The sequence below is a fragment of the Neovison vison genome, chromosome 13 (genome assembly GCF_020171115.1).
Source record: "Neovison vison isolate M4711 chromosome 13, ASM_NN_V1, whole genome shotgun sequence".
Classification (NCBI taxonomy): domain Eukaryota; kingdom Metazoa; phylum Chordata; class Mammalia; order Carnivora; family Mustelidae; genus Neogale; species Neogale vison.
In genome coordinates, this window is record NC_058103.1 from 78,522,349 (window position 1) to 78,583,296 (window position 60,948).

Sequence of the window (60,948 nt, forward strand, 5' to 3'; positions counted from 1 at the left end):
AAAAAAAAGTGGATTCTCATTGTATTATGAAATATATTAACATTCTTTATTGAGAGACATGAAAAAGCCATGATAAGGTGAAGTGAATAACAAGGATTTAAATTCTTCTGAGAGATTTGGTCACTGATTTGAACAAAACAAGGTGGTATGTTTCTATGCATTTGTAACAATTACATTTGTATCTTCCTTAAATATTGGAATCATGCTTTGTAGTGATGTACGCTCATTATTCTGTCACTGAATTGGAATTGCTTTTAACTGTTTATTTAGTGACTATTTACTGAGTGCTTATTCTATGCCAGAGGCTTTCAAAGGTGCTTGGGATACATAAGTGAACAAAAACCTAAGATCATTTTCCTTATAAAACTTATGGGTTGGTGAGGAGAGACAGACCATGGGATAAACACAGTGGACTAAGGAAACTATAAAGTTTGTGTTGAGCAGTGAGAAGATTGAACAGGTAAGGTAGAGCTAATTGACAGCTTTGGATGATATTTTAAAGAATTTAAATCCAATAGGCAATATAGAACATGGATTTATCATCTGGCAACTGACATAGTCAAAGTAGTATTTTAGGAAGATTAGGAATTAGGTAGCATCTGAGATGGGGAAGAACTTGAGACAGAAGAATGATTAAGAAACTATTGCTTAACTTTAGCCATGAGGTCATGAGGTTGTAGAAGGACCAAGAAAGATATACATCTAAAGATGTCGAAAAAGAAGTTGCCTGGGTTTTGGTAAAGTAGAGACAAGAATAAAAGCTACTAAATTTTGAGTGTAAATATTAGAGAGAATGTTTATCTACTTCCACGCATTGTTAGTTGGAGTATATATTTGGAAAAAGCTTTCTAAAAATCAGCTTTTCAATTTGCATTCTTACATGATTTTTTTTGGTCTAATAATTTTATTTCTTGTAATAATCTTAAGAAAATAATCCGGGGGGCATGGTGGCTCAGTCAGTTACATGTCTGCTGTCTGCTCGGGTGTCATGGTCCCAGACTCCTGGGATTGAGTTCTGCATCAGGCTCTCTGCTCAGCCAGGAGTCTGTTAGTCCCCCTCCCTCTGCCTCTCCCCCACTCCCATTTCTCTTGCTCTCTCTCTCTTTCTCTCTCACTTGCTTGATTTCTCTCAAATAAAGTCTTTGAAAAAAGAAAATAATCAGAAATAGAAAGTATATAACAAGGAGATTCATATTTCTGTTAGTGGAAAGTTTGAAACAACCAAAATAACCAATGATAGATCAATTAAATAAGGAGAAGTAAAATAAAGGTCTTCTCATTTACCTAGGCTATCAGATTCATGAATTGATTGATTAATGGAAAAATTTTGTAAAATTGATATATGCATGCCTTCAATCTTTTTTTTTTTTTTACTTCAGACATAACAATGTGCATTCATTTATCAGATTTTATGTGGGGCTATGAACTCTCTGAGTATGATTCTAATAATTATCATGCCCACTAAATATTGCCTACAGTGTACAGAGAATTCAATGATATCTGCCAAGGAATCTGCATGCATAATTCTGATTGTTGTTATTTTTCCCTGTTGTCTTGCCCACACCTAATTTAACATCTAAGTTTTTTTTTTTCAGGTTTTTTTTTCCAATTTATTTATTTTCAGAAAAACAGTATTCATTATTTTTTCACCACACCCAGTGCTCCATGCAAGCTGTGCCCTCTATAATACCCACCACCTGGCACCCCAACCTCCCACCCCCCCACCACTTCAAACCCCTAGATTGTTTTTCAGAGTCCATAGTCTCTCATGGTTCACCTCCCCTTCCAATTTACCCAAAAGCACATACCCTCCCCAATGTCCATAACCCTACCCCCCTTCTCCCAACCCCCCTCCCCCCAGCAACCCACAGTTTGTTTCGTGAGATCCTAGGAACATCGCCAAAGGCAAGGGAAGCAAAGGCAAAAATGAACTTTTGGGATTTCATCAAGAACATCTAAGTTTTTAATCACTGACCTTTTCCATTGCCACTCCATAGGCAACTCTAAAAACTCTGATTTTTGTCTTGAGTAATATGGGAAACAATTGCAGCTTTGAACAGAGGAATTGCATAATCTGAAATACAACTTAACAGAATCACTGTGGCTGCTCTGTTTGGAAAAGGACTATGGTGTATGTGGGGGTACCCTTTGCACAGTTTATACCCCATAATTGTCTGAATGCAAAGACAATTGTAGCTCTCTTTCTAGTGTTTGCAATTCCTTTTAGCCTCAAACATGAGTAGCAAAGATGTAAAGGCATCTAGGAAAACCAGGGATCCAAGAAGCACTGTAGACTTTGAAATCATATTGGAAAATATGGAATTAAGATGGGAAGCAACATAAGGCTTTTCAGAGTGTTTAAGGAAGAAACAAAAATTAAGAACCAGGTATAGGTCCTAATGGGATTTCCTTTCTCACTCCCACCCCCACCCCCCATTTAGCCAATTAGTTCTCAAATGCATAGGTACCTTAGAATCTCCTGGGGTGCTTTAAAAATAGCACTGCCTGTGTCCCATCCCAGATACACTGATGCAATTGACCTGGGCTGGGGGCTAGGCCTCATTTTCTTAAAAAAAAAAAAAATCCCAGATGATTCCAGTATGCATCTAGCATTAAAATTGATTGTTTTTCAAGTCTTTTTAGGTCTTCTTATCTCACATGGTCATGTGCAACTTGTGATTGATTGGCTCTGCCATCTAGAACAAGACTCTATGGCTCAAGGAGGTTTCAGCTGGTATATATGATTTTACTCTCTTGAGGTAGGGAAGTGGAAGGCAGGATTATCATCAGATTGGATCTGAAGGCTGGGTCACACCCTTCATATATAGGTAAAGTGATACTGTTAGTTTTCCATCTATATTAGGAGTTCTGAAGAGGCACAGCTCAAGCTAATAGGCAGTCTAAACTGTGGTTCCAACTTTTTCTCAATTACCTTTGCAAGAATGGGCTATACAATATCCCTCAGGAAGTATCAAGAATGTTGCCACAGAGAATATGCTTATTTTTCTCTGCTGAATGGCTCACCAAGAAAAGCTATGAATTTTTCTTATTAGACCCTAAAGAATCCTGTCTTGTGGCAGTGACCTTAAAAAATCCCACTTATTATTTGTGTTAGGCAGCCTTTAAGATGGTATCTGATGATCCCTGCTTTTTGGTATTTATTCCTTTGTGTAATTTCCTTACCTTGTATAGGCAGAAGTAATGGGATATCACTCTCAATATTAGGTTCTAAAAAAAACTGTGGCTTCCATTTTGGCATTTTGTCTGGTTCCTTGCTGTGTAGGAAACAAACTGCCATGGTTTAAATAGTGCTATAGAGAGGCTCATGTGGTAAGAAAGTGATATTTTGAGCCAACAACCAGTGAGGACTCAAGGCGAATCCCTTTCTAGGCTAAGCATTGAAATAATAGATGTCCATAGCCCTGGCCAACACCTTGATTGTAGCCTTGTGAGATTTTCTAACTAGAGAGTACTGGCCAACCCATGTCCAGTTTCCTGACCACATAAAACATGAGACAATAAATATTTGCTGTTTTAAGCCATTAAGTGTTAAGATAATTTGTTAAATAACAATCTATAACTAACACATGACTGGATTTGTCAAGAAGAAAGTCCTGCCATCTGTAAGCTAAATATTATTATTTATCTCATATTTCAGTTGTTGTAAGTTCTGGTAATAGGAAAGAAAATAAGTTTGTATATATTCTCATAATTTCAATGATGAGGATGTAGAAACTGGAACCACATAATTATCAGGAAGTAAAAGGAGCATGTAAGAAGAAATGTACTCAGGGGAGAGTAAATACAGGGATTTGGGGGAAGAGAGTTGGACTTTATTATTTTTTTTATTATTTTCTTTTTTTATTTTTATTTATTTTAGTATTTTTTGCTTCCTGCCAAGTCTCCTCAGCCTAAGAGAAAGTGCATTTTCTTAACAAACCATTCAAAGTTAGAGGATGAATGGGAGTAAATATGGCCTGAAAGAACATCAACCTCATTGAAAGCAGCAGCTTTGTTGAATAAATATAGAAGTCAAACAAAGAGTAGCCTGACAACAATGCTAAAACAGTTATAAATTTTAATGAACTATTTCATATTAAGATGCACATTAAGAACTCAAATCATAGAGACCAATTAAGAGATACTCTCTGAAAACTGTTTCAGAGTGATCATAGAAATAGTGACAGCTAATAATCAATCATCTGATACCCACAGTTCAGTTACAGTGACCTGTATCTGTTCTGATAGATAAGTGGCATATTCTAATTGACCTATAACCGTTCATACTGGTCATTAAATATTTTTAATATCATTCCTATTCCTAGTGAACTTTAGATAAAGTTTTTATTTTCTATGGCCATGTGTCATCTATGTGTAAAGTTGGATAATAAACAGTATGTATCTCCTGTGTCTTCTTCATGTCCAGGTATATGGCAATAGGGTAGTGATGTAAATGAAACTGCATGATAAGCCTTGTAAATCTTTCTGATGTATCACTTTTGTTTATTGGTATAAATTTTATATTAGTGCAAACACAAATATATTATGAAATAAATTACAAAAATCACATGAGTTTAAAGAGAAAAAAGATTTTCAAGAGATTTTGTGTGCCGCCTTTACATTATTCCCTAGACCCTCATTCTTTATTTCTACTATTATTGTTATTTCAGTAGACAATTTTGAGAGACACTGATTTAGTGCATTTGTGATTATAGAATTGCTTTTCCTACAGTTGGTCTTGTAGTCCATCTGTATGTTCTTTGTAATTCTAGAGAAACCGAGGAGCAAACTCTAAGAGATATAAACTAAGAATTTATCTCCAGCATCTCTTCTCTCTTATCATTAGGTCAATTTATAGCCAACTCAAAGGCTGATAATTTATACTATGGCTTTTTTTTTAACAAAAAAATGTTTTAGCTCACTAATTGCATTGAAAATGTCTTTTTATTCTATTGTTAGCAGTTTATATTCTTTCATTTAATTTTTTCCTTCCTTATTGGAAACCCATGAATTTAACTGATTTAACTGATTTTCTTTTTAGAAAAGATTACTCCATTTATATGGACATTTTGCTTGCTGTTCTCCATTTGTAAATAAAGGGGTACATGTAAGAGTAAAATAGGAACCAGGATTAGAAATTGTATCATCTCTTTCCTCCTCTTGAGTCAAATCATCACAGTATAGACTAATTATTGTATATGAAGTGAATTGCCAAAACATACATTGCCTTTGCATACAAACATAAATATCATATCTCAATAAAAAAGAAATTGTTTTGAGAGAGAGAGCAAACATGAGGGAGTGATGGCAGGGGCAAAGGGAGACAGAAAATCTTAAATAGGTTCCACACCCATCATGGAGCCTGATGTGTGGCTCCAATACCAACCCTAAGATCATGACCCAAGCCCAGATCAAGAGTTGGACCCAACCAACTGACCCACCCAGGCACCCCTCAATAGAATTTTTTTTAAAGAAGGAAACTACTAGCTAATAACCCTAATAATCTAATGGTATGAAATACATGCTAAGTGACCTAGCCTTTGGTGACCTCTTTGTACCTAACCAGCTACTATGGATGTATCACAATCTCAGTTTCCTGGTCTACAGATGAATACAAGAGACAGTTTTAAGATTCTAGAATTCTAAATGTATGTAACTGGTACTGATTTTATTTTCTAAAATTTGCGTGATAAGTTTTTAAAGGGGGGGAGATAAAAAGTGAATTAGAATTGTTTCTAGAAACACTACCAGATTGGATTTACTACTAAATTTGGTGTGCTTAATTAGCTTTGCTGTGTAATTTGATTGTGTGTGTGTATATATAGTCTCTGTTCAAATTTTTTATCATCATGTTTTGCCCTAACTTTTAAAAATGAAGAAAGATTAGTCTTAGTCTGAATTTTCTTTAATAATCAAACATTGTATGAATTCATATAAAAATTGATTATGGTTAGACCCTCTGCTAAGCACTAAGGAAACACACAGTTTCTCCTCTACCCTTGATATTTTCACAAGACCTCAGCCATAGAAACCTGATCTAGGAACCTAGGCTAGGAAGGCCTATGAATTAGAGAGCAGTTCAGAATATCAGTCATAGCATGTCCCAGAGTGTATCTGATGAAGGGCAGTTCTTTCTAGCTTCCTGCCACTTGGACATATAGGTGAACTGCAAGAATATGAAATGAATCTGTTGTTCCTGTTGATTTAGCTTTTTTATGTAACTTTTGCCTATAAATGTATTAGTCAATAATATATAAATATTATTTAAATAAAGGGACTTGATGAGGAATATTTTGAAATTAAAAGCACAATGATAAGCATTCCAATAGTATCTAAATTTAATTTAGATAAATGTTGGCCTCCAATTGGTGAACACATAAAGTGCTACCAAATCTGCCAATCAAAGAATTATGAAGTGAAATTTATCTTTATCTTACAGATAAGCTTATTACCTGTAGCCTCACCTCAAGCTTTCGTGATATTCAGGTCCTCAAATCCCTAATTATATGTCCATTTTGGGCATTTTGCTCTTGCCATCTATCAGGAAAAGAACTTTCCATGTGGCAATATTTTGAATGGCAGAAATTTCTAGACATTAGAAAATTACTAACTCTAAGTATGCAAATTTTAAAAGTATGGCACTTTTCTACTCATGAACTCAAGCATATTCTAACTTTAAAATCCTTTAAGTTCTTGTATCCGCAGTGATTTTACTTATATGATCCAATCTAATTGACAACAATATGTGGCCAAATATATTTCACATTTTTGTATTGTTCCCTGTGCGACATCTATTGTAAGAATTGCTGCAGGCTGTCATTTTTGTCTGCCATCCAGGATTTGCTGGCCCACATGCTACATACTAGACTTGGTGTTGGTCATGAGGGGGAAGGGTAACTTGCTGTTGAGCCAGACAGTTTTGCTATTGCTTTAGAATTAAAAGCATATGAAACAGATACAGCTTATTAAGGTTTTTTTTATAAATAACATAAACTTAAATAACAAAACAATAAAATTCAAATACAACTTAAAATAGAGTTTAATGCTATAACCACAGAGAAAAAGCATGATTACTTATGGGAAGAACATTATTAAAAGTCATATTCCCAAATATGAATTATACAAAAGATTATGTTACTTGAAAAAAACTTAAAGATTTCTCAATTTTACTTTTAGGGATTATAAGGTGTTATTTTGTGCCAAGTGAGATGAAATACAGTATTGTCATCATTATTGCTATTTTATATACAAGATTTTTGAAAATATCCATTAAGCCATTATCCTTTCAGTTTGAGCAGCATTGTCTTGTTAATAGGTACAAGCATTTTCTAATATTTTACTTTTGTAAAACTACCTATTTGATTCCATTCCATACTAGAATTTTTGAGAATATTCTTTCTTTTCTAATTAGAATTTAAGTGGATTATAATTTTTCACTAAAAAAACTTTCAAATACTGCTCATCTTCCATAGTTTGTATTGGCTTGATTATCTGACAAATCATTCCAGCAGCCTTTATGTCTGACATATCTTTTATAACATCATCTGCATTATTATTATTATAGCAGCCATTTTATAAGCAGATAGGAATATTTAAATAATCATTACCAGATAATCAAATCTAACATACTCTTAAGGGTAAATTAATTTAAGAAAAAACATTACTATTACTAACATCATGATTGTACAACCAGTTTTACAATTTTTTACAACTTTTAGTTACTAAATCTGATTTTTGTGTATATTTTTTTCAAATCTTTCTTTAATGCAGTCTCTTAAAATAAACATACATGCGCAAGTCCAGCTTGATCAGTTTTTCAGTAGTTTTCCAGCCTTTCTTGGTTACTTAAAAAAAAAAAAAAAGAAAGAAAGAAAGAAAGAAAGAAAAGAAAAGAGAAAAAGAAAGAAAACAGTCCACTTAAAGAAATCTCCCTGCTGGAACTGGTTTCTTATATACCATATATGATTATGTTATTGCCATAGGAAGAAAGTGGGCTGTTTTTTGTTCTTTCTTCGTTTTTTTCCCCCTTACAGGAACCCCCTTTTGATTTAAAGCAACAAACATTTCTCCTCCGCTGTGTGTCCATTTAGCTGATGCATATGTGTTGTAATGGTTTTCCAGAATTAATTCTTTGAAGTTGCAATCTTCATTGCATTCTTTCTGTTAAAACAACAAACAACATTATCCAGATTATTTTTAGAAGGACTCAAATAGTAAGCAGTAATATTTAGTAAAATTAAATCATATATGATCTTTTCTTTTTTTCAGTAGACCTACTGCAGTTTGTTAGATATAAATTAGCATTTGCAAAAAAATAGACATCTTAAAATTTTTTAAAAAGATTAAATGACACATATTTAGTTATGCAGCATATTCTCAAACATCTGACTTTTTGGCCATGAGTTGCTACTAATCTTTAGTGTTAGGAGCTATTTCATTCTAAGTAGCAGCTCTCATATTACCATGCCCAAGTCAGTCATTCCCTAACTGATGAGACTTGATATGATTGGCAGAGCATCTGCCTCCCTCAATCAAAGGACATATTTCACACCTTTCTTCATTTACTACTATACTGCCTGCAATTGTGATAGAAAAATCAAGTTTGTTTGTACATTCATCCAACTATTCATTTGTTCAGTCATTCATTCAGTTAAACCTATATTATTATATAATAAGCCTGTGCCAGTTAATCATGATTGCTGGGCTGTGGGAATACAAACGAAAGTCGATTAAATTTTTTTATGGTGGGGTGAACTGTTACATATTTCACATTGTAATAAAGTCGGAACAACATGAATGCTCACAGTTCAAAGCCCAGGATTGTGAGATTGATGTTGATAAACAAATGTCTGAATATTTTTCCCAAGAATTTTCATGTCAGCAATGTACAGATTTGGTGAACTTTTTTTTTTTTTTTTTTTTATTTGAGAGAGAGAGACAGTGAGAGAGAGAATGAGCGAGGAGAAGGTCAGAGAGCGAAGCAGACTCCCCATGGAGCTGGGAGCCTGATGTGGGACTCGATCCCGGGACTCCAGGATCACGCCCTGAGCCGGAGGCAGTCGTTTTAACCAACTGCGCCACCCAGGCGTCCCAGATTTGGTGAACTTTAACTAAAGAGCTTTAATATTCTCAGAATGAAATTTTATATATTAAGTATCTAAAATGCACATGGAATTTCCAAGATGGAAGTATCCTGGGAGGTCGGTTAATCCAACTCATTTCACAAATGAAGACATCCAAGCCTGGAGAGCTTAAGCAATTTGTCCAAGGTCCTGCAAAAACTGTTTTTCCTCAATGCTTGAATAGAAAGTGTTTTAATGAAGTCATTAAATTATATAATTGGAAAGAAATTAGTTTCACCTTTTCTTTTCAGAAAAGCAAGATGTTTTGTTTGGGGCACCTGGGTAGCTCAGTTGGTTAAAAGTAAAACTCTTGGTTTAGGCTTAGGTCATGATCTCAGCGTCATGGGATCAGGCCCATACTGGGCTCTGTGCTCAGTGTGGAGCCTGTGCTTAGTGTTCTCTCTCTCTCACTCTCTCTGCCTCTCCCTTGCCTCCTCTCTCTTTCTTCTCTTTCTCTTTCTGTCCCTCTCTAAAAAAAAAAAGAAAGAAAGAAAGAAAGAAAAAGAAAAGGCAAAATATTTTGACAAAAATAAGTTCAAAAAATTAAGTCTAAGCTATCAATTATCAATACCTTTGCATAGAGTTTTCCTTCCTTATTCATTGCAAGATAATATTCACTTTCCACCCCTTTGATTGCCACAATTCCAACTGCCACTGTCCTGATTTCCATGATATCTGCAAGAGATCACAGAAAGATAAGTCAGTTATTCACTCAGGTTTGCAGATTATCCAAGAATGACCATTTGTTCTTATCCTTTTTTCAGTTAGAAGTTATTAAAATTATGAATCTGATTATTAACTCAGACTGAAGCCACCTACCCATAACACACAAACCCCAGAGTAGTCCTTATTAAATATGAAAGTGCAAACTATTGATTTTTTTAATAGAAAAAGATACCTGGATTCAAAGAAGTAGTAAATATTTAAATTTAGCTTTTCCTTCCCTAGAATTACATTTCTAATTTACTATAATAATCATCATGATAACAGCTAATGTTTATTGATCTTATACCACATTCTCAGAATTATTCCAAGGCTTCTATATATTAACTCACCTTCTTATCACCAAGGCTATGAAATAAGTACTCTAGTTATTCTAGTTTTATAGATCAAGAGGCCCACACATAGAGAAGTTTAATTTGCCCAAATTCTCTCAACTGGTAAATGGTAGAAGTGAAATTTGAATCCAGACAATCTGGCTCTTAATCATTATATAATACTATGAAAGTATATAATAAGCTAACATCTTTACTTTTCTCTTAAACTTTATGTTAAAAATCATTGCTAACAGAAAATCTCTTGAATTTACTGAAATTGAATAAAATTCATTTAAAGCAATTTTAAATGATGGTAATAGAACCTACTGCCTTAAAAAAGATAATATTTTAAACTGATAATTGAGTTTTTTGATATATGAAAAGACAATTTGAAACCAAATTATAGGGGTACCTATGTGGCTCAGTCAGTTAGGCATCCAACTCTTGGTTTCAGCTCAGGACATGATTTCATGGGTCACGTGATAGAACCCCCAGGGTGGGGCTCCACATTCAGCATGGAATCTGCTTGAGATTCTCTCTCTCAACCCCTCCCCCACTGCTCTGCATGTGCTGTTTCTCTCTCTCAAATAAACAAATAAAATCTTTAAAAAATAAATAAAATAAAACCAAATTATGAATCCTGCTCATATGATATTGTATAACTTTATACCTTTTTTATTTTTAGTCTTTGTTGAAACTATTTTTATAAAACATGGTTACCATAAGAATACTAACCTGTTATTTATAACCCATTATCATTTATTATGTTTCTTTTCCTTCAGTGCTATATTTTTTTTAAAGATTTTATTTATTTATTTATTTGACAGGTAGAGATCACAAGAAAGCAGAGAGGCAGACAGAGAGACAGAGAGAGGGAAGCAGGCTCCCCATTGAGCAGAGAGCCCAATGTGGGTCTTGATCCCAGAACCCTGAGATCATGACCTGAGCCAAAGGCAGTGGCTTAACCCACTGAGCCACCCAGGCGCCCCCTTAAGTGCTATATTTTAATGACTCACATAAATACAGTAAAGTCTCAAGAAATTTTCAAAAACATTTAAAATTATTTAAAACATTTAAATGTAGGAATTAAAAGTTTAGTGAACCTTTTTAAATAACTGCTACTAATTATACTTTCAACATGAAGGTGCAGCCATGAGACATTCTCTTTCCTGTGCCTAACATAATGCAAAAAAAAAAAAAATTCCAAGTGAAAATTATCTGCATAAAATCAAGTCTCCAAAAGCTGTTTTCCAAAATAGTTACTAAATTAAAGGAAAATCTGATTTTTTTATTTCATGGTTTTGCTTCGTCCTCTTGTTTATTCTTTTTGCTTTAGTTTTCCTATCTGGAGAATAAAATTGAAACCCACTTCATCAGGATTAATATAGCCTGCTAATTTTTATCATCTGTTTCACATATATGCTGCATATAGAGGCCCTTTTCCCAGTATACTATGCTTAGCACTAGCCAGAGGTCATCCAGTTGAGAGTTCTAGAGTTGCTCATAAAAACTGAGGTCTATGAAGGAAATGCAAAAAAATGAATAGAAATCTTTTTAAGTATTTATGAAGTATTGTCAGAATGTATAGAACCCTAGTGTAATTTGAGGACACAAATTAAGGAAAAGGGCTCTAATTTCTGAACTTCAGAAATTAATATCAAGTATAAATAGCAAACATATCTTAATTAAAAGGAAAGAAAACCTTTTGATTCTGTTTGTATTTGAAGAATGTGGAGCATTAAAATTAGTTGTAGTCATGAAAATATTTTATATTCAATTCTAATAAATTATGAATGATTAATTCTAAATTTTCAGACCAACAAATCATTTGGTTTTCCCTAATTGGTTTGGTTTTAGTATATGTGCTGCCGAAGCAAGCACAAATCATTTGGTTTTAAATAGCACAATTTCTGCTCCCTTTCTTACAATCAGGATAGGACTCAAGATGTAAACAATGACTTATGAATCGAATTATTAGGTGTCATTAAAAATTCAATAAACTATTACATTAAATACCCCAATTTTACTAAAAGGTAGATGAAAAGTAGTCAAAGACCTCATAATAACTACTGGCATCAATGAATAAAATAATCTTAATTCTCAAGATTTTGGTCACAACTAAGCTATGCCTTTATAAGTAGTTGATAATAGCAATAATATGATTGAGAAGCTATTGGATAATATATATTACCATTATCTCTCAATATTTTATGACCCTAGGAAGTCATAATAATAAGGAAATTCAAAATGAAAAACAATGAGAAGGAAAGAGAACCGAGAAACTATCTGTCCACGTGAAACCAAAGAATTCTCACTTTCGCAGTACATTCATAGAGTTCAGTGGTTCCAGTTTTATCAATAGGGGAAGGTAATAAGTGTAAATAATAATTATGCTTCAATATGTGTCAATATCATTTTCGCTAGTAAAATTTAAGCCCTGCATATAATCATAATCAGACCAGAGCATTCTGACTTGCTACATCTTTTGAAGATCTCAGTATTGTGATCAGGGTGTGGTAATGATGAAATTCCAGGATGTAGTTTTAGAGAGTAGATTAAAGAGGGAAGCAGTGGCAGAGGAGCACATGTGAGGATGCTTCAGGTGACACCTATGGATATTCTTCTTTAACACTGGGTGTTCCCAGTGTTCAGAGTGCTCAATGTAAATATTAAATATTTAAAAAGTAAAATACATTATTACCATATATTTAGAAGTCTGATACATTCTGAAATGCTGTGATGCTATGCAAAATTATTTTTTATTGTTAACAAACAATTTTGTCAATCCTACACATCAAGCACAGCTAGAATTTCATTGTAGATTTAGATCACACAGTGGTTTGTATATACCAAATTTAGGAACAAGGTATAGAAAGCTGCTCTCACTTTTAACTCAGTATCTTCATAAAAGTCAAGCACCTTATTAGTTCCACCCCAGTAAAAATAGCATCTTCTTAACTTTTCTTCTGTACTCATTCTCAAAATTAGCCAGCTTTAAAGTGATTCTTGACTTTTCCAGCCCCTATCCTTATGCCTTAGCCTCAACATCATTGGGACTACAAGTTGAGGAAATAGATAGAGCAAAAGGAATGAGTAAATAGGATAGAAATAATTTTAAACATTGCTGTCAAGTATATTGAGTATCTGTGTTCTATCATGTTTGCTAAAGGAAGCTTTGTTTGATATTAAGGTGGTTTATTCCATTATTATGCTCCACTTCCTAAAATATTAACAAAATAGAGAGGCAGGGACAAGGGAATCAGCCAGAAAGTTAAAAGAAATGCTTCCCGGAACTCAGTAGCTTTCCGGGAAAAATTCCTGGATATAAGGACACCAAGGGAACTATTTGGAATTAAGTGGGCATATTTGTTTTGTTTGTCCTACTGTCTGAATGGTCACCAATCATGTGTAATATAAATATAAATTGTTTTTCTTGGCTAGATGTGAAAGTGAAAAAGCTTGAAATACTCTTTTCTATGATACAGCTTATTAGAGAAGATATGCATTTTTAGAGGGGATTTAAAAAAAAAAACTAATTCAGAAGAAAAGCCAGTAAGAAAAAAAAAAAAAAAAAATCTCAAGGGTCTAGGGAATCCAAGCTGTCATTAAGAATATAGCAAAAGGAATAAAGTTGGTTAAGTTGTGTTTGAAAAAAAAAAAGAATATAGCAAAAGGAATAAATTGGCTCAAAGAGAAAAAACTGCAGAGTGCAGAGCATAGTTAAGTGGCATTAAACTATTTTCTTTAGAAATAAATAGTTATGCTATTTTTTTTACAGATTTTATTTTATTTATTTGACAGAGAGATCACAAGTCGGCAGAGAGGCAGGCAGAGAGAGAGGAGGAAGCAGCCTCCCTGCTGAGCAGAGAGCCCGATATGGGGCTCGATCCCGGGATCCTGAGATCATGACCTGAGCCGAAGGCAGAGGCTACAACCCACTGAGCCACCCTGGTGCCCCAATAGTTATGCTATTCTAACTAGCAATGCTGAGTCTGGCTGTTCAGAAGCATTGGCAATAGTATCTCATTGTTTATGTAATAAGGAGAAAAGCTAGTGAAAATTAGGTTGTTCCCTGCCTGGAAAGCAGTCCAGAACAGGTTTGAGACAGCTTCCTAGAGAGCTGGATATTCCTGATGTATATATCAAGACACAAAGAAGGGTTAGGGCGGATTCATCAAGCTGAATGAATGCTGGCCTATGTCGGAATGAATGGCCACACCAGAAGAGATGGCAGATCTCTAGCAACACAGCAGTTTTGAGGAAAATGAAAGACATGAGAGCACAGGTGTTGTTTTCATTTCGTCTTCTACTTTAATCTCATGAGTTTATGTCTTATATTTGTCTTATATAAGGCAATAGATACACTGTAGATCAAAAAATCATGTACAGTAAGTTTGGTAGCTAACAATATCTGCAAGCTATATATTTTCATATTTTATTTTCTGAGCAACCCCCTGGTTTTTGGTATGGAGGGTAGGATTTCATAAGCTTACATAGTTCATTCTTCTACAGATCCTTGTGGATCTATAAAAACCTCACTTCCCACTCTGTACTTGAACAAAAGTCATTCTTGTGTTTTCTGGAGTAAGAGAGGGCACAGCACATAGGACAAAGCAGATTAGAAAGTCAGTGTTGGTAGCATACCAGTTCTGCCAAATTACTAAATGCTTACCAAGAAATCTACCTTTAAATCTATTAATTTCATTGTGAAAGATATTTTTAAAGTACATCAAACAACTAAAAATATTACTCATTCAGAAACCTTGCTATTTTTAAGTCTATCTTCATCCCAGGTAGAGGTAGAACCTTCAAAGAGTGAGCATCTTTTCATATGTTTATTTTCCATTTGCATATCTACTTTGGTAAGATATCAATCTGTTCATATATTTTGCCCACTTTTTAATTGGATTGTTAAAAAATGAAAGATTTTAAAAATATTCTTAACCCCAATATGTGGAGAGATAAGATTAACAATGTTCTTCACTTGGGGCACCTGGGCAGCTCAGTCAGTTGAGCAGCCTACTCCTGATTTCAGATCAGGTCATGATCTAAGGGTCCTGGGATGGAGCCCTGGGTCATGCTCCATGCTCAGTGGGGAGTGTGATTGAGGATTCACTCCCTCTCCGTCTGCCCCTCTCCCCATTCACATGTTCTTGCTCTCTCTCTCTCTCCCTCTCTCAAATAAATAAATCTTTGAAACAAACAAAAACCCTCAAATGTTCTGCACTTACTTAGTATCAGAATGGTGGGACAAATATGAATCTACTGTTGTAACTGGACCTGAATGGAAGGATGTCCACAAATAATTAATACTTCTATCATTCAACAGTTATATTTTGTGGATAGTTGGTCCGTAAAAGAAAAGCTAGCAAACATTAAAGATTTTATTTCTTAATTATGACTGAGCTTGAGAGATACCCTAAACCTGCATATCAGTATTCTCCTTTTCATGTAATAGAAAATATAATATTGAATAAAGGCAAGAATAGCAGGAGTAAAAGGGACTTGAAGGAAAGGAAAACACTGACTTCATACAATTTTACAGAAGTAAGATCTTTGAAAACTATTCCATATGTTCTTTAATAGATACATTTACTCAGTTTTGAAAGTATTGCAAATATGTTGAATCAGTGAATTTCTTCATCATTCTTTATTGTGTTAGTACAAATTTAACCTTATTGGATTCTGCTACAAGGTAAATTATTTCCCCTGGATCTTCCTTAAATGAACATGAAGAAGAGTTATTTATCAGTTACAGTGCTCCAAGAGGACAGGGCTTGTCTCAAAATTGAGCCTAGCAAGGAATTGGCTCACAGTGAAGATCTGTTGAATGTTTCATCATAAATGTATCAGCATCACATCTTTCATATGCTCGTAAGCAACTGTTAAAATTTCCCTAGCCCCCTCTTCAGGCCTGTATTTGCCATTTAATTTTAAGAGTATCTCTGGAAGAAGTAGCAGTTTTGTATATAGACAGATAGACAGTACTCAGTGAAATAAATGACATATTTACCCTGAGAAAGGATTCTTTAAAGAAAGTATGTTTGAAACCAGAATAATAAACGTTTCACTTTGACCATTGTTGATAAATTACTTATAAGACAATGAATGCTCAGTACTATTTTGAATTTGTTTTGGTCATAAATTTCTTATTAAGATAGTTTATGGGGGCGCCTGGGTGGCTCAGTGGATAAGCCGCTGCCTTTGGCTCAGGTCATGATCTCGGTGTCCTCGGATCAAGCCCCACATCAGGCTCTTTGCTCAGTGGGGAGCCTGCTTCTCTCTCTCTCTCTGCCTGACTCTCTGCCTACTTGTGATCTCTCTCTCTCTGTCAAATAAATAAATAAAATCTTTAAAAAAAAAAAAGATAGTTTATAGACACTTTGTTTTCTTGTAAACAGCTTCTATCATGAACTAAGTTTAATAAAAATGTCAAAATTATGTAAGATATATTTACTTAATAAGATCTTGTGGCTGCCTGTATCTTATTTTAAGTTGCCCACCTAGAATGTAAATAGGTGACCTTTAGCACTATATGCATATTATTCAAAATTGACTTCTTCAAACGTTATAGGGAAAGAGACAAACACCAAGTTATCTTAGGTTGAAATAAGTTTGTTCCATCACTTAAACAGAGTGATTGCTTAACATGGAAGACAAATCTCTTTTTTCAGGCTAGTGTTGGATTAGAACCATTAGGTGGCTATTCCATGCACATGCTGACTTTGCTGCCTGGAGGCAATGATTCAATGTTTGAATTGGGAAAGAAATGAGTTCACTTGCCTCACATTTCTTTATTATCTTTCACTCAGAGTAGATGACACAAAGGACTTTGTGGAGATAGAGACCTCCAGCAGGTCCAAGTTCTCTTACTTTTCCCATGAACCCTAGAACTACTATTGTAAGATAACACAATTAATATATTTGGTTGATAATGCTAATCTTATCTTTGGATCACCTACCCTAAAAAAGCATGCCCTGTAACTGTTAAATAACAGATCTAAAACAGAACCTTGGAATACACTAAAAGAAATTAGAAGACTAATGAAATCAAAGCCAGCAAGAAAGAAACACAACTAGATAAATTATTACAGAAACCCAGGAAGCATAATTCCCATCAAACCAGCATGAAACTCAAAACAGTTACACATGATTGCACAATTGCTGGTATCAAATATAACCAAAATGTCCTGCATAAGAGAATTGATTCCACACCATCATTATCTTGGGGGAGGGAGGGGGTAAATCAATTATAGTTCTTATCAATCTTCTATTCTGTAATGATGTAAAAAAAACACTCAAGTGATTTGTCAGGTTAAGTAAAAAGAATCATGTCATTCATTTAGAGATTTACTCAGAAAACAAAGCATTTAGAAATCTTTAGAAAGTACATTAGTGTGTGGTACAGTGATGGCAGTGTTTTCTTTTGAAAGAATTTAAGTTGCAACAGTTTATTTCAGCAGGGTTAGAACCATGCCAGAATTAGAAACAAACTATTCAGTTGTGCAACAAATAGGATGATTCCAGTGGCATATTACTAAAATATGTAATGGGAACAACGTTGAACTGTATCGAACAGAATTATATTTCTATGCCCATTTCCTGACCTTTTCCTTATCATTTATGACCTCTTTGGAAAAAAAGGGGGCCAGTTTTCTCCCTGAATGAGACAAAAGAAATACTCTTTTTTTGCCCTGTAATTTCTGTAGGTTCTAAATTACTATTCAGAAAGAATTTTTTATCTGATCATGTAGAACAATTACATCTGCTAAGTACAACACTTTTACTACACTCTAAAAATGGCTTCAAAATTATCATAAGAGGTGCAGATGATATAATCCCAGAATATGTGAGAAAAATATATCTTACTACCCCCTAGAAAATCTCTCCCATTTTCTAGCTTTTCCCAAAATATAAAGTATCTTCAGTAGGAAAGCAGAATTTTCATTACATAGGATTACAGAAAGGGTTCAAAATACAAATATATCTGGAATATAGTCTTTCCTCTTTCCCTCTTTAACTTGTATTTAAATGTTTTGCCACCCAGACAATAAAATAATTTTGAACACTTTGGTTTCAGATCTTGCTGGTAATCAGCATTGAAAAATTAAAGCAAGATTTAAAACCATTTTGGCCATTGGTTTTCTTAAGACTTTTTAGGTACACATTCTTTGCTACCAGTCTAACAGTGCATTCTAATGCAGAGTAGTTATATTTCTCACAGAAATTAAGGTGAAAGAAAAAAAGGAAGAAATAAAACATCTGAGTTTACAGAGAAACATATTTAAAATGTTGAAAAGAAGATCCAGACATCCCAAACTCTTACTAGAAACTCCCAGTTGCCCTTTCTATATTCTCTATATTCTATATATTACCAAATATGTATCTACCACTTCTTTTCTATTCCCATTGCCATCACATTAGGTCAGGTCTTATTATTTATACCTCATCTATTATTTCAGTTTCTTGCCTAGACTCTTGCCTCCAGGGAACACATTATAAAAGTTACTGTTCTGCTCCAAAACTTTCAATGGTACACACTGTTAAAAAGCAAACCAAATTAAAACCTCTTGTACTTGGAATTCAGAACCCTACAAAATCTGGTCCAGTCTACTTTTGCAATTTTCTCCCATTGTTCCTCTACAATTTGCATGAGTCGCTGGCCCCCAAAGCCATTGACTTACTCATCTTCCTCTCCCAAACAAATATCCAGGCACTTTTCCCGCTTCTGCCCACCAGTATCCATAATTACATAGAATCTTTATTTCAGTATTTCCCAAATATTTCTTTGCACTGGCTAAATGAATTCATGTGATGAATTATTTTTAAAATTTCAAGTGCTCATTCTTACTTGTCAGAAAGACGGATCCAGTAGGTCTGAGGTGAGGCTTGGGAGTATCTTAAAAGCTTCCATTTACTTGAGTGGCACTTTTCTTTCAAAGCCAAACTGAAATTCAAGTTTCTACATAATGTTTTACAGAGTTTTCCGGTCTGTCATCATCTCTTTGAGGACAGCACACTGCTAACTAGGAATTAATACTCATCTCTATTCTTCCATTGTTACTGAAAGGTTTAGCCCTTTTTTTGCATCTAAATTATAAGCCATTTGAGGAGACTGCCTTGTACTTCTGCAAATCCTAGTACTTGGTATAGGGTTTTGTACCTGGAAGGCTTTTATTAAATGCTGAAGTAGAGAGAATGACACATAAGTCCATAGCTGTGTCATATTATAAATCGGTAAATGAAAGTTAGTAATCATTCTAGGATTAAAGAATTAATGAGTTTCCTAATCATGCTAAACATCAGAAGAACTAAGATTAAGAGATTACCAGAAGTATTTGCTAAATTTCCTTCTAATTTTCATTACATTTTTGGAGTTTATCTAATTAGGTAAGAAAGAGCTCAGGGTGCCTTGTTGGCTCAGTCAGTGGAGCATGCTACTCTTGATCTTGGTGTTGTGAGTTTGAGCCCGACGTTGGGTGTAGAGATTATTTCAAAAAAACAAAGTCTTAAAAAAAAAAAAAGCACAAAATTCCATGGTTAATTCAAACAGTTCATCTCAGATTACATTTCATGATGCCAACCCAAAACAATTAAGACAAACTCCAACTCCAAACATCTCTGCTTCTCTAACCAGTTGTAGGTTTTTCTTTTTAGTTTTGGCTAAACCTTGCTTCAACCTATTTATATTTTTAGCATGCAACACCCCTATGCCTAACAACTTTCTCATGTTTTCTGTTTGTTGTGCTATATAGCACTTCTATTTATCTGCCTTGCTTCTAGCACATTAAGACTTTAAGAAGTGCATGCTAGTCCTAATATTTCATGAGATGATTAACAAGTCTTTGTTCTTCTTACCCATATTATTATGATTTCATAAACATTGAATATGGTTCATCTTCAATAAACATTTGTTATTCTAGATCATTTCCCCAGTTTTTTTAGTCTATGTCATATATGTCTTATATCATTCATTCATTCTAATTCCAAGATGTTTCCATTGTACTGGTTAGTCTTTATTAATGCTAAGCGAAGAGGACATCTGCATTCCAGATGTAGATATATCATGTTGTTTACACAGAACTATTGTAATATGTTCTGTTTTGTGTCTTACTTTCTTCCTGATGGTGCCTATTGCTTTATTTGTCTTTTGGCTACAATTACATATTAAGATAATATCTTCAGGGAAACATCCAGAATGATTTCTTGGTGCCTTTTTTGTGAAGAAGTTATTATTCAGAATCCTTTATCTTATAAATATAGTTTAAATTTTATTATAAAATATATTGCACTCAAACTCATCTGCGAATTTTCCACTTACCTATATATGTATGTTTTGTCTACCAGCATTTTATCATTATTAGCTTATTTCACTAATTTAAAGATGTTAACATAATCTGCAAACTTGGACTTTTCACTGTATATTCTTGTTGTTAGGAAATGTTGACTAAGTTGACTCATTTTATTGATCTCTGAGGAATATCTCTGTTACATATTTTCGTTCAAAATATTCATTCACATTAATTCCTTATTTTGAATTTGTCCCTTTTACTTCAATTATTGATTCTCAGAATAAGCAGGGCTGGGGGTGGGGGCAGGCATTGTTGGGCAAAGAACATCTTTCAGGGAAAAAGATTTCAGAACCACTGTAACTTTTTAAAACTATACTTGGAGCTTCTGATAATTCCTACCTATCCTTGGAAAGTCATGCTCTGCCCAACCCATTCTTCACTGGACTTATCACTGTAATTAGTCAATGATACTAATAGGAGTATTCTCTCTACAGCAGGTATTTGGGGTGGAAAAATTTCACAAGGTTTTCAAAGCAAGGTTTTAATAGCATCTCACTCCCCCAGTGAAAAGGATCAGCTTTATCCTGGGATCATAATATAGTGACTTTTTTTTTAAAGTTTCTTATTTCTCAAGCCACATCAAATAATTTTGAAGATGAAAAATGATGTCTACATGCTTATTTCCTAAAAGAGCATTAGTAAATAGGTTTAATTTTCCTCTCACAGAAACTGTTGCTTTTCTGCAACATCTATTCTATCAATACTGTGGTAGTAAGAGAGGGGAAATTAGGCAGAAGGAACTGCATGAGAAAGGCACAGAAGTATCGGACACTTGTGACATTTGGGGGTTAGTTGACTATGGTTGGGACATATACAAGAGGGACTGCCAAGAGAGAAAACTAGAACTATAGGCAGGGGCTGGATCCCAAAGAACCTTATGTGGTTAGTTGAGATTGCATATTTATCCTGTAGAGGATGGGAAGCCACTGAAAGTTTTAGAAAAGTGCTTCTACCAGCAATATGGGAGATGGCTTGGCAAGAGGCAAGAGTGAAGAAGATATGATAACTGTCCAGGGAAGGGCTGATGAACATCTGCTCCAAGACCTGTGGGTGATGAGATGAGTGTACTCATTTCCTCAAATAGGTTTATAAGTTATATTTGCATAAATGCTTAATACAGATCAAATGAGTGATTTAAAACACAACCTCTCCAAAGCTATCAAAGTGAGTTGATTCAAAGATCAAGTGAGTGATTTAAAACACAACCTCTTCAAAGCTATCAGATACTTAGAGGATCTGATAATGCCATATCTACCATAGTGCAGTTCCAGTATGCCAAAATTCAATGTATAACTGCCTAAGTTAGGACCTAGGAAAGAAAATAGTATTATTTATTTTGAATGTAAAATCAAGCTTATCATTTACTAATAATCTTCTAGATAGTCAGTCCCTTTGTGCATTTCAGTCTTTACTAGTCTAAGTTCCTTTCATATTCTGATATTTTATTTGTTCATCTTTTAAAATTGTGTTTTTTTTGTTTTTTTTTTCCAATTTATTTATTTTCAGAAAAACAGTATTCATTATTTTTTCACCACACCCAGTGCTCCATGCAAGCTGTGCCCTCTATAATACCCACCACCTGGTACCCCAACCTCCCACCCCCCCGCCACTTCAAACCCCTCAGATTGTTTTTCAGAGTCCATAGTCTCTCATGGTTCATCTCCCCTTCCAATTTACCCAAAAGCACATACCCTCCCCAATGTCCATAACCCTACCCCCCTTCTCCCAACCCCCCTCCCCCCAGCAACCCACAGTTTGTTTCGTGTTTTAATTTAATTGAAAGCAAAATAAATTAAACAGGAGAAGGAAATAAAGAAAGAAATCATAGAATCTGTGAGCAAATTAAAAGTCCCGGTAAAAGACACCATGACCTGCTCTTACCTTCCTTCCCTATGCTTTCCTCTTCTGTGCCACTGAGAGTAGATCGTGCACAAGGAATCAAGAGATAACAAAATAGAATGTCGAGAGAGTTGACAGCTATATATTCCCATGCTAGAAACAAGGACTGTGGGACTAAATTAAAAATATTTCTGGATAAAGGCTGTATCTCTAGCCTGCCTGAGGAAAGAAAGGATTACAGACAATCCAATATTAAGAAACCTCATCTGAGAACATCTAAACTTTTATTTTATTTTATTTTTAATTTTTAAAAATTTTTGTTTTAAGAGAACATTCTAAATTTAGTAGATGTATTTATTAGGGGTTTATTATTCATCCAGCAAAATACATATTTTGGAATGGATTTTCACTAAGATATTTTAAATAATGGGATCTTTTTTGTGGATTTATATGTGATTAAGGTACAAGAAAAGCAATAATTGATTTTCTAAAGTTGTATCTAGTACATAAATCAGGGTGTCCTAATAACTATATATAGATGGTAAGCTCTCAACTGTTTGATTTGATTTTAAATCAGTACAATAATTAGCATAAGGAAGTTCAACTTGAATTTTCCATGATGTCTCTTATATTTTAATCAAGTAACACATTTTTTTTCTCAAAAAGAAATCAGCACTGTCCTTGTTTTTTTAATGCCTTGAGAGAATGCATACTGTACCTACACCATCTGGATACAGAGTACACAAACTATTCTAGCCAGTGTACCTGCAAGGATCAACCTCATATGAACAAGCTAAAACAGAGTGTAGGCAAGGCATCTAACTTTTAAGTGTGAAGTGCCAGGGCATGGAATATCCAGTTTCTCAGACCAGCTAAAGTCTACAATGAAAAACAGATATGATGTCAAATAAGCCACTGCTCTTTGTATAACTTTAATAATGACCAAGGAGTATGTCTTTTGTTGTTTTTTTTTTCCAAATCTAAATAAAACGAATCAGTTTAAGTGTTTATTGTACACATGCCCTATGTCTAACATTATATGTGGATCTGTTGTGAAGTATGTAAAGAACACAGAAAATAAGTTGCTAGATGTCTGTCTTTGAGAAATGAATTGTTCTGGGGCCAATAGAGAGACCTACAATTGGTCCACATGTCCAGAAAAGCTCTAAATGGCAAAGCAGTAAGGAAGAGAAAAGATCAGTGTCACTAGTCCAGTTAAGGAGGGCCTCTGAATATCAGATGGCCTTGAATGGCAATATTTGAGTCTTGGAGAAGCAAGACTAGAAGGAAATAGACTTAAAAAAAAAAAAAAGAAGTAGGGGGAAGAGCAGTGTGTACAGGGGAAGGCTGGCCTCACTGGATTAAACAACACCCCTCCTTTGTGGTCTATAGGGATGCCAGCTATCAACCCTGGCTTTTGACATAGTAGAATTTGGTTTAAGCAGTAGTCCTTTAAAAAAGAAAGAAAAACCAAGAAGAAAACCAAACAAATTATGAAAAACAACAATAAGAACAACAACAACAAACCAGTCTCTTTGATTTTTGCTTCACATACAAGGACCACACAGCTTTGACCTATAATATATCTCTTCTCAGGGCATAAAAAGCATAATGCCAAGACAGAGAAGCTCTACAGTGCAAGAGGGATTTTTACAGTGCTTTTACAAGTGCAAGAGGGATTTCAGAGTTGTTTAATCATTAATATACATGACTTCTATCAAGAGTTCCTTTTTTTTAGAATATAATGAATACAATATGTGTGGGTTAAAATACTTATTTTATGACTTGGCTGTCGCTAGAACATTTTTGGAATTCGCTAATACTCCCACTTCGACTATTTGGTAATAATTGCTTGGACTGTGAAGAAATGTCAAAATATAAGTAGTGAAAACAAAGGAATCCTGGTATTATAGATTTAGAATTTGAGCTAATTTGAGTACATGCATTCCAGTCTTCAAAGTACAGTCAGAGATTATATTTAAACACCATACTTCTGAAATAAGTAAAATGTATTTCATTCCACTAAAAAAACTTTACCTCCCATAAGCATGACTGTATGTGTGTCTCAGCATGTTGTTATCTGTGTGTGGATCAGTGATTATGCATGATATAGTTGAGTGTACAGTTTATTTGTTTCTAGGGCATTGAGTTTTTCAGACTTTTTTTTTTTTTTCCTTTCTGGAACCTTCAGAAATAACTTGAGTAGGTACCAGGGAAAAGATAGCACTTTTGTTCCTCTCCTCAGAACCTAGGGCCTGCTTCTTCCATGATACATGATGTTCTGGTCTGACTTTCTATGCACAGGTTGCCACAGCACTAACAAAATGTGCAGTCTGTTCTTGATAGAGACAAAGCAGGAAGGGGTGGGGTGTTATGCCAAGGGAGGAGGGTGATAGCTGGGGAAATTTCGTCTACGTGCAGTGAGTGTGCTGGTCAATATTTAACAACTGACTCTCCAGAAGAAAAGATTTGTAGTATTTGCCAATTTCCATGGTGTAAATACTCCCACATGTCCAATTTCGTATCCTTATCAAGCTACCAACATGGTTTAAGAGATAAATATGTGGAGCTGGAAAAAGATGCATACTGTTGATTCTTAGGAGCCAAGATGAACCGGCTCCAGCACAACACTGCCTATAAGCCTCAAGAACTGTGAGCCATAGCCTGGCCTTGGCCCCTGAGAACATGTAAGATCATTTTTAAGGCATAAAATAATAATGTACAATGCTATACAAATATTAGTTATAATTATGCCCCAAACTCTGTGAATTTACTTAAGATCAAAATCTGCAAAATAATAGAAGACATGTAAAAGAAAACAAGAGGACTTTTAGATATACTAATTAAGATAAAGATATAGGAAACTATAGCCCCTTAATCAGGAAAGGAAAGCATTTACCATGATGCTGAAATGCAGGTTCATTTCTAAAATCACTTTCACTCTTTGTCTCAAAAAAAGAAAAGAAAATAGTGCTCTAAGAATGTTCAAGACGTGGGTGAGGAGGTTTAGAAAATGCACTGAATAGATTTACTAATCACAGGCATTATAATTCTAAGAGAACTTTTGATTTGGGGGCAGGCTAACGTGGTTGAGAGCACTGACACAGAGACGTGTGCAATGTGCCAGTCTTTCCTCTAGGACAGCTTACACCTGCAAGTCACTTGCAGTATTGTAGGAGAAACAGATGCACACACACACACACACACACACACACACACAAACAGTGTCTTCCCGGGACAAAAACTGAGAGCACTTTGAAACTTCCCAAGAAACTCATAAGATACTTTATAATGTTTATATTCATATCACAAAGAAGGAGAGGATATTATCCAGTATTAATTACATAAGAGTAGCCTTTTAAAAATAAAACAGAAAATAAGGATAATCACAGGAATTGTCTTATTGATCTGGATAGCAGTGAATATCTTTTGCAGTCTGATAATTTTTCTCAAATAGCCCCATAGAAATTAGTTAAATATGAATTAATAATTTAAACTAATTAATAATTGTAAATAATTAAAATAATTGATTACTTATAAGACGTTGGGTTGCCTAGTAAGAAAATTGACAAAATACTTGTGCAGGAAAAAAACCTTGGAATTTATATGCAAGGATTATTTTTTTCTACACATTGAATTTATAGAATAAATTTCTAAAAGACAAGATTTTAGGAACCTCAAAAGTATCCACAACTGTAACTAATCCCATTGCTATTATGAAACATTATTTAAAATTTTTTTTTAAGATTTTATTTATTTATCAGAGAGAGAGAGGGCGAGAGAGCAAGCACAGGCAGACAGAATGGCAGGCAGAGGCAGAGGGAGAAGCAGGCTCCCTGCCAAGCAAGGAGCCCGATGCGGGACTCGATTCCAGGACGCCGGGATCACGACCTGAGCCGAAGGCAGCTGCTTAACCAACCGAGCCACCCAGGAACATTATTTTAAAGTTGATTTTGAGTTTTGTTGTCTGATGTATTACATTTTCATAGTATGAAAGTCAGAAAATGTGGGAACATAAAGTTCATTCTGATTTCTATAAAGACAAGAGCCTGGCAATGGTAAAAAGCCATTTCTAGTCATTGCATTCTTAAAGAGTTTCTTCTAGTGAATATTATCTTAAAATGCATGAAGTGTGTTGAATCTTAAATTGAGAAAGAAGGAACAAGAAAATCTTGGATGAGAAATAATCCAAATAAAATTGAAACCTCTAAATGATAATTAATTAGAAACACAAGTTAACTAGGCTGAAAGAGCATGTTTATGAGTTTAAATGACCTTTAAAGATGACTTGAAGCCAAATAATAGCTTATTTGTGGATTATGACTACTTAAATGTACTATTTTTTTGTTTTTTGGGGTTCTTTTTTCCCCTCAGGGAACCATTTGTTTATGTTAGTAAGTATAAATACCTTGACATATCCATCCTGTCAAGCTAAAGCCCTATCTAGGTAACTTTCACTAAGTTTTTAGAGAATTTTTACGTATTTTATCTCATTTGATTTCCCCAGCAACACTTTTACAATGAAGTGAATATTGGGATCTAAAAAAATCACTTCAGAAAGTACTACTTACCCTAAGAAAAATAATATCAGTAATAGGTTTAATAGATTTGATGCTATTATTAGCACACATTAATTGGATTATTTTAATTGTTAGGGGTTTTTTGTTTTTGTTTTCTTACTATTATAAACCCCTTCCAAAAATATATCATTTAATTGAGGACTATAGAAACTCCTAGATTTGTTTAATATAATACGTTTATGAACCCTCTTGGTTTTAAATAATATAATAAATAAAGCCTCAATATTCATCTTCTATTTTCTAAACATTGAATCAATAATTCATTGGAAATCTGTTGTTGATGCCTTGGGACCACCTCACATACTCTGAAAATCCCACTTAATTGATAAACCCAACAGGTCTCTACTCTGTGGTTTCTTTCCTCTTGAGAAATGGAAATGCAAAATTTTCTGTTGTTTAAGGAATTTGACAATGCATTCATTCTTTAAGAATCTACTGCTATAGATTTTTAAGAATTGACATAAGCAGTTATATTTTATCAAGTTTCAAGTTTAGTCCTCTTGACTTTCCTGTTTTAGCTAATGGCATCACAGTTTTCCCAGTCATTCCACTTTTAAATTTAAATGCTTTTTAAAAAATTCTTCTTTCTCATCTCCCACATCTAATTTCCACTTTCCATGAATTCCATCTGTGGGACGTTTTGCCCATTTTTCTCCATTTCTGTTACAAACACCATTGTTACCACTTTGGGAATTTTATAGTATTAATTAATTCTCTTCTCGTACCCTACTCTCTCTTATTCCAATCCATCCAATAAAGGGCTTTCTTAAAGAAACAACAAAAAAAAAAACCTATGGACATGTTCCATAGGTTTTTCTTAAATAATTACTGTTCATGAAACAAAATGCAAAACCCTTCCTTTACATTATAGAGTATTCATATTTCAGCACCATGTTGTAGTAGTAAAACACAATAATGGCTCTGAATCTAGACTCCTCTACTCCCCAACCCTGTACTCTTAGGCAAGTTAATTAACTATTCCAATTCTGAGATTCCTTCTCTGTGCTATGGATGCAATTCTATTGATTTTTTAAGAAATTAAAGTAGATTAGATGATATATGTAATACACTTAACACAGCACCAAACGTACTGTGGGAATGGTTACCTACCCTTTTTTAAATCATGTGTTCTTTTATTTATTGATTTTTTAAATATTTAAACTTTATTTTTTCAGTGTTCAAAAATTCGTTGTTTATGCATCACACCAAGTGCTCCATGCAGTATGTGCCCTCCTTAATACCCACCACCAGGCTCACCTAATCCCCCCACCCCGCCCTCCAAACCCCTCAGTTTGTTTCTCAGAGTCCACAGTCTCTCGTGGTTCATCTCCCCCTCTGATTTCCCCCAACTCCCTTCTCTTCTCTTTCTACCAATGTCCTCCATGTTATTCCTTATGCTCCACAAGTAAGTGAGACCATATGATAATTGACTCTCTCTGCTTGACTTATTTCACTCAGCATAATCTCCTCCAGTCTTGTCCATGTTGATACAAAAGTTGGGTATTCATCCTTTCTGAGGAAGGCATAATACTCCTTTGTATATGTGGACCATATCTTCTTTATCCATTCATCTGTTGAAGGGCATCTTGGCTCTTTACACAGTTCGGCAACTGTGACCATTGCTGCTATGAACACTGGGGTACAGTTGGCCCTTCTTTTCACTACATCTGTATCTTTGGGGTGAATACCCAGTAGTGCAATTGCAGGGTTATAGGATAGCTCTATTTTTAATTTCTAAGGAATCTCCACACTGTTTTCCAAAGTGGCTGCAAATGAACTTTTGGGACGTCATCAAGATCAAAAGCTTCTGCACAGGAAACAGTCAATAAAACAAAGAGGCAACCCACAGAATGGGAGAAGATATTCGCAAATGACACTACAAAGGGCTGATATCCAAGATCCATAAAGAACTCCTCAAACTCAACACTCAAAAAACAGATAATCACGTCAGAAAATGGGCAGAAGACATGAACAGACACTTCTTCAAAGAAGACATACAAATGGCTAACAGACACATGAAAAAATATTCATCATCATTAGCCATAAGGGAAATTCAAATCAAAACCACATTGAGATACCACCTTACACCAGTTAGAATGGCCAAAATGAACAAGATAGTAAACAACAACTGTTGGAGAGGATGTGGAGAAAGGGGAACCCTCTTACACTATTGGTGGGAATACCCTTCTTCAGTCTTATCACTCATTAACAAAGTTAGGCTGTCACTGATTCTCAAAACTCTAAAACTTTTGTTCAATCAGCCTGCAAAGTGACTTTCAACCTTATGTTCTTCTGTCAACATCCTGTTCGTCTTTCAACAATAAGCTCAAGTGCCTGATCCTCCCCATTTTACCCTTTTCAGAAATTCCCAAAATATATCTTACCCTTTTAAAAAAGAACACTTTGTCCTGCCTTATTTTATAGTTGCTTGTATAGTTAGACCATCTTTCCTTTTAGAACCTTAACTTCTTGAGGAGGAAAAAGCCAAAAAACATAATCATTGAGTGTTTGATAGATAGATAGATAGAAAGATAGATAGATAGACAGATATCTGAATGCTTGCCTATGTTAGAAATGCTACATTTATTGAATGAATGGAAATAAAATTTTAAGAAATTTTGCTTCAAATATGTTACCTTCATAGCATGGCATTTTACATTAACCTTTCTTAACCCTGTCAAGTAATTTTAATTGGCAGATACAACTTGGCATGCAAGACACTTTCCAGCTATTTTCTTTTTCCATTATTTCTTTCAAGTTCTAAATATAACTCTCTACTTCTTGCTCTATTACAAAAGGTGCTATTATGATCATCAAACACATTATGGGGATTTGAATAATGATTCAGGTCTCAGGGTGAAAATAGGATTAAAAAATGAAACTGAAAATAAAATGTATTCAGTTGTAAAATGTAGTGGATTTGGAATAATAACTAAAAATCTCCATAAAATGTTCTTAACAAAAATGGAATGCTGTAATAGAGTCTAGATTAAATTTAAAATTTTACAATATCTCATGGGGCACATCTCTCTCCTGCCCCTCTCCACTGCTTATTCTCTTTCTCTCTCAAATATATTTTTAAAATATTTAAAAAGTTAAAAAAATAAAATTTTAGAATGTCTCTTAAGAGTAGTTATAAAAGGCAAAAACACATGAAAGCGCGTAACAGCATGTTGAGCTCTTCCAGAGTTTTCCTGATATTCCCCTACACTATATAATTTCCATTCTGAAGCAGTCTCCAACACATTTTAAGCTGCACAGTGAAAATTGGAAGAAGCATATATCTGGGCACCAGAAAAAAAAAAAAAGAATAAAGCCATGGTTCAATAATCAATAATACCCAACAGTGAAAGGAAGGCATACTTGAGACAAACTGAAAATTTTCTCCTACTGATTGTACCGACAGTAGAACAGTTTTCTTAGGAGTTTATTTTTGTATTTCTCCTACTTTGAGCAAGAAAGTGACATGCACATCTATTTAAAACACCAAAAACATTTATTTGTTTTAAATGCTACCATTTAAGAATAAATGTATTTGAAAGTAGAAAATGTTTGATAAGAAATTAAATTGTGAAAAATATTTTGTAAAGGACTTTTCTTTTTTTTATTATTTTTGTCACCAACTTTTCCATATATTCTTATTTATCACTGATGATGGATCTAATCACAAATTCAGTTTAAGAAATGTTTGTCTTTTGTTTCTCAGAGTGCTGCATTTAAGCACCTGTATAGTACAACACTTTAGTACTTTAATATGCCCTTACTGTACTTGCATTACTTAAGAGAACACACAAATTGTTTTGAAAAATACTGGCTTTTGATGCACTTTTTAAAAAAGTACATGGTGTTTATAAAAAAAATTTTTTTAATTTATTTGACAGAGATCACAAGTGAGCAGAGAGACAGGCAGAGAGAGAGGAGGAAGCAGGCTCCCTGCTGAGCAGAAAGCCCAGTGCGGGGTTGGATCCCAGGACCCTGGAATCATGGCCTGAGCGGAAGGCAGAGGCTTTAACCCACTGAGCCACCCAGGAGCCCCTAAAAAAAAATATTTAAAAGATGAAATCAATATAGAATATCAATACAGGAGACCTTGCTTTTCATGCTAGATGAATTTATGACAACTATAATAATCTCTATACATTAGGGATGCCATGTTTGCCTGTTAAGCCTGTGTATTCATCTGGCACAATGAGGACACATAGATGAATAAGAAAGTCACCTAGACTTAAGGTGCCTTATCTTTAGCATGCATACAAATCACCCGAGAAGGCTAATCCCAACAGAGATTTTGATTCAGTGGGTGCAATTGAGATTTAGGGAGGATGCTTTTAACAAGTAAAATTAGTGATCATACTACAAGTAGTGTCCAAACTACTCTTTAAATTATACTGCTCTGTATAGGGCCAGGGTCCCTGTTGGCTGATAGATGATGGTACAACTGTAGTATAGGAGTACAGGTATTGTGGGGAGTACCTAGATCTTGAGATCTCATCTAGATTAAAAGTACAGATAAGTTGCATGGAACTAATACCTTCTCATTAATAAGGAATTTCACAGAAAAACTAAAATTAAGTAATTAAAATTAATATTTTGGAAGCAAATACATGTAAATTCTACATAAAATTGTCCTTTAATGTACTTTTTCTAGAAGTCATGGTATTAATATCTGACTTTTTAAATTTTGGTGTGCTTTAACTGTCTCTTTAAAAAGTTTTATAAAAATTGAAAATTATCTTTCCCACATGCAGATGGCACTGACCAGGGCAATACATTTTCTTGGTGTATTGAAAGGAGTTGACTAGCCATAAATGTGCTAACTACATCCTTAGATTAACTGTATTTTCCAAATGTAGTCAGGCCACATCTGAAAAATAATAACTAGACAGCTCTTAAGAACCTAGGCTATCCAATCACCTATAAAAGATTTTACAAAAAAAATACAATGGGCCTTATTTTAAAATGCATTATCATAACAAGTTCCATTTAATTAAGTTTTGGTTAAATTGGATTTAAAGATCAAGAAAGTAATTGAACGTCTATGGTATGGGATTCAGGAGGCATGAAGAAAGTTTTTCTTCTCCCAAATACATCCTTTATCCATATTCCTGCCTGCTGCATCTCTGAAACTACACTACTGGGAGTGAATTGCTCACAGCATATCTCCAGGGACACACAACTTTCTCTTTCCTAAGAAAGTTTACACATTGAGCTATTAATTATTACATCGTTTTATAACATTGATTTCTAAATGGTGTGGTTGGCTGAGAGGAGGACCCTAAAAAAATGGCATTTGTTTAACTCTTGAAAGATCAGAGTAAGAGAAAAACAAATCTATAACAACATAATTTGAGACAAAGGCCCAGAACAAGGATCTCTAGACAGTCAGGAGCCTAACAAAAGTTTCAAGACTTGGAGGAAAGAAATGGCCTATAATGACAGACAATTGCCAAAAGGTATCAAGGAGCACAATGAACACACACTTTCAGTTAATGTCTTCTGTCAGCTCTAAGTCTTGACATATATGCTAAATTCACTCTCTGCCATTCTAATTTCATCATGGTGAATTGTCTTCTAAGAGAGCATGTTTATCCTACAACTTTATGTTTTTCATTTATTTCTGAATCCTGCGGACTTAACACAACCAGCACATGCATTTCTGATCCATCCCTTATGAGTTCATGCAACTGCATTTGTGTGAATGTGCAGTGTCACAGTCTAGTTTGTGATTGAGCGTGACATTGTCCTCTTTAGTGTATTCCCTCCATATGTTTCTAAAAGCTTGTTTCCCAACTCAAGAATTACACTAGAAATTCACAGGATGACAATATCTCTAACATTAAATAATCTCTAGGAATATCCGACCTATTTCTCTTGAAACATTGTATTTTTTAAATAATTGACTAGAATGTTGAAATGAAGGTAACAAGATACAATTTAAGAAAGATAATGTTAAGGTGCTATAAATGCAGGTTCGAAACAGCAATTGCACAAGAATCTGACTTGGTGACAATTCATTTGAAAGCAGTCTGGAACTTTTAGTAGCCAAGCTTAAGATGAGCCAACAGTATAGCACATTTGCTCCAAAATGGCAAGCTAGGCTACCTCAACAGAAGTCTAGAGTGAGGCTGCTCCTGGCCTCACTTTGCTCAGTTCAGAGCATTGTGTTCTGGGTATCTCATTTTAGGTGGTACCCAGAGAGGACTGGTGGATGGTGAGAGGTTAGGACATCATATTTAAGAGTAATGGTTGAGGGAATTTACATGGTTTAGCCTAGAAAAGATAAGCTTGAACAGAAATATAAAACATCTGCACTATAGTAAAATATATACTAATATGCCATTTACTGTCCTATGGAGGATAACTTATAGGTATAGGAGTAAAAAACATTTACTAATCTGTGGTTTTATTTTGGATTATTGGGTAGATTGACTTTATGATAGTTTTATTCCATACAGAAATCAGTAACAGTATATATTAGAAGCTCAATATGAACCTGTGTAGAAGGAAATTACTTTTTTTATTTGCAAGAAAAACTTGGACCCGATAATATAGCCTGAGGTAGTGCTAGAAAGAGTAATAAACAATGTCTGCAGACTGGAAATATTGTTCAAGTATCTATATAAGTCCCTATCTATTAGCCAACACAGCATTTTAATTAAGCAAAAAAACACTGAAAATTTTTATGGGAATTCTAAGATTTTACTTTAAAAAAAAGAAGAAGAAGAAGAAGGTGGGGAAAGGCAGAGGAAGAGGGAGAAAGAGAATCTGAAGCAGGTTCCACACCCAGCATGGAGCCCAACAAGGGGGTCAATCTTATGACCCTGAGAGTCAGATGCTTAACCACCCAGGTGCCTCAGGAACTCTAAGATCTTAAAATTAAAAGAGATCCTAGCAATCAATAAGCTGGCTTAATCCTCTTAAAAAGAATAGGGACTTAGAAAAATTAAATGTTTTGTGTATTTCATAATTTCAAACTATAGGTAGGTGAGGAACCAAAATTCTGGCCTACTGCTTCCTAGTTCACTTGTCAGATTTGTTCATTATACTAGAAAAATAATTATTTAATGATATTAGGGGCATTGTTTTCCCTTTGCTGTATAAAATATTATACAGAGAAAAATTATACAGAGATTCTATATAAAAATTATACAGAGATTCCTCATTTATTTTGAAGTCACTTAACAAACCACCTCAGTTATAGGGAGTATCACCAGAAAATAAGCATAAAGGCTTGTAAAGCACAAAAATGAAGTCCTAAAATCTTACATACTAGACTCATTAACTATATGTATACTGGAAGCTCACTCAGATAATTTATTCTAAGTTACCTAATCCTTCTGAGCCTTTATTTCTTCATCTGTAAAAGAAAAGTAATATGCCTGCTTCTTTTGATTATTTTGAAGATGAAATTAGGTGTCATATGTGAATTGCTTAGCTCTGTGCCTTACATAGGGAAAGTCCCATAAATGTTAAGCATTATTACTATCCACTAGCCAGGTCCTGAAGATGTGACATGATGTTCCTGGCTTTTACAAGATAATGGGAATGAGCCTTTCCTAAAGATCCAGAACCAAGTAAGGGGCTATAACTAGTTTATGGCCAGGTATCACCCATCCAAACAGTGGATGGTGGTCCATGTTCCCATAGGCCAGTTCCTTCTGGCCTCAACATTACTCACCCTACACAGAACAAATAGCTACTCATTGAAGAAGGGAAGAAATGATCTGGGTCTACCCTAATCCTTACACCACCCTGCCACTTGTTTTCTAAAGTAGCTTTTGCATATTTACCAACTATCCTTCACTTCAAATCACAGACACATTCATAAACCTAAAAATGTTTCACACAATCTCTGTGACCTCATATAGCTATGGCAGTATACCATATATTAACTCAGGAACAAAATCTGTGCATACATAGGCTATAAGTTTTATTGATGTAACCACAATTAAGGCTATAATCTTGTTATGGTGAGATTACAGGGGAATTATATATTGGTCTTGGTTTAAGTAAGTTAAGTCATAGAATGTAAAGCTTGTGCAAATATAACAATAATATCCTGTAAAGCTATAGCTGTGTTTTATATTTGCTCAACTACTCTTCCAAACATGTCTTTTTGTTATTTCTGAAAGCCTTGTCTCTGTATTACTTTTTCAGGAAGTGTTATTCTCTATAGGGTTATAATGGGAACAAGTACTACCTTGGAATACCAGAGCAGTGATGGATTCTGGTCTTGGCTCTGCCACCAATGACCTTGAGCAAGACACAGCATTCTGCCCAGTATATCTGAGCTAAAATATCATATCTCCCTGTATGTCTGACTCAGACTATTCAGTTGTTTGAATCCTTACTGTTTCATTAGAAATAAGAGTCATGCCTTTCCTTCAACACTGTAATATTAGTCATATAGTATACCTTTTAAGTGAGGCACAATCACCTCCCCCATCACACCCCTGCATGTCAGCAGCACAGGAGCAGCTCTGGTTTAGTTTAATCTCTTGGATCAGGCAACTTGAATTTCTAAACTTTTTTTTTTTAAGATTTTTATTTACTTATTTGACAGACAGAGATCACAAGTAGGCAGAGAGGCAGGCAGAGAGAGAGGAGGAAGCAGGCTCCCTGCTGAGCAGAGAGCCCGACTTGGGGCTCGATCCCATGACCCTGAGATCATGACCTGAGCCGAAAGCAGAGGCTTTAACCCACTGAGCCACCCAGGCGCCCCATTCAGGGCCTTGCCAACTACTGCCTCTGTGACGACAGGTACATCTGTTAACCACTCTGTGTCTCTGTTTCCTCATCTGTAATATGAAGATAATAATGCCAGCCTCATGATAGTTGTTTTGAGGATTAATACTGTACCTATGAAGCACTTAGCAGATTTCTTGGCACATAACAAAAGATCTCTATATATTATCTCCTATTTTTATTACTTTTATTGGAAATAAATATTTTTCTCATTCATTAAGTCATCCAGACATTCCATTATTCAATTAATATTTATTAAATATAAGTCATTCTCCCAAGAATACGCAGTTGTAGAAAAACATAATGTAGTTTATTTGTTGTAATTCTGACAGTCTATGTGAGAGTATGAATTAGGATGTTGTATGAAGTTTCAGATCTTAAATCTCTCAAATCCCATTTTAATATCTGAAAACCACTTTTGTATCCCCTAGTGATTTTTCTAAAATGAAAAATAGGGAGATATTTTTGCAAACATTTTAAAGTTTCCAGAATAATTAAAAATGGGTTATTCAAGAACTCTTATAAGCCAAAATGATTCTATTAGTTACGGATCAGAGTGATTTGAATGTGCTAAAATCTTAAAGACCAACTGATAATCTGAGTCATCTAACAGCCCAAAATTCAGGCAAATGCACATACCTAACCACAGTGCTTAAAAGTGAATTTAATATTGAGCCATTTTTAAGTTTATCTATTCATAAGTGCCTTCTTCTTGTATTCAAATTTTCCCTGATAAATTTCTGTATTTTTGTATTTATTTATTGCCATCCCTCTATGCAGTCAAAGAAGGGTAACTTTCTGTTGTTGTTGTTCTCTTTGCTATCCCCAGTGCTTGGCCCAGTGCCTGATGATAAGTAGTCAGTAAATATTTGTGAAATTCATCCATTCATCCCCTCACCAAATGTTAATTGAGCACCTACTGTGTTCAGGCACCGTTCTAATTTCTGGATATATAACAGTGAATGAAACACTTCTTTCTTCCAATCAGAGAAACAATTTACACAGAAGATAAATAAAAATAATATAGAATATGTTAGTGATAAATGCTTAAGGGGAAAAATAAAAGAGGAGAAAGGATAAGAAGTATGCATGTTGGGCAGAGGGAATTGAAAAAGTCTCAGTGAAAAGGTAGCATTTCAATACAGAGAGAAAAAAAGTGAGAGAGTGAGCTACCCAAATATCTAGGGAAGGAAATACTTGGGGCAGAGAAACAGATGATGCAAGGCCAAATGCAGAATCTTGCCTGACTTCATCCTAAAAGCAGCAAGGACCCCAGTGTGAATCAGACAGCATGAGCAAGGGAGATAATGGTGTTGTGGGTTGATGGTGAGGGCTGCAGTTCTCTTAGGGCTTTGTGGGTCATCATACAAATCTTAGATTTTAGTCTAAGTAAGTTGGGAAAACGTTGGAGAGAACATTGGAGAATTTTCTGAGCGGAAAGTGACATGATCTGATTTATATTTTGAAAAGAGTCCTCTATTCTATATTAGGAGTGCAAGGGCAGAAGCAGGGAGACCACCTGATAGTAGCTTAGACTAAGGTGGCAGCAGGGAGAGGGCACAAAGTGGTCAGGTATGGATGTGTTTGGTAGAGAAAGTAAGATTTGCCAACAGACTGAATATAGAGTGTGAAAGAAAGAAATATGTCAGGGATGATTTGAGAGCCTGGGGCTCAATCGGCAGAAAGACAGCATTGTCAGTACCATTTTCAAGAAGGATTGAGGGGAAAAAATACTGAGTCTCTTTTGGACATGTTAAGTTTCAGATGCCTAATAGCCATCCAGGTAGAGATGAATTTTTGAGTCTGGAGTTTAGGGGAAAGATCTAGACTAGAGACATAAATGTGGAGGTGATTAACCAAGACTAGGTGAAGTCATCAGGAGGTGAGTGTAGACAGAAAAGAGATGTATCATTTCTCTAAATAGATGAGAGTGTTTTATTAGTCATGTCAATTCATATGCAGAAAAAGAACATAATGAAAAGGGCTTACATTAAAGCAGGGATAATTTCCCTAAATATGAGGAAGTGTTCCAACTCTTAGGGTAATATAATACTGGAGTGGATTGCAAGAGGTTCCATTTTTGGAGAGCTTTAAGAAAATGTTTGACAATTATATATCTTGGATTTCTTAGACTAGTGGTGGTTGGGAGAGCCTTTCTTACCTCATCAGAGTGTGACTGAAAGAGGAAAAACAGCATAGTTTATTATAATTAAATGTATACCCATAAATTTATACATACATATTCATGACCATCAAAAAATGAGTATATGTTCACCAGAGACTATTTGGAAGCCACTAAAAAAATGTAAAGAGATTACCTGAACACTGTTAAAATCTAGTATATTTATTTTCAAACATTTTTCCTATGCATTTTGATAAAGTTGTAACTATGTTTTTAATGTGATAAATATAAGTTATTCTTTTTTAATTTCTTTTAAAATTCAAGTAAAGGTAATTTACTCACTTTAGGGGGAGGTGAACCATGAGAGACTATGGACTTTGAAAAACAATATGAGGGTTTTGAAGGGGTGGGGGATGGAAGGTTGGGGGAACCAGATGGTGGGTATTATAGAGGGCATGGATTGCATGGAGCACTTGGTGTGGTGCAAAAACAATGAATACTGTTACACTGAAAAGAAATAAAAAATTTAAAAAAAAAAGACATGACAAAAAAATGAATATTTAATATGTACTTCAGTTCTAGAGTGCATCTAGTTAAAGCAAAGAAATGGAGAAAAAGAGCACAAAGAATAAGAAAGAAGGGAAAGAGAAAGAAAGAAGAGGAAGGGGAAAAAAGGGAGGAAAAAGAGGAGGAAGTGGGGAAAGAAGTGAGGGGAAACAGAAGAGTTGGGGGAGCATCAGTGGTGAGATGCCAGGGAGAAGGCTGAAAAGAAGGTTTTAGTAATTATGAGAGAGTTCCTGAACTAATCTCCATTCATCTTGCCCTACAACATCGTAGCTATAAACAGGAGCAAAATGTGTTTTGTTACATTTCTGCCCTTTGAACTTCAGATTAGTTCGTTAGTCATGAGTTACAGACTTTACCTGTTCTTTGGCATTAAAACAATTTAAAATACTTAAGTCAATAGGATAGCTGAAGTGGCCTGTGATTGGGTCAGCCTTCTCTGGTTGCAGAAGCTAAAGCTAGATCCGTATAGGACAAAAGCCTGAAGGTTCTACCTCTGCCAGAGATTTTAATGTGCATGAAAAGCAAAAGGCAAACCAGTTGTCTATTCCATTTATTCCTGGTCTTGAATCTCTGATTTTATGTTTTCTTCATCACATTGGTGGTAAGTTAGCTGAATTCATGTGGAGTCATTAGTAAGTGAGGACAAAATCATTCCAATGTAAAAATGCTCTCAGGCACTAACAATTTTCCATGCACAGACTGTAGTTTTACCCAAATCAGCTTTTTAAAACACGGATGTGATTGTTTAAAAGTATTATACCATAGAGGATAATTCTCTTCACACACCCAAGATCCTATATTTCTCTCTTTCTCTACCACTAGCTAGTTTTGCAACCTTGGCAAGCTTCTTAGGGAAGCTCAAAATAGACTTAGTTCCTAAGTAAGCTCAAAGTGGTGAGACTGTGTTTTGCCAGCAGTGTACAAAAGGAATTTCTCAGTTCATATTCTCAAGATTTTACACTTGTCAAGAGAAATAACAATACATTGCAAGATTATTTATAATTATTTACCATGGGCCATCTCCATAAATTATCACAAGGATAAATTTGTGAAAGCCTTACATTAGAGTGGGAAACCACAGGCTTGCAATGTCTGACCTTTCGTGTGATTTCATTCAGTGACTAGGATAATACCAGTCAGTTCACAGTCGATTTATTCAAGAAGATAAATCCCCTATCCTCCCAAACTCTGGCAGGCTCTCTGATTATACCTGCCAAAACCTCTATGGACTTTTCCTTCCCTTTCCTTCTCTTTCGTGTTCACTCTCCCTACCGCTCCCCTGCTCATGTCTTCCTTTGTTTACTTCCTCACCTCCTTCCGTGAGTTGGATCTCCACCCTTTCACTCTCTTTTTGCTCTCCTGTCTTCTCCTTGCATAATATGAAGTTAAAATATGGTTTCAAGCATTTCGTTGGTTTACAAGCTCTGTGTTACCACTTCCTTGCACCCTATTCTTCAGAACTCAGCATTCTTTACAGTTGCCCTACCGCATCTCTGCTTTTTTGCATACTTTTTGTCTGCTTGAAAACTCTCCACCCTCTATCAGAATCCTCCAACCGGTTCCCCTTTGTTCAAATGCACTTTTTCCATGAAACTTTCTTCTGATTCTTCTCTTCTGTCCTTTTCACCTCTTTGGGTGCTCCCAAAAGTATTCACTTTCATGTTCCTCATCTCTCGCTTGCTCATATGAAACTTACTAGTAACTTTGAGAACTTACCAGATTATTTCATATAAAAGTATATTAAAGACAAAAGCTTATTTATATATTTATCTTTATATATTTTATCCTTTATTGAAAGTGCTTCATAAATATTGAATTCACTTGCATTCTTAACTTAAATCCCAGGGAACTAGATCAAATTTCCTCTTAACTCCATGTGATAGTTCAAATTTTCCATAATTAGTGGCTTCTGACTTTAAAAGTGTTCCCATTTTTATCAGAAGTCTTCTTTAATGAAATCATTGTCAGCCTACTCCCCACTGTAATATATGAATTACTTCATCTTTATTTTTAAAATAGTAAGTAATGTAAATTAATAAAACATTGATTCTTAGAAATACGCCATAATTTTAGTATATAAAAAATTTAAATAAAAAATAATGTCTTGGGGCGCCTGGGTTAAAGCCTCTGCCTTCGGCTCAGGTCATGATCCCAGAGTCCTGGGATTGAGCCCCACATTGGACTCTCTGCTTGACGGGGAGCCTGCTTCCTCCTCTCTCTCTGCCTACTTGTGATCTCTGTCTATCAAATAAATAAATAAAATCTTTAAAAAATAATAATGTCTTTATTCAAGTAAGTGAAAAATTCAGAAACTTATGGAAAATTATAATGTCAATGGGGAAACCTGTGCTATATTATTTTATTCTCGTAGACTTTAGGACCAGGAATTTAAAGTGTTGTTCTTCTTTATATCTATTATATAACAGCTCTTCCCCAACTTCCTTCTCATCACCTCCACTTTCCTTTCCTGCACCTCCCATCTCAGCTGGTAGGTTAGTACTTAGCATGGAGTAGTTACCCAGTAATTACTTTATTCAGTGTCCTTTATAATTGCCTACCATTATAAGGCTGCATGTAAAGGCAACCCACTAGCATAGTTATTCAAGACCTGAACAGAGAAAAAAGCTCAGTTCTAAGTTCTAAGTTGTCGCTATTTATACCAGACAATTTAAAACCCCCACTATTTGCTCTTCTTCTTTTTAAAATGATACTTTGTTTTGGCTTCTATATGACACCTATATCTCTACTCAGTTCTTACCATCCAGCAATTATATGCTGCCTATAGCACTACTATTTATATGCTGCCAACAGCACTACAGTTTGTTAGGAAGAAGAGCCTGGAAGTGCCATAGGCAGACAGCGAAGGACTGCTAGAAACGGTGAGAGCAGAATTTGTTTCTATCTTGAATCCTGCTATGTTGCCTCTCACACAACCAGCACAATTCCTGGCACATAATAAGTGCCTAAAATCATCTATCAAGGGAATGCATTTATGAGATCAGTATTTGGGTTTATACTATAAATGACCAATTATAATCTATTTGCTTATATGTTTACCCTATGTATAAAAACTAAATTTTTACCTTATAAACACTTTAGAACAATGTTCTCCTCTCTCTGATGACCTTCTTACTTATAAAAAATATACCCACTTTTTAACACCTGATGGGGAACAAAAGGGAAAATGATCCTAATAGCAAGAGGGCTTAAATAGAGGAGAATCAACTAACCTCTGCTTTTACAGACCACAATAACAATACATATTGCATACACAATGGTTGTATTATTTTAAATCCTGAATTTAAAAACCAGAAGACTTCAACTGTAGTCCAGAGAAGACTAGATTCTTTGTGTCTCTGTTCTCTCATCAAAATAATGATCATGATGGACTAGATCAGTACTTTGTATACTTGTTTTGGAAACACAAATACTTTTGAGAATATGATGAAAGCTTTGAATCCACTTCCCAATATTTGGTACACAATTTCTCTTCACCAGTTTCCCTGAGAACCACATGCAAAAACTCCATGTCAAGATCGCTGGACTAGGCAATCTTAAGGGTTCCTTCTATCCCTCTTAACTCCAGAGTGGAGTTGTTTTTGTTGCATACAACCCCACTTTGTAGCGTTGAGAGAAAAAATAGATTTTTTTGCTTTCAAGTATTAACACACACTATATGGTTTCCTCTCTACCTTTGCAGTTAGAGTGCCTCCTAATGAGAACTTAAGCCAAATTAGCAGCTTCTGTAAGGACAACTGTCTATTCGTCATGCTGATTTCACATATGTGTTGCTCTATTATTGCTTTAACTTGTTCTTTCTTTATACTTTGATTCCCAACTTGACTAAAAGGTCTTCAGATGCAGAAACCAACCATATGTGGTAGCCAACCTTCGGTTTGGCCTGTAACAATCCCCACCACTTGGTATTCACATCCTTGAGTAGTTCCTTCCCACATTTTACTGAATGGTCTGTAAGACACATAAAATGAGGCAAAAGTGATGGCATATGATCTCCCTGATATGAGGGAGTGGTGATGCAACATGGGGGCTTAAGTGGGTAGGAGAAGAATCCATGAAACAAGATGGGATAGGGAGGGAGACAAACCATAAGTGACTCTTAATCTCACGAAACAAACTGTGGGTTGCTGGGGGGAGGGGGGTTGGGAGAAGGGGGGTAGGGTTATGGACATTGGGGAGGGTATGTGCTTTTGGGTAAATTGGAAGGGGAGATGAACCATGAGAGACTATGGACTCTGAAAAACAATCTGAGGGGTTTGAAGTGGCGGGGGGGGTGGGAGGTTGGGGTACCAGGTGGTGGGTATTATAGAGGGCACAGCTTGCATGGAGCACTGGGTGTGGTGAAAAAATAATGAATACTGTTTTTCTGAAAATAAATAAATTGGAAAAAAAAAAAAGTGATGGCATGTCACACCGCAGCTTCTACCTTGAAGATGCCCTCTCTGGCTTTCTCTCTTTCTCTCCCTCTCCTTCATCACTCTATCTGAGGGAGGCCTGTTACTGTCATGAGAGGCCCTTATAGTGAAGGGAATTTTCTGGCCAACAGGCTGCCATGAACTGAGGCCTGCCAACTACCCTGGGAAGGCTTGGAAGGAGAACCTTCAGTCCTAGTCAGGTCTTGAGAAGACTGCAGCCCCACCTGAAAGCTTAACTCCTGACAGACTATAAGCTAGAACCACTCAGCTCAGCTGCTCTCAGATTCAGGACACTCTGACCCTATGAAATAATAAATATTGTAAGCACTGAATTTTGGTTTATTTGTTATGTAGCAATAGACAGCTAAGACACCCCCCCCTTGCTTAGTACTTTTGATAACATTTTATAGTTGAAACCTATTCAAATAATCTGCTCTAGCACCCTTTGAAAAAACACAAAACAAAACAAAAAACAGAACAGAACTGAGGCCCAGAATAGTTAAGCACTTGCCTAAGGTCATTCAGTTAATTCCTGGAAGGAATAGGATTAAAGACCAGATCCCCTATAATACCTAATACAGTGTTATTTCCATGCCTCTTATTTTCTATTCAATCTAATTCTACTTTTAGGTGGTATATAATATGTATTTATGTTTATACTTAAAGAGAACTGTTGGTATGATAAACTAAGACTGATAAATCATAGGTGAATTGTTCAAGCCTACTTTACCTGCCCTTTGTTTTCTCCTCTGGACAACCTAGGTTCATTCATAAACTATAGCAAAAAGTTAATAGCAAAAAGTAATGGATATTAATTAACATGAGCTAACTTTGCCATTTGTGAGTTGTTGTGGTAAGAAGCTTTGGGAGGAAAAGAGGCTAAATTTTCTAATAAAACAAATCTTCCAATTATTAATAAGTATTAACCATCCAGGTCATTTTTATGAATAATGAAACTAACTTTTTTATCAGTTACTATTTCTACATTCTTCTTTGTTAGCTCCTTATTACCTATAGAATAAAGTTCATGTTCCATAAAATGTAAAATAAACGTGCAAGAAATGAGACTTCACTGCATTCTCATATCTCCCTACTTTCTACCTTGAAGCCAATACTTCAGAAATACTAATTCCCATAATTCCCATACATACCTCCTTAATTATCACTCAGCTTTTCCTCATACGTTTTCCAGGAAGAGATGCCCTTACTTGACTTCCTTCCCCATTCCCTGCCCACTTCTCTAGACTGGTTCACTCCCACTAGCTCTTGAAGATAAAGTTCAAACATCATGTCTTGCAAGAGTCTTGTTCAGCTTCCTCTAGGTTATGTCACCTCCCCTCCACTGTGGTCCCTCTCTGAACATATTTTTATCACATACTTATCATATTCTATTAAAATTGAGGTTTTGGTGTTGGTTTCCCAAATAGGCTGAAATTTTTCAAATACTGGGTCTCTACATATACCTCTATGTACCCACAGTACATAGCATAATAATATATGCTCAAATCAATATTGCAATAAATAGTATTCTAGTTGGAGCACCTGGGTGGCTCAGTGGGTTGAGCCTCTGCCTTCGGCTCAGGTCATGATCTCAGGGTCCTGGGATCGAGCCCCACATCGGGCTCTCTGCTCAGCGGGGAGCCTGCCTCTCTGCCCACTTGTAATCTCTCTCTCTCTCTGTCAAATAAATAAATAAAAACTAAACAAAAAGAAAATATGCAAGTGAAGTGAAAATGAAAAAAAAAAGTTTAAAAAAATAGTATTCTAGTTGCTGAAAAGAGCCACTGCAACTTTGAGAATAAAAACCTTCTAAGGTATTTTTAGGATATTGAAAAAACCAAAGGTGATTCAAATCACAAATAATGTATATGTTTGGTTTTCAAAGATACAATATAATTTACAAAAAAGCACAAAAAAATCTAAAAAAAATAGAATCCCGGATACACTGTCTTTGCACTAACTCATCATTTTTGTCCCTTTTTTCCCCCCCTCTGTTTTTCTTTAATTGGGCAGGGTCCTAAAAGGATTAGAAATAAATTGAGAACATAATAATCATGAACAAAAGAAATAAGCAATTTGCCAGTAAGCTATTTCTCTTTTAACCTATCCTTCAGAAGTGCTTCTTAGAACAAACTCTGCTGTTTCTTTTGTTTATTTTTGTGTTTCTTCTGTTTGGATTGCATGGCCTTTTAGAGAGGGAAACTATCTGGCTGTATTCCTAACATTGTCTTATTTATTTTCTGAAATTAAATTGTATATATGTATGTATACTATAATAATTATGCATACACTAATGAACAGAAGTATAAATATTTTAATAAATACCAGAAATATGATTAAAATGCAACCAAATTAATTTTTGCAGCATCTTTAGCAGTGAGTACACAAAATAAACTGAAGTTTCTAGGCCAACTCAGGGGAAGACAGATGGAGATGTTTTGTACCAGGAACGTTGGAGTAGAGTTTTTATTTAATAATGAGGAAATAATGCCAAGTACTCATTAGGTCATATTACAGAGAAGAAAATTTCAGCTGTTTATAGTTCTTCATATGCAAATTATCCCACTGCATGGTTCAAATTCATGTGTGATGTTTTAATAACACCAGTGACAGTATTGTGATCATGTGGTGATAACTGAAACTATGCTTTGGAGTTGCCCCATCTGCAAAATGAACATAACAGCCAATTTTAAAAGTGCTGTGTGAAGATTAAATGAGGTAATATACAGAAAGTGTTTAGCACAGTGCCAGGCACGTGGTAACATCTTGGTAAGTTTACCTCTTTCATTACAGGAGAGAAAATGTTACTTAAAAAGCCTCTGTTTTGCCCCTTTAAAATCTCTTAGTAACTTGTGTTGGCTCTAAGGACACTGAAATATTTAAATCAGTATTCTAAACATGACCTTTTTACTCTTTAATATTTAATGATGTTAGTCACACAGTGAACTCACCAGGCTTACTACTTAATACCTGCTCTCTGTGAGTTAACTTACTACCCAAGAATTACCAGAAAACAATCCAACCCTTACACATAGAGAATTTTGTTATGATCATTTCGATCATCAGCTAATCTTTTAACACCAATCTTTCTTAATTAAAATAAACAACACCTAAATAGTTCTATGTATAATTTTTCTCTTACTTTAATTTATATATATTTTTTATAAACATATAATGTATTTTTATACCCAGGGGTACAGGTCTGTGAATCGCCATGCTTACACACTTCACAGTTCTATGTATAATTTTAAAACTAGAAGCTGTACATTAGCAAGCTTGTCAGGCTGACCAATTTCCTGAAAGTCTTTTCCTTTCTTTCTGCGAAATGGACTAATAGTATAACTGCAAGCTTACAGCAAGAGGTATTCTGAGAATTGATTAGAAAGGGATGAAGTGTTCTGCCCCAATTTCAATATTGACATACATATTTTAAAAGAATCAACATCATTTTGGTGATCTACTTATGTTTAGTCACTCAACGAAAATATTCCTGGTTGTACATTGTACAATTTTATATAGGCTAAATTAGAAGATTCATAATAATAACAAACAAAATTTATATCTACACAGTACAGTAATTTTAGTAGTAATATTAATGTAAATACTTGATTGACTATGAAATAATACTTTAAAACATCATGAATTTTAGGTTTGAGTACAACTTAATCACAATGATATATAGATTTATGCTCATCTTCCTCGGGGATGAATTATTATTCAATATCTGATCAACTTTAAGCCAGTTAAGAGAAAATTTCCAGACCAAATTTGGCCAGAATCTTTTCAAAGTCGACAGCACCTCCTTATGTCTAGTAAATATCTGACATTATTTTGTGATGCATTATTTGGACGGGGAGTTGAGCACAATTTCTCAGAAACAGAGACGCTCTGATTGGCCTAAGTGGGAAAACACCTTGCTTCATTACCTACTTCATGCTTTGAAGGAAATAAAAGTATGCACAGTTACTTGACTGCTGAGTGCACTACTTATATAATTGTAGCAATGGATGGAGCTCTAATGGTCATAAAAGTTAGCTTATCGTAAAGAACGTGGCAGATAAGCTCCATAATTTTGTCCTTAAAAGCCAAACATATGCCTCAAAACTGTTGTTTCTCTCACTTTATAGAAACTGTTATGGGAAAAAATATGCTCCATAATGATAATGTAGCATTTATAATGAATATTTATGGACACTTGACTTAACAGGTTACAATTATGATCAAAGATTGGAAAACCACTAAAAAGAAAAAGTATGCAGCTCTCCAGAAAAACAATATTACTCCAATTAGCAGGACTTCAATTATGCCTTCAAAAAAGTTGGGCGCCTAGGTGGCTCAGTGGGTTAAAGCCTTCAGCTCAGGTCATGATCTCAGGGTCCTGGGATCAAGTCCCACTGGGCTCTCTGCTCGGCAGGGAGCCTGCTTCTCCCCCTCTCTGCCTGCCTCTCTGCCTGCCTCTCTGCCTATTTGTGATCTCTCTCTGTCAAATAAATAAATTAAATCTTTTTTAAAAAGAAGTTACCCTCTAAAGAAAAAAATTACCCTTAAAAACTACCCTTTAAAATAGTCATTTTTAGTAAACAGAGCAAAGTCTATCAACTGATAAAAGGCAAATGTTCTCATATTTTTAATAGAAAAAAGGTTACTTTAGTGAACTTAACATTGATAACCTGGGAAGATATTAAGTCACTTCCCATTTCCCAGCCTTGCAATAGTATCTTACTACCAGACATCTCCAAACCTTCTCCTCTGAAGGTAATATATTTGTCCTCTCCCTTTCATACTGCTCATCCTTCAGGTCATTTTCTCCCAAAAAAGACTTGCATGCCTATTTCCTGGAGTTGAGTTGGGCAACCCCCAATTGCTCCGAACTTACCCCTTCTGACTTGTAGTTCATCCTCCATGCCCAACTAAACCATTAATTCTATAAAAATATGGACTGTGGAATTGCTTACTATTGTAGCCCAAGTCTGGGATAAGAGAGGTGTCAATGAATACTTGTTGAATTAATAAAAGAGTGGAAAAAAAAGAAGTCATCAATCTTTCAAAGTTTTGTAAGATGTCTTCATTCACGCAAACAAGGGGAGGAAACTGTCCACTGCTTACAAGTGATCTCCCCATGAAAGATGCTACACTATGAACCAGACCAACCAGGCTCTTATCAAAAGTGCAGTTTGAGACACTATAAAACACCAAGATTATCCAAGGATCAGGCGACAGGCACTAAAACAAACTGAGAGTGTATTCACCAACTTCCTACTTCTCCCCAGCTCTCTCTCTCTCTCCACCTTTTGACACCAGTCACTAAGACCAGGATCAATCCCATATGTGTTACTAATAAGTAAGCAGATTCCCTACCCAAAAATTATCAGCCCACTGCTTGGTTGTACTATTATAGCTCATTTAATTCTTAAAGACTTTTCCTCTCTCTCTGTCCTTTTAATGCAGTATAGTATACTGCAATTAAACCAATATCAACAAATTGTCATTTTTCTCTGCATGTAGTTTTTTTTTTTAAAGATTTTATTTTATTTATTTGACAGAGAGAAATCACAAGTAGACAGAGAGGCAGGCAGAGAGAGAGAGAGGGAAGCAGGCTCCCTGCTGAGCAGAGAGCCCGATGCGGGACTCGATCCCAGGACCCTGAGATCATGACCTGAGCCGAAGGCAGCGGCTTAACCCACTGAGCCACCCAGGCACCCCTCTGCATGTAGTTTTTGATGTGCAAGAATTAGGTGACAGATGAAAACAAGGATGGGTGTTGAGGAGGCCGTAACTTTTCCAGGACTGGTCTTCACCATGCCATGTCAGTCATCCCTTCTAGTATCACCCCTGCTACATGTGCCTGCTTAGATCATTGGCCTCTACAATTAAACTTCTCCACCAGTCCCTTGGAATTACCCAGGAAAATTAAATCAAATAGGTTCCAGAGGCCAATAGTGTATTTTAACGATAGAGAATAAGAGAGAAGAGGGAAAAGATACGTACTTCTCTTTTATTTCAGCGAACTTTTAATTCTTGTCTCCATTAAATTTTCATGATAATTTATGGGACGCCTGGGTGGCGCAGTTGGTTGGACGACTGCCTCCGGCTCAGGGCGTGATCCTGGAGTCCCGGGATCAAGTCCCACATCAGGCTCCCAGCTCCATGGGGAGTCTGCTTCGCTCTCTGACCTTCTCCTCACTCATTCTCTCTCTCACTGTCTCTCTCTCTCAAATAAATAAAATAAAATCTTTAAGGGACGCCTGGGTGGCGCAGTTGGTTAAATGACTGCCTCCGGCTCAGGGCGTGATCCTGGAGTCCCGGGATCAAGTCCCACATCAGGCTCCCAGCTCCATGGGGAGTCTGCTTCGCTCTCTGACCTTCTCCTCGCTCATTCTCTCTCTCACTGTCTCTCTCTCTCAAATAAATAAAATAAAATCTTAAAAAAAAAAATTAAAAAAAAAATTTTTCATGATAATTTAGTAATCTATTTCTTATGCATAACTAATTTTAGATGTAAAAGCTTAAGGGAGAAATATATTGAATGACTGTCAATCCTTCTCCCTTGCATTGGGCTAAGTGCTCTTCCTCTACCATTGGGAGACCAAAGGAAGAATAAGACACGATGTTTATCTTTCCATAACTTACATTTTTTTAGTAGCATTGCCAAATGCTAACTGAAAGAATCCAAAACAGAGCAGAAGTGCTATGTATGGCTGGAAAAGGCAATTCTATTGAACCTTTCCAATAAGTGACCTCTTCAAAGGGTACTGAAATTAATTCATTAAATTTGCAGTTCTCCCTTCAATTTATGCCAAATTTCAAATTTCTAAATAGTTTTTGACCAGTAAGTAAAACTTGTTTTTTATTGATAGAATTAAAATAACTGCAAACTTTTGCTCAAGCTAGTTTTTTGAAAACTAAATGTTGATTGTTTTTAGGTACGTAACTTGAGAATTCTTCAATCATGTTATAATCCTAAAACATATTTAGGCTAATGCATAGGAAAAGATTTTAGTCAGTTTCTAGGTTGCCTAAATAATAGGTATTGGACATCATTTCAGATTAGGGGAATGGTCCTTTAAAGCTGCTCGAAACTCAGAAAACAGCTTCAAGCTAGGCTTAAATCTCATTGCAAATCTCTGGATTTCAGCCCAGCATGCATCTATACCCAAAATACTACCCTAATTGTCCAAAATCACATTGAGGCTCCTGACTTTGGCACAGATTCTTGGTTCAAGGTCATTCTTAAAATATTGCTTCAGGTTCATTTTATAGCCTTTTTATTTGAAGCAAAAAAATGAGGGGGGAATTTGGTTTAGTTCTTCACTGCGCCAGAGAGAGATCCCTAGGCAATAGCTCTTCAATTGCAATCTTTTTTTAAAAAAAGATTTACTTATTTATTTTAGAGAAAAGGGAGAGGGAGAAAAGGGGAGGGAGAGAGAGAATCTCAAGCATGGCGCTTGATCTCACGACCCTGAGATCATGACCTGAGCCCAAACCAAGTATCAGCTGTTCAACCAACTGAGCCACCCAGGCACCCCTCTGAAATTACAATTTAATGAAATGTAAGTGTTTTACCCAAACTCGAGGAGAGAGTTGTGGGGCAGGAGCAGTGTACTCTGTTGTCAAGTAAATTTGGGAAACCATATATAATCTCCTAGAGTTCTGCAACTTATATTAGTATGAATTAGGCTCAGAGATGTCCTACTGTGAAAACTTGTTCACTTTTATTCAACCTAATATTTCCCAATCAGCCACAGAAACTGTGCTGTAGGAAACGCCATTAATATCTCAAGGGAGACCAGTGTCCTAAGAAACAAGGTTTAGAATTGCTGCCTTAAGTAAAATCTGCATGCTGAGTTCATTCTGAATTTGTTCCAAAAGCATTTTCTCAATATTATCTACAGTTACATCTAAAGTTCAAATAGGCAGATAAATGGAAAATATTACATGGTAATTTTAACATGGTAAGTATGGTATTTATGCATATTGAAATATACCTCATTTGCCCTGTCTTATATTAACCATAAAAAATAAACTGAGTTTGTATATAGTCCTGATAAATAAACAAAGATCATTGCAATTTTAGGCATGAATTTAACTAATAGATTCAAGCCTCCTATTTGATTATCATCTGCAACGATCTATTATTATTTCAACCCCCCTGTACACTATTTAGTTTGGCTTTGTTTTGATCTCAGAAGTTCTCCCACTATTATTAATCTATTGCATTCAATTGCCTTTATTCTTCAGGTGCATCAAAACAGTTAATAGAGCCCTATTTTATGATGATCCTTTGTGTTTAAATCCACCCTAAACTTAAAATGCAAAATCTGGGGTGCCTGACTGGCTCGGTGGGTAGAGAGTGCTACTCTTGATCTAGGGTTGTGAGTTGGAGCCCCAAATTGGTGTAGAGATTACTTGAAAATCTCTAAAAGAAATAAAATGCAAAATACATTTATTTTTATATAAAGTCCTTTTTCCCCTTTCCTCTCTGGGCTATTTCTTCTCCTGTTTACAAAGATGTTGCCATCCTATTTATTCTCAGAAGGACACTAGCTAATGGCTCTAGCAAGTACTCATGCCCACTCTATAGAAGTGATTACATTCTTCTGCAGGGAAGTTGACTGGAACAGAGAACTTCCAGAGCCAGTTCTCTCCCAATATACATCAAACCAAAAGGTCTGAGAATGACATTATCTGCCTAAAAGGTAAATTTTACCTGGACATGAATATTAGGTAATTCTCTTCTCTGCTTCCCAACCCTAATCCCTTTGTCTTTATATATTACTACACAAACCCTTTTGCACAACTAAAGTAAATAGGTAAATTTGCTTTGTTAGCAAATTGGGTATGACTTCTCTACCTAAGTCAGGTGCAGATATAACCTCAAATATAGTAGATGTGAATCTTGGTTAAGAAACAGTTAAGTGTTCAGTGACTCTTTAGTTTAGCTTTCTGAACCATGTGAAAGGCAGAGGATTTTCATTTTCCAGCCTATTTTGTGTGTAGGAAGACTGGATATGAACCTGGAGTACATTATGCTAAGTGAAATAATCTAGACACAGATGGACAAATACTACATGATGCCACTTATAGGAGGAATCTAAAATAGTCAAACTCATAGAAGCAGAGAGTAGAATGGTGGTGGCCAGGGGCTGGTGGGAAGGGGGAGATAGGGAGGTATTTGCTAAAGGGTACTAAATTTCAACTATGCAAGGTGAATGTGTCCTAGAGATATACTGTGCGGTGTGGTGCCTATAGTTTATACTGTTACATGGTATATTTAAATACGTGCTAAAAGGATGGATCTTATGTTAAGTGTTCTTATCACAAAATAATCATAATAAATTAAAAGAATGAAGGGAACTTTTGGAAGTGGTGGATATATTTATGGCATTAATTGTGGTGGTAGTTTCACAGATGTAGAAATTAGTCAATTTGTATACATTAAATAAGTACAGATTTTTGTATGTCAACATATCTCAGTAAAGTTTTTTTTTTTAAAGAAAGATTGGATATGGTTCAGAAAAGGAAGGAATTCATATGGGAGCTTACTTCATTTAATGAGTTCTTTTTTCTCCATATTACTTAGATATGCACAATTCCTGCCTTTTCTTCTGTGTACCATATGTGAAATTAAAATATAGAAAAGTATTGTATTCCACTAGTGATGAAAAAGAAGTTACTGTGCTACCAAAAGTTTTTGATACAGAGAAGGAAAGCTAGGATCCTGAGAAAAGAAAGAAAGCTTTGCTTTAATCCCAAATTTTCAAAGAAAACCAACCTCTAGCTTCATATACTTTTCACTAATCCTGTTAGACCCTCTAGGCTTGTGGGTTTTTCCCCCCTCAGTTTTCTAGACTTGAGGTTATCTCTTTAAATCACTGCCTTAAACTCTGTGGGGTGGCCATAGGAGATGAGACCTTAATTTGGGGGCATCTGGGTTCATCGTTATAAATGGCTCATTTAAGTGCCAAGTAAGCTCGCATTGATGTCTATACTCCACATCCCCTGCTGTAGCACCACTTGAAATTGTCAAAAGAGATTCAGACCTGCCTGTCATTGTGAGACTGTGGTACAAGACCTATTCTTCCCTGCAATGAATTCATTGCATAGCCTTCTCACATAGTAGTTACAGAGCTATCATCACATGCCTTTCCAGACCAGTTCCAAATGTTGGAGCCACTAAGGTTTGAGATCAACTGGACCCAGAAGAACTTCATCAATGCATAATTCAGAGAGTCATTCCTGATAAGCCCATTTTGAAATCCTCATATAAGTTAACTGTGGAGCCATTGAAGGACTCTAAAACATTCCTGGGACCTGAGGGCATCCAGGTGGAAATAGAACCCTTGGTCCCATTAAATAGTTGTTTTTAACCTTATCTGCACAGTAAAATCACTGGAAAGCATTAACAAATATTGATGCCTGAGTCTTCCCCCACCGTCTCAGGATTCTGATTTAACAGTTGTCTCCCAATAATCTAATGTGATCCTCTAACATGATCCAGTGGTTCTCAGTTTTGGCAGCATGTCAGAATTATCTGGGGAGCTTTTTAAATTCCTGGTGCCCAGGCTTCACCCCATATCAATTTAATGAGAGTCTTTGTGGGTGGGACCTGGCTTCAGTATTTTTTTTAAAGTTCCCTAGCTGATTGCAGTATTAGCCAAAGCTGAGCAATAGGAAAACCTGGCGAAGGGAACGTTGACTGACTGAAAGCTGGCTTCTTGTGTTCTCTCCAATTCACTTGGGTCTCTGAATGCTCTAGAACTGTAGGCTAAAGAGCTGTAACACAGCTGAGTTGAAAGGGAAAATACAGGTAGATGCTCTGGCTTGGTACCGAAAAGAAAATGATGGTCAGTTCAAATGAGGATTTACAAAATAAAGAAGAGATGCACCTGTGGCAATAAATTATGTGTACTTTGTCACTAGTTCTACAGGATTGCATTTTGTCAGTAACGCAGGGTTTTGGTTCAATTCCACAGATATGTTTCTCATTGTTTTTTTTTAAGTTGGGGTTGCCCTGGTTTTCTTATTTTTGTTTTGATAATGTGAATTATTTTTCTTTTGTATAACCTGCTAAGTTCAGAGCATAAGCAAGTTTACCATCTCCATATTTAGAGGTGGTATGTATATTTGCTAACTACTAGCAGAGATTATTGCTGAGTAGGATCTTATCCAAAGAATTGTTGACAGTTGGGTTGCTGAAGATTTTGTGGCCAAAGTCAAATCCCACAACACTGTGTTTATTTGCTTTTTGCCAATTGTTAGGCCATATCCCGTCACAGTCTAACAATCCAAAAGAGAATATTGCCAAATCATTGGCTGGTTTTCAGAATGGCTAACCCTTTTTTTGCTATGGAACTTGCAATGCTTAATTCTAAAAAGTGAGGCATGCTTTCGCTTGAGTCAGTGGCCTATCACAATTAAGGATTTCTTCTTAAAAGAAATGAATGATATTGACCATGGTTGGGAAGAGCAAAGCCTTTTAGTAATTGGATCCCAAAAGCAAGAAAATGGTCTTGAAGGTCTGAGTTCTTTGTCCCACATCTGTCTCTCAGGGCAGTTGTCAGTTGCCCAGTGCACTGCTGCCATCTCTCACTTGGCACCTCAATTCCCAGCTTAAACAGCAGTGTTATTTCTGTCAGGTGTGGAGTGATTGACTCTGTCTGTTGATGGGGTGCCGGGTCCAAAAATTGTCTAAATTCACCCTCTCACCCTTCCCCAAGGGGGGAGTTCTGATGACAACAGGGAAAGTATTGACCATCCATTACCAATCCTTTATGATGTTATTAATGCTCTCCTTTTGCAGAGGATATGAATATTTCTTTCATTTTAGGAGGGCATGTAATGCTTTTATTAACCTTATTATTAGTTCAGGTTAGGTTCCAGTTTTGTCACTTGTAAACCTACTATAAGGCTAAATGTGGAACCACCAGAGAGAACAGGCTGTCTTACCTCCTGGGTGAGAGGGGTAAGCAATCTGAGGAACAGTTCTCCAGTAACAGCTTCTCTCCCCAGTGTCGGCAATGTGGTCTAGCATCTCCTGGCCTCTTATGAATTCCTACGTTTACATACTTAGGTCTTACTTAATGTCTATTAGTACAAGTCTTATTTTGTTGGGTTCCTTGGCATGCTTTCTCTGCAATTTACTCATTCTAATCTAAATTTAAAATATTTCACAAGACAACACTAAAATTAAGACTAAAGTTAGGTCCTCACAACTCAGGATAGCTTAAGTAATTTTTTTAGTTCCCTAAAGATATGAGACATGAACTATCATATCCACCTCCCTGCCACAATGCTTCTCTTCCTCTAGGCCCTCCATCAACCTGTCCTAGCCCAATCTTCTGGAAACAGAATTGTATACCCAGATTTATTACCTCTTCTACTCACTCCAGTCCATTAGCTTAGCAATATCTTGGAAGTTACATTTTTTATGAAGAATTTATCCTTCTCCTAGTAAAGTAAGCTGTCCTTCAAAACCTATTCATTTCATCAGGTAACTTTCCCCTTCATTCAAAGCAAAGCCATGAGAATGGAGTGGGGACCTTCTCATGGTAATGCAGAGAACAACTATGTCTCACACAAGCTGACATCTAACTTTTCATGCAAAATTTTACCATCTAAGATATTTAAATCTATACCATCTTAAGAGACCTCTAAAGAAGGGTGTTCAAAAACCACTGAACATATTTAAGGCATCGGAATACTGAAAATGAAATGCAAGAGTTTGATTCAGATCTATCACACTTTCTGAACTCTGCTGCATTTCACTTTAGTAGACAATCCAATTACCTTTACTCTCATTTTAAATAGGAAGGAAACATCTTTTGTTCATTTGTTCATTCATTCAGTTAATGATTGAGGAATGTAAATAGTCTTCATATTTGTAATTTCAAGTTTTTGTTCTCTTTTGGCTTCTTAAACAAATTTTGTTGAGCACTTTCTTTGTACCTGGATATAGTAGCTTCAACTTTATATGTGTCAATTTGCACATTTTATGTATGGGGCATTCACACTTAAAATTAGTAAGGCTTTCCCAGAAATAATAGGAAACGACTATCAGAATTCTCTTCTAGGGGCGCCTGGATGGCTCAGTGGGTTAATGCCTGTGCCTTCATCTCAGGTCATGATCCTAGGGTCCTGGGATCAAGCCCCGCATCAGGCTCTCTGCTCGGCGGGGAGCCTGCTTTCACCTCTCTGTCTGCCTCTGTGCCTACTTGTGATCTCTGTCTGTCAAATAATAAATAAAATATTTTTTTAAAAAAAGAATTCTCTTCTTATAAGTTATTCTCCATTTATTTTTCAATGAAGTGTTTCCTTTCGTATCTTAGGATTTCCTAATAGACAACGGTGAATCAGCTTCTTTTCAAGTATGCTGAAGGTTGAGTGGCTCCTTCTTTAATAGGATAACAATACAACCTGCCAAGAGTTTTAGGGTTTACTTAAAGCATCCTATTAAAGGTTTCTCTTTCCAGGAGAATTCAGCATATCAAAAAGTATACTTCTATATGCAGCCTATGAAAAGCTTATAGAAGTGAAGACTATTTATGTGACATATATCCTGTCTTTAAGTACCTTGGTATTGTGACATTCTAATTAATGATACAGAATGAGTTTCTTTCTTCCTGTCTCTCTCTCATTTTTACTGTAGAATTAGAGTAGAGGAGGAGTGGTATACCCAGTCAGCTTTATGGTTACTCAAGGTTAACACTAAATTATGTTTCAAACTATGAAGTAAGTTTGGCATTTTGTGTATGTTTACAAACACCTGGGTTTCATGGTTTCAAGAAATTTTAACACAAAATAAAACACATATATGAATGTGTCCTAATTGTGGATATTTTTCATCCCAAATAATTATGCATACTGTTCATTTTCACTGGATTTTATATCTAATTTTTCACTTTCCATTACTTGACTAAAGCATTCAAAAGGCATTAGCTGGCATACAGAAGAATTCTACAGTGTTTAAGTTTGATAACAATATTACTACGATTTCAAATTAGTTCTGACAGCTCATCTTATCCTTGAGATAATATTCACCTATATCATTCAGAGTATGTGGTAATTATATAATGAGTACTTAGATTTATTCACATTTATGTGATATATTCTATGGCTTAGAATAGAATAGACCATAAGAACTAGAAGGTATATTGGAGATCATCTGCACATATCCCATATCTTAGAGATGAAAAAACTGAGACTTGGAAAGAATTAAATATTTTTCCAGAATTATTCACAGGGAGGGATTATATGTATGCGTCATAACTTCTACCTGGGCTCTGTCTTCTCTACCAGGTTCCATTATCCATGATAAGTCTCAATTTTTAAAAAATTGATTATATTCCAAATTCTGTTGCTCACATTAAAGTGATTATCCACAGAACCTTCCTCCAAATGGTTATTTCTTTACCTAAACCTAAGCATAATCAGAACAATATTCTATGACTAACATGATAATTTTATTAATAACTGTAATGATTAAAGTATTGCTGTTAATGATCCATTAAAATGGCCTTAGCATTCTATATCAATTATAGTTACAAAGAAGATCCTCTTGTTTTCATATTGGAAACATAATTCCCCAGATTCCCTCTTATTGGTTCATTAATTAAGAACCTAATTAATTAAGCCTAAAAAGATTCATTAAACAAGGAACTGAAGTTTCAAGTACTCACTGCAAGCAAAACGTACTGTAAGTACTTAAGCAAATATTTACACCATCAAACCCATGCATTCTTTTTCAGTTGACTTTAACATACATAATATTATAGGATGAAATAATAATAACATTGTTCAAATGCTAGTAATATAAACAAAATCTATTTTCATTCAGGGATTTTAAATTCTTACTATCCATGTTGAATATTTTACCCCATTAAATTTAAAACTATTAAAATTGTTTATTAATCATAACAGCTAAATGATAAGTCCAACCCTGATATTTTAACATGAAAAAAAAAACTGGGTTTTGGAAAAAATGTAATACACTAACAGAAAATCATGGGCATTTCTTCTAACTCACTTTTATTTCCTCCTTCACATTTACAATTCTCTTAAGGTAACATAGAACTATGGCACAGAAGATTAAAGAAAATGTTAGGAGGAACCTTTTTTTTTTTTTTGCTCAGATGAATAAACAATCTAATACAAACTCATTGTGGTGCAAACAGATGAGGATACCACAGGGTCCCTTCTCTTTTATAACTGTACACAATTGCACAAGTTGCTAAATTCATTTTTGAGCACAGATTATTTCCCACTACAGAAATATTGTTTCAAAGAAAATCAAATTACTTTTTCAAATAAAATTTCTTTTCCTCAAACTAGTAAGTAGCTTTTGGTGAGCATTTACTGAGTACTCATTTACTGAGCATTTACTGAGAACTCTCTTTAAGAGTTCCTAATGAATTTTGATAGAAGACAGTGAGTCACATTTCAGTGTGAATAATATCATTTACATTTTGCTTAGCTTATAAGCATTTTGAGTTTAGGACATAGGGATTATATTTTCAAATTGATTTGGGTTATCAGCTACTATAATATTAGTAGATTTGACCTGTTGCAGAAGATGTTTTTGGAAACATAGTTCAATGATCCCAATTGAGAGAAATTAGAAGATGATAGTTAATTTAAAAAAAAAAAAGAAACTAAGAAAGCCTGTCAGTTGAAAAATGATTCTTTCACAGATTAAGGTTCCTACACGGTGCTATAAATTAAGGACATTACTTACTGTAACTGTTCTTCATCTCTTGGGTTCCTTTGACCTTGCCTCGTTTATCAATCCTCAGATACCACTGTGTTCGACAGAAGAGTCTTCTCACTCTTATATCCCCTCCTTCCATGTAATCATAACTTCTTGTATGTCGCTCAGGGCTGGAACAGTTCACATTTGTAGCCATTTGCTCTGGAGTCATGTCATTGCAAGCTAAAGATATAGTGCCCACTAGACAGATAATGTGAAAGCATGATCTGTAGAGCAAAGTTGGCAGGATCCATGTCAGTATCCATTTGCGCATTATAGTGTAGTGCTCCGGGTGTTCATGAATAACATAATGAAAATTAAATCTTGAGTTGATTGTTGCTCCTAGGTCATTGACCTCTTCCTATCTGTGAATTGTAGATTGATTTAAGAAAGAGTAGTTGTTTTTTTTCCCAAATTGTTATCCTTATCCTTTTAGTTCCTGATAACAATACAGGATTCCTCCTAAAGTAACTCTGTTGGTATTTCCTTATAAAAACAGGTTGTAATAAGCTCAGTTGCTGCGACACTGTTTACTACTTGACTTCTGTTTGCAATAAGAAATTAAGAATAGGGAAAGGAGGGGAGGGGAGGATGAAAAATTATATGTATAAATCTTAGTAGGTAAATAGTAGTATAACATGCAGTGCAGTTTGTACTGTGAAGGCACATTTAAAACAGCTTTCACAGAAGATGCCAACATCTTCATTTCTCTCTATGTAGATTTATAAAAGTTATGCATTACTAGAGACAAATCAGAATATGATTGTACCATTTATTCTGATGGCTATTTGGTAAGAAACATCCTGCAGTTAGAGCTATTGATTTAAATTAAGTCCTAAAATCACTATTAACAAAGTATAAATGCTTTCCCTAGATTTGTTTATTGTATGCTTTTATGTTTCTGGTTAATCAATTATATTCTCCTGAACTACCCGCATTTCTCAAGTTAAATGCCAGTACTGTCTGGAGAACGTCAACCTTATCTTTATGTAAGTTCTACAGCATAATACTATAGATAATTACGTGGCTCAAAAGTTTGGTAACTTTACTTTTCCCCTCAGCACTAAAACCAGAGAAAGAGGTAAACTACTAGAAAACCATTCAGTATTATTTTTAAAGACAAATAACAGTAACTTACTTGTTCTGTTGATAACAGCTGGATACACAAGAATTCCATGTCTGTTGTCTGCCTTGTGCAACTTGAGCCTCTCTACTGTAGCTACAAACTATTTCTCAGCTGAGAAATTCTCCAGCAGAATCATAATTGTTTCCATAAATCAACAGGCAAGAGGATTTTTCTCTCTGTGTGAGCGCGTGTATGCTTGTGTGTGTGTGTGTGGAGCCTTTTTATTCAGGGCTTTTCGATAAATACCTTTGCTGACCTCATTGGAAGCAATTAAAACTTAACCAGTGAGCTGTTAGTTGAATACAACAGCGAGAATAAAGGAGGCTTATATAGTATTCATTCAATGGTCATGAGAGGGAGCTATGAACATGGTTTATGCCTAAACCTACCAGTGGGTACCTACTTTGTAGAAACAGATCTCTGATTCTGAAGCAGTTAAAAGGGGAAAGGGAATTTTTTGCACCATCTTCACAACAAAAGCGTTATATATAAGTTGAAAAATATTCCTTTGAACGTTTATAAAAGGGATTTTTGCTGGCTAGAAAACCTTTTCAATAGCTTTACAATACGTGTGTTTCTACTGTTACTTCTTTGCACTCAGAATTTTAGAACAAAACTAGCCTGTGTCAGTTAACTCACATCTTAGTGTTCTAAAGCACTAAGTTAAGTGCATATCTTTTCACACAGAGGTATTTTACCATGGTATATGAGTATAATTTTTAGATTTTATATTCCTAGGCTGAAAGTAAGAGGACCTAGTTTCTTATTTGAGCTGAGCCACTATTTACCAGTATGACTTTGGGCAAGTCACTTGGCATTTCTGAGTCTCAGAAATTGTAAAATTAGTGCATTAGTCTAAATGATTCTGTGGTGCCCTGTAGTTTTAAAATTCTGTGAATTTGACTTGTACTAACTACCAATATAAGAAAGAGGATGCATCCTTTTAAAAAATATAATCTTTAAAAATTAAAAATAAAATGGTTTTACCCTGTTTATCAGTGTTTGACTCTTGTCTCAATAAGAACATTAGCACAATAAATAACATTTATCAAAGGATGGAGTTATAAGAGCTGTAGTTAATGTAAATAAGAGAAAGCTATTGTACTTTCCAACATGAGGTACTCTCTCCTTTACTTCCTATTCTGGCATATATATAGTGTTCTAGTGTTTTGTTAACTATTTGCTGCAAAATAATTGCATTGTTAATTTAAATCAATATTTTGGAATGTATATTGAAATTCTCTTTCCCATGTTAATACCGCCAAAACACACACACGCGCGCT

General features: G+C 35.3%; 1 protein-coding gene across 3 annotated transcripts; it reads right to left on the reverse strand.

Moving 5' to 3' along the window:
* Positions 1 to 7,015: 7,015 nt before the first annotated feature.
* FGF7 (fibroblast growth factor 7) lies at positions 7,016 to 59,962 on the reverse strand. Of its 3 annotated transcripts, none has more exons than XM_044230956.1 (4): positions 59,678 to 59,962; positions 58,528 to 58,904; positions 9,694 to 9,797; positions 7,016 to 8,160 (listed from the first exon to the last, which is right to left on the reverse strand). In XM_044230956.1, exons 2-4 carry the CDS (start codon positions 58,811 to 58,813, stop codon positions 7,966 to 7,968), a joined length of 585 nt encoding a protein of 194 aa, XP_044086891.1. In that variant the 5' UTR covers positions 58,814 to 58,904; positions 59,678 to 59,962; the 3' UTR covers positions 7,016 to 7,965. The 3 variants fall into 3 exon arrangements, with proteins under 3 accessions (XP_044086891.1, XP_044086893.1, XP_044086892.1); XM_044230958.1 differs by having other exon boundaries at positions 58,528 to 58,670; positions 59,678 to 59,960; XM_044230957.1 differs by having other exon boundaries at positions 58,528 to 58,766; positions 59,678 to 59,960.
* Between the last annotated feature and the right edge of the window lie 986 nt (positions 59,963 to 60,948).

What these genes read in the sequence shown, in the direction of transcription:
- FGF7 (XM_044230956.1), bottom strand. Translation starts at nt 58,813, where the DNA reads ATGCGCAAATGGATACTGACATGGATCCTGCCAACTTTGCTCTACAGA. An exon ending in AGAGATGAAGAACAGTTACA is followed by an intron (nt 9,798 to 58,527) that starts GTAAGTAATGTC and finishes GATCTCTTGCAG; the next exon opens with ATATCATGGAAATCAGGACA. An exon ending in AAGGAAAACTCTATGCAAAG is followed by an intron (nt 8,161 to 9,693) that starts GTATTGATAATT and finishes TTGTTTTAACAG; the next exon opens with AAAGAATGCAATGAAGATTG.